We start from the raw sequence: 72089 nt of genomic DNA on the forward strand, positions 1-72089 counted from the left end.
ATACAAAGCCGAACCTTAAACACTTTATGGTTTTGCATCAATGGGCATTGTCCCAAGGCTAGGGCAGGGAATGGGCGCATTAGAGAGTGGAGTTGTCTCTCCTCACTGCCCTCCTCCTCCCACGCGTTTGGCCCTCTTGGAATAAGGTGGAGCCAACGATTCTCCTGTTGTTAAGTCCAAGGTGGCCTCATGCTATTCATTAAATGGTCACAGTGAAATAGGAAGTAACTAGCCATCCTTGATCAATCCAACAATTCTCAAATTACTCCTGCTCAAACTCCTGTTTAACACTGAATTTTCACATTGCCCAGTTAGTTACTCTTCTCCTCTCTCCTAAGAAAATCCTCTTCGATAAATGACAGTCAACCAAGATGGAATGAGAAACTGTCTGATGGAGGCCAGAAGGTCACTTCAGTCAAAGCCAAAGTAACTCATTCCTTCCCTGAGCAAACACCACCTGAGCCTTTCCTGAGTGCAAAGCCCAAGGTCAGGCTCTTCTGGGAGTACAAATATGTCCTGTCTTCAAGGAAAGTCCAATCTGGGAGAGGGAGAGGTGAAGTTGAAATCACATGTCCGAAAGCAAAGACAGGAAAGGATTCCAGGCTAAGGGAACAGCCGCAGGGTAAACACAATGATGTCGCCACGGAGAGTGCACTCTTGATTGGGAACTTCAAGTAGAAAGAAGCTCAACCTGTTTGCTCAAGCTCGGGAGGAATGGAAAAATGCCATGAGAGATGAGACTGAAAAGGGGGAGGAGGATCAAGTGAATGCTTGTGTGCCTTCAGTCATGGCTTGAGTCCTTCATTCAAGAATTTTATCTGTTACTTTCTGTGCACCCAATGCCAAGTCAAGCACATCTAGTGGCTTTACCTTCAGTAAGCCACAGTCTTGGGAGGAGAAAGGCCTATGCAAATTCTCTCAGAAAAGTGTTGTTGTTTTTGTTGTTTTAGTCATGTCCATCTCTTTGCAACCCCATGGACTGTGACCTGCCAGGCTCCTCTGTCATGGAATGCTCCAGGCAAGAAAATTGGAGTGGGTTGCCGTTTCCTTCTCCAGGGGATCTTCCCCACCCAGGGATCGAACCTGCATCTCCTGCACTGGCAGGAGGATTCTTTACCACCGAGCCACTGAGAGAAGAGAGATACATGCAACAAGAGATCTACTTGAAGTGCTGAGCAAGACACCCACAAACTCTACCCATAGGAGTGGGAAGGAGAAGGAAGGCCATTCAGGAGATTTTGCAAAGGTTGTGTAATTAGTAACATAATTCCTGGGTAGCAAGCAGGCGATGAGGAGTAATGGAGTGACAGCTCACAGTCAGCTGGTAAGCAGCTCACAGTCTGCTTCACGTTCATAGTTGCTCTAAAGGCACAAAACTCAGCACATCCAGTCTAATCGGGTTCTTAATGGGTCTGTTCCCACTGCACCAAGACAATCCAAAGCTGGCTTTAAATCCCACACAAATTCACTTCTCTCCTGCTCCATTTACCTGCCTCCTGCATCACATTCCTGGGACTGGTTTCTCTCTGCCCTGTAGCTCTACAGTCTAGCTCAGGATTTTGACCTTGGATTCACAGTCTGGCTTCAGCTCTTTAAATTGCTGATTCCGTGAAAGACCTTAGGGTCACATCAACTGCCTGTCTACTGGTTACTCAGTAGCTAAACTTGCAAACTCTGAGATTACCAGTCAGGCAAGAAGAAAAAGCTCCTGGGCACATGGCATTCGCTCCACTTGGCTAACTCAGAATTGCAAAGAAAGTTTCCCCTCCCAGAGGTGAATTCCAGCTTGCACAACCAGTGGAGCCCACAGCTGGGAGCCCATAAGCACTATCGCCACCCTCCCCCAGTGCTGGGCAGGTCCACAGCGTTCTCCCTTCACCTTCCCAACTACAGCGAAGACCATGCAGTTTCATGGCATCCTGTTGCAGCTGCGTAATTTTTGACCCTCCAGGCCCCAAGGATAATCAGGGTGACTTCTGTTTTCCTGACTTACTGAGAAGCTCTGAAGTGGCCTGTGCCCCTCGTGCAGCCAGAAGGACCCTGTACAGATTCTTCACAGGATCATTTAGAATAAAAAAGACCCTAGCAGGCACTGGCTGATGACCACCACAGCCAGTGAAAAGCTTAGTGAGCCTGTCTTTCATGGAACATGTTTCCTGGCTCTCGATTTGCTCAATCACTAGATTGTGTCTGACTCTTTGCGACCCCATTGACTGTAGTTCACCAGGCTCTTCTGTCCATGGGATTCTCCAGGTAAGAATACTGGAGTGCATGTCAAGGTTTCCTGGTTAGGGAAGCTTGCGTTGGTGTTCTGGTGCGTGGAACTGGATTTCTTCTCTCTGGAGTGCAATGGAGTGTCCAGTAATGAGTTTTGAGATGGGTCTATGTGTTAGGTGTGACTTTGGGCAGCCTGTATGTTGACATTCAGGGCTATGTTCCTGCGTTGCTGGAGAATTTGCGTGGTATGTCTTGCTCTGAAACTTATTGGCTCTTGGGTGGTGGTTGGTTTCAGTGTAGGTATGCAGGCTTTTGGACGGTCACTTATTACTTAAAGATCCATGTAGTCAGGAGTTTTCTGGTGTTCTCAGGTTTTGGGCTTAAGTCTCCTGCCTCTGGATTTCAGTTTCTCCAGTAGTCTCAAGACTTCTCCAACTATATAGCACTGATACAGAGTGAAGTAAGCCAGAAAGATAAAGACCATTACAGTATACTAACACATATATATGGAATTTAGAAAGATGGTAATGATAACCCTATATGCAAAACAGAAAAAGAGACACAGAACAGTACAGACTTTTGGACTCTGTGGGAGAAGGCAAGGGTGGGATGTTTCGAGAGAACAGCATCGAAACATGTATATTATCTATGGTGAAACAGATCACCAGCCCAGGTGGGATACATGAGACAAGTGCTCGGGCCTGGTGCACTGGGAAGACCCAGAGGGATCGGGTAGAGAGGGAGGTGGGAGGGGGGATTGGAATGGGGAATACATGTAAATCCATGGCTGATTCATGTCAATGTATGACAAAAACCACTACAACATTGTAAAGTAATTAACCTCCAACTAATAAAAATAAATGAAAAAAAAAAAAAGAATACTGGAGTGAGTTGCCATTTCCTTCTCCAGGGGATCTTCCCAGCCCTGGATTTCTTGTTGTTGCTCAGTCGCTCAGTTGCGTCCGACTCTTTGGGACCCCATGGACTTCAGCACGCCAGGCTTCCCTGTCCTTCACTATCTCCCAGAGTTTGCTCAAATTCATGTCCCTTGAGTCACTGATGCCATCCAACCATCTCATCCTCTGTCACCCTTTTCTCCTCCTGTCCTCAATCTTTCCCAGCATCAGGGTCTTTTCCACAGGTCTGGATTTGAGCTGTGTGCAAATTTCCAGGAGGGGCTGAACATAATGATGCTATAAACCAGCTTGGATGCTGAAGGAGGTGGCCTTACAGGAATGGTGGTCCTGAGGGTAAGGCCCAGAAAGGCAAGCTGGCTAACCACCTACACCTGTTCACCAGTCTGGGCAAACCCGGAATTTGGCTGGGGCCGGTCCACAGCACAGAGCTCTGGGTGGATGACTGTAATTGTGTGCCCGTGACCACAGAAACAGTGTCATTGACACAAGTTTCTAAGTATTGAGTTGGGCTTCCCTGGTGGTTCAGACAGTAAAGAGTCTGCCTGCAATGCAGGAGACCCAGGTTTGATCCCTGGGTAGGAAAGATCCCTGGAGAAGGAAATGGCTATCCATTCCAGTATTTTTGCCTGGAGAATTCCATGGACAGAGGAGTTTGGCGGGCTAGGGTCCATGGGGTCACAAAGAGTTGGATACAACTGAGTGAGTCTCACACACACACACACACACACACACACACACAGGTATGGAGTCACCTTATCAAACAGGGCCAGTCCACAGGGTCCAAATTCCATCACACCCAGACTTGTCTGTTTTAAGTTGCTAGGGTCATGCCCTGAAACCTCAGGTGGCAGCCACTTCTTAACTACCTGCTGCTTGTTAGCACTGCTTACGGCTTTGTGGTCTGTAATTTACACATAATTTACATTTAATTTACAGTAACAAGACCAGTCTCCCAATCCCCCCTCACTTCCTGCTCCCTGCTCTCATCTGACCCCCTCCCAGACTGCTGGCCACACACGTGAGGAGTAAATAACACCTCATGGGGACAGTGACTGTCTGTGTCACCACCTTTTTGTTCACTGCTACTGATATTTGTATACACTGACCAGCACAGGAAAAGCACTGTGTATGCTCTTTATGGGCTTCCCTGGTGGCTCAGAAAGTAAAGAATCTGCCTGCAATGCAGGAGACGCGGGTTTGATCCCTGGTTCGGGAAGATCCCCTGGAGAAGGAAATGGCTACCCACTCCAGTATACTTGCCTGAAAAACCCCATGGACAGAGGAGTCTGACAGGCTACATACAGTACATGGGGTCACAAAGAATTGGATACAACCAAGTGACTAACAACATAACAACAGGCTCTTTATAAACACTATTTTCATTACTGTTGTGCTATATAATGATCCCTAAATAGACGGTTTTTCAATTATGGGGCCATCTTTCTTCCAATTGTCAGCCGAACATCCCTCATGTCTTGCCATGACTTCAAATTCAGCATGATTAACATATCCCTCCAAATCAGGTGTTTCCTTCCAACTGCTCTATTTCTTACCATTCTCTCTGTCTTTGGGATTAAAAACCTGAGTCCTCCCTCCAATTCTTTCCAACAATCACAGCTCACATTTTAGCTGTTGCCTGATATCTCAGATTCTTTTCGAATGCTTCCCTAACCCAGCACTTCTCAGCCCTGGTTGTACATGAGAATTATTAGAGGGACAATTTTAAAATTACAGATGTGGGCTTGGGGTGGCCTGGGGTCACCTCTCTTATGTGGTTTGCAGATCATTTCGTGCAGAAGCGGGAGTGGGTGGTTGAGCCAGTTCATGTTCTGCTGCCTAAGCCAGCGGCGCTGGCATGAAGTTACATTTGATGAGAGGAAGGGGAGCCTTTGAGTTCACACAAAGGCACAATACAGACCGAGAAAGTCCTGGCCATCCTCTGAAATTCCTACTCAGCAGACCTAGAGGTTTATATTTTAAATAGTTCCAGTGAAATAAAAAGACTTCATTCCTAAATAACTGCATTCCCATTCTCTCTCTTTTTTGTGCTTTTATTGTTTTATATATTATACCTATGTATATTATAAACCCAGGAATACATTGCTATAATTGTTACTTAAAGAGGTTTAGAGAAGGAAAGCAAGTATATATTACAGAGCTGTTCTATTAACCTTCTGTTTTGCTCTTCTTGTTTCTCTTTATTTCTTCCTATGGATTTGAGTTTCTACCCAGGGTCATTTCCTCACTCCAATACAGCTCTTCTCCCACCTGCTTCCTTCGTGCTGTTATTGCCAAATATGTTACACTTTTACATGTTCTAGCCCCAGCAATGCAATCCTATATACATAATTTTATGTCATTGCTTTTTAAAACAATATATAACTCAACACCATAAAATTCACCCTCTGATGACTATTAATGACTAGTGCTTGTTGGCCATTTCTATATCTTCTGGGGAGAAATGTCTATTCAGATCCTTTGCCCATTGAGTTATTCCTCTTTTTATTATTGAGTTGTAGGATATTCTAGATACAAGTCTCATATCAAACACATGATTTACAAATATTTTCTCCCATCCTGTAAATTATCTTTTCACTTTCTTGATGGTGTTCTTTAAAGCACAAAAAATTTTTAATTAAAAAAAGTTTGAAATTTTGATGATTCCAATTTATCTACTTTTTTTCTCTCATTGCTTGTGCTTTGGTGTCATATGTATGAAATGGTTTCTATTTCAGTTTGTCTTTCCCCTTGCATTTGGTTATGAGCTATAAAGGGAAATCAGGTCATGCCTTGGATATGTCAACTAGTGCTTTGCATCAAGTTTGGAGTTTTCAAATATTCTTTGAATATTCTTTTCTATCTCTTTCTCCCCTCTTCCTTCCCCTTCTCCCCTACTATCATTATGCATATGCTGGTATGCCTAAAGGTGTCCCACACTTCTCCAAGGCTCTGTTCATTGTTATTCATCCTTGTTTCTCTTTGTTCTTATGATTACATAACCTCTATTGATCTACCTTCAACTTCACTGATTCTTACTTCTGACAGATCAAACCTACTGTTGAGCCCCTCTAGTCAATTTTTCATTTTGGTTACTGTACTTTTTGACTCCAGAATTTCAATTTGAATCTTGTAGTTTTTATCTTTTTACTGATATTCCCTGTTTAATGGCATGTTGTCATCATAAATCCTTAAATCTTTAGGTATGGTTTCCTTTAGTTCTTTGAACTTATTTATAATGGCCTTGGGAAGCATCACTACAAACTAGGCTAGTGGAGGTGATGAAATTCCAGTTGAGCTATTTCAAATCTTAAAAGATGATGCTATTAATGTGCAGCACTCAGTATGTCAGCAAATTTGGAAAACTCAGCAGTGGCCACAGGACTGGAAAAATCAGTTTTCATTCCAATCCCAAAGAAGGGCAATGCCAAAGAATGTTCAAACTACTGCACAATTGCATTGATTTCACATGCTTGCAGGAGAAGGAAATGGCAGCCCACTCCATTCTTGCCTGGAGAATCCTGTGGATAGAGGAGCCTGGTGGGCTGCTGTCCATGGGTTCGCACACAGTCAACACAACTGAAGCGACTTAGCAGCAGCAGCACTTGCTAGCAAAGTAACGCTCAGAATTCTCCAAGCCAGGCTTCAGCACCACGTTAACCGAGACCTTCCAGATACTCAAACTGGGTTTAGAAAAGGAAGAGCAACCAGAGGTCAAATTGCCAACATCTGTTGGATTACTGAAAAAGCAAGAGAATTTCAGAAAATCATCTACTTCTGCTTCATTGACTACACTAAAGCCTTTGTGTGGCTCACAACAAACTGTGGAAAATTCTTAAAGAAGTAGGAATACCAGACCACCTGACCTGCCTCCTGAGAAACCTGTGTGCAGGTCAAGAAGCAACAGTTAGAACTGGACATGGAACAATGGACTAGTTCCAATTTGGGAAAGGAGTATGTCAAGGCTGTATACTGCCATCCTGCTTATTTAACTTAAATGCAGAGTATATCATGTGAAATGTGAATTGGATGAACACAAGCTGAAACCAAGATTGCTGGGAGAAATATCAATAACCTCAGATAAGCAGATGATACCACCCTTACGGCAGAAAGCGAAGAGGAATTAAAGAGCCTCTTGATGAAAGTGAACGAAGAGTGAAAAAGCTGGCTTCAAACTCCAACATTCAAAAAACTAAGATCATGGCATCTGGTCCCATCGCTTCATGGCATACAGATGGGAAAACTATGGAAACAGTGACAGTCTTTATTTTTTTGAGCTCCAAAATCACTGCAGATGGTCACTGCAGCCATGAAATTAAAAGAGGCTTGTTCCCTGGAAGGAAAACTATGACAAACCTAGACAGCAGAAATATTACTTTGCCAACCAAGATCCGTATAGTCCAAGCTATGGTTTCCCTAGTGGCTCAGATGGTAAAGAATCTGCCTGCAATTCAGGAGACCTGGGTTCGATCCCTGGGTTGGGAAGATCCCCTGGAGGAGGGCATGGCAACCCACTCAAGGATTCTTGCCTGGAGGTTCCCCATGGACAGAGGAGCCTGGCAGATTAGAGTCCATGGGGTCACAAAGAGTCAGACACGACTGAGCAACTAAGCAGAGCCCAGCACATGGTTTTTCTAGTAGTCATGATATGGATGTGAGAGCTGGACCATAATGTTGAATGGCTGAATGTTGAAAAACTGATGCTTTTGAAGTGAGATGTTAGAGAAGACTCTTGAGAGTCCCTTGGACTGCAAGGAGATCAAACCAGTCAATCCTCAAGGAAACCAATCCTGCATATTCATTAGAAGGATTGATGCTGAAGTTGAAGCTCCAATACTTTGGCCACCTAATGTGAAGAGCCCACTCATTAGAAAAGACCCTGATGCTGGGAAAGATTGAAGGCAGAAGAAGGGAACGACAGAGGATGAGATGGTTGGATGGCATCACTGATTCAATGGACATGCATTAGAGCAAGTGCCAGGAGATGGTAAAGGACATTGAAGCCTGGTGTGCTGAAGTCCATGGGGTTGCTAAGAGTCAGACATCACAAGTGACTGAACAAAAACAACAAATTATCAATGCTTCGGAGTCCTTGTCTGCTAAGTGCACCATCTGTGTCCTTCAAGGCAATTTCTACTTTCTGATTTTTTCCCCTGTGGATGGGTCACATTTTCTGTTTCTTTGTATGTCTCATAATTTTTTATTGAAAAGTGGACATTTTGGATAGTAGAGTGTAGCAACAGTGGATGCTGATTTCCCATTCCAGAGGGTTTTAGCTCTTGTTTGCTTCATCATCATTTGTTTGTTTAATGGCCTGACTGATGCATTGTTTAATGTTGCAAAGTTTATTACCCCTCTGATGTGCAGGCTCTGATGTTACTGCTAAGACAGGTTCCCCTTGCTTTTATCTCTTAGCCTGGCTGACTGCCCTGGATTGACCTCAGCTACTTATTGGCTGCAGGTTGCACTTAAAGACCCTTAGCCAGTTAAATGTTTACCCTTTATCATTGGATGTGTGTTTGGCTTGGAGACTGCTGTCACATTAAGGGAGTTTACTTTTTTGCCCCATGTTTGTTCAGATACAGCTTAGATATCACTTTGGTCAGATATCACTCTGATCACTCCTGATATGCTGCAGCCTTGGGCATGCCTACAATCATCCCGACTGCCAGGTGTGAGTGTGATTTGACTTCTCTTTAAAAAATTATTTACACATTTATGGCTGCATGGGTCTTTGTTGCTGCTCGAGGGCTTTCTCTAGTTGCAGTGAGCTGGGACTGCTCTTCATTGCGGTGCACAGGCTACTCACTGAGGTGGCTTCTCTTGTTATGGAGCACCGGCTCTAGGCTCGGAGCCTCACTGGTTGTGGCACACAGGCTTAGCTGCCCCAGAGACATGTGGGATCTTCCCTGACCAGGGATTGAACCCGTGTCCCCTGCATGGGCAGGCAGATTCTTAACCAGTGGAGCACCAGGAAAGCCCTGATTTTATTTTTAAGACTACTTTCCCTGGCACTGTCCCTGGTCAGAGTAGCTTACTGTTCTGTCAGTGTTTGGTCAGAAGCTGTATTTGTACCGCGTGTGTCATAAGGAGCCCTGTGTTAACAGCCAGTGTGTGTCTTGGGGAAGTTTTCGAGTCTGCTCCATGCCCTGTCCTGAGTGCCCCTGAGTTGGAACAGCCAGGCATGTGCGCTCAGCCTGTCTGATCCCTAGAGTTAAAAGGGCTTCTATGAGGGCGTGCCTTGGCTTCTTCCTCTTTCCCTGGTTCTCTATTAAATTTCTAGCCACAATGCTATTTTGCTTGTATCATGGAGCTACCAGCTCCTCTTGATTGTTCTACCTACGTCAAGACTCTGTTGTTTTCCACAACACCATTAGGAAGAATTCTCCAGGCTCTGTTCCAACACCGTCTTAAGTAGACTTCTGAAGCTCTTTGTCCTCAAGGGTTGCCTTTCCTCCTTGGCAGAGCCCACAGCATCAGAGCTGGGGGTGGGGCCCCTTTTTTCCTGGAGCAACATCCTGCTTTTCCAGTGGGTGGAGGTGGGGGATGGAAGCTACTGATCTCTGCCTGTTCCTTCTGGTGATCTTCTGTAGAGAGATCCCCCCTCTCTACAATTGGATTGAGAGAGGGGTGTAAGACTGGGAGCCCCAGTATTCTCAGCCTGCCATGCCTATAACAGAGAACTACGGGATGGAAGTTCTGCCAGTCTACTTTTCACAGGGTGAAATTAACCACAGATTGGGAGCTGGGTTGAATCTTTTTGTTAAAATGAAGGCTCTCTGGGAGAGTTTCTGTAACAAAAAGCCGGGAGAGGAAGGCTAAGGGAATCGTGGGTCATGGCTCAAATGCTGTAGACTATCATCATTCTTCCTAAAATGTGGGTTTCTTGTACAGTAAGTCCCCTACATACAAATAAGTTCCATTCCGAGAGCGTGCTCATAAGCCCAGTTTGTTCATAAGTCTCAAAAAGTTAGCCTAGGTACCCACTAACACAATTGGCTATAGAGTACTGTACTGTCATAGGTTTATAAGACTTTTCTTACAGATAATACCTTAAAAAAAGCAAACACAAAAATAAAGAAAATATTTTTAATTAAACATACAGTACATTGAAAAGTAAAGTAGTACAGTGCAATAGCTGGCACACAGGGGCTGGCATCAAGTGAACAGGCAAGAAGAGTTGCTGACCGGAGGAGAGAGGGGCAGTGGGAGATGGTAGAGGTGAAGGATCATCAGCAACAAGAGAGGGAGGGCAAGCTGCAATCTTTCCCAACGCTTGAATGCATATTCACACCTTTGAAAGTTCGCAACTTAAGGGTTTGTATGAAGGGATTTATTGTATATTTTTCTGTTTAATCTATGCCCTTGGAGCAATTTGGAGAGATTTTTAATGATAGTGTACGCTTTGTTTTATGGTTTTTACCAGTTAAGTTGTTGTTTTGCTAGGGAGAGGATCCACCTAACTTCTTCCTCTGCTGTCTTAAAATGCCATTCTCCATGTATTGTATTTAGAACAGTGTGCATCAGAGGAAGTGCTTGACAAACGGTAACTGTTATATTTTGTTTCTTGCCATTTATCCTTCAAGATTCAGTGTTTTCCATCCTTAGTGAAGCCCTTCTTTGGGTGCAAAGTCTGTGACAGCAAGCCTGCCTCTGAACCCAGTGTGTGCATGCGTGCTAAGTCGCTTCAGTCGTGTCTGACTCTTTGTGACCCTGCGGACTGTAGCCTGCCATGCTTCTCTGTCCACGGGATTCTCCAGGCAAGAATACTGGAGTGGGTTGCCATGTCCACCTCCAGGAGATCTTCCTGACTCAGGGATCGCGTTTGTGTCTCTTGTGGCTCCTGCATGGCAGGCAGATTCTTCACCACCAAGCTATGGAGGAAGCCCCTGAACCCAGTAGCATTTATTATGATCTGTTTTCCCAATTACTCACCTTCTGTTGGTGAGTGCTGCTCCTGGGCTGGAGTGTGAGATGTCCTGCTTTTTTATATTCCCGACACATCTGATGCTCAGTAAATATTTGTTAATGACATGAAATACAGAGTAGTATAAATTATAGAGGAACAGTTTGTACCCGACAACAAGGTAAGTAATCCCATTGACACGTCCACTCAGTAGGTTATTTTTTTAAATAATGGTTTTATCATAATTCTCACATCATACAATTCAACCATTTGAAGTGTCCAAATTGATGGTTTCTAGTGTGTTCACAGAGTCTCACAATCATCAACGCAGTTTTAGGACATTTTCATCACCCTCACTAGCAGGCATTTCCTATTTCCCTTAATCTCCCATCCTTAGGCAAATCCACTCTCTGTCTTCATGGGTTCGCCTAGTCTAGACATTTCATGCAAACAGAAGCACAGTCTGTGATCCTTCTTTTCTGGCTTCCTTCACTCAGGGTATTCAAGGTTCATCCAGGCTGTAGTGTTTCAGTCTTTTGTTTCTCTTTGTTCCTATAAGCAGTAGTTTATGCTACTTCACTGCATGGATGTATCATTATTTTGTTTATTCCTTCATCAGTTGATGGACATTTGAGTTGTTTCTGTCTTTTAGCTATTATGAGCTGTGCTGCTTGTGTGAATGTGCAAGTGCATGGACATGTTCTCATTTTTCTTGGGTATATACTGAGGAATGGAATTGCTGAGTCATCTGTACCTCCATGTTCAAAATTTTCGGGAAATGCCACGTGGTTTTCCAAAGCAATTTGTACCACTTTTCCCACCAGCAGTATACCAGGCTTCTCATTACTGTCTTTTTGATATAGCCATCCTAGTGAGTGTGAACTGGTATCTTGTTGTGGTTTGATTTGCATTTCCCTGTTGAGCATCTTCTCATGTGCTTATTGGCCATTTGTATGCCTCTTTTGGAAAAATGTCTATTCAAATCTTCTGCCCATTTAAAATTGAGTGGTTTGTCTTTTTTTTTTATTATTTGTGAGAGTTTTAAATTAATCCTAGATACAAGTCCCTTGTCACATATGTGATTTGCAAAAAATGTCTCTCTCATTCTATGGGTTATCTTTTCACTTTCTTGATGATGTCCTTTGAAGCACAAAAGCTTTAAATTTTAATAGTATCTAATTTACCTCTTTTTTCTTTTTGTTGCTTGCTGTTATTGTTTATCCTTAAAAATTGAGGACACAATTTAATATTTTTTCAGATGTGTCTACTCAGGCAAGGGAAACAGAAGCAAAAATAAATAAACAGAATATATCAAACTAAAAAGTTTTTTCTTTCAGTGAAGGAAACTATCAACAAATGAAAAGGCCAGCTACTGAATAGGAGAAGATATTTGCAAACAACATACCCAAAATACAACTCCACATCAAAAAATTAAACCATCTGATTAAAAAAATGAGCAGATCTAAATGGACATTTTTTCAAAGAATACATACAGACAGCCACCAGGTACATGAAAAGATGCTTAACATTACTAAACAGAGAATGATTAATGCAAATCAAAACTACAATGAGGTATCACTTTATACCTGTCAGAATCACTGGTATCAAAAAACAACAAATAATATGGTGATGATGTGGAGAAAAAAGAACCCTTGTGCACTGTTGGTGGGAATGTAAATTGGTGCAACCACTACAGAAAACATTATGAAGATTCCTCAAAAAAATAAAAAATAGAATTACCATTTAGTGCAAAAATCCAGCAATTGCACTTCTGGGTATTTATTCAAAGAAAATGAAAACACTAGTTATGAAAAGATATATGCACTTTTACGTCTGTTGAAGCACTGTTTACAATAATCAAGTGTGAAAGCAACTTAAGTGTCCATGAAAGGATAAAGAAGAGTGTGTGTGTATATATATATGTGTGTGTGTGTGTATACACATATATATTAATATGTTCATATATGCATTGGAATATTATTCAGCCATAAAAAAATTAAATCATGCCCTTTACAAAAACGTGGATTGACTTAGAGGATCTTATATTAACTCAAATAAGTCAGAGAAAGACAAACACTGCATGAGTTCACTCTTGTGTAGAATCTAATAAACAAAACAAACATAATAAAACAGAAATGGGGTTATAGATACAGAGAACAAAATGTGGCTGCTGGACTTCCCTGGTGGCCCAGTGGTTAAGAATCCTTCTGCCAATGCAGGGGACGTGAGTCCCACATATTGCAGAGCAACTAAGCTCCTGTACACACCTACTGAGCCTACACACCCTAGAGCCTGTGCTCTGCAACAAGAGAAGCCATTGCAGTGAGAAGCCCATGCAATGCAATGAAGACTAGAGCCCACTCACTGCAACTAGAGAAAAAGCTCACACAGCAATGAAGACCCAGTGCACCCAAAAATAAAATTAATAAATTTTTTTAAAAAGTGGTTGCCAGAGGGGAGGGAAGTGGTGGTAGAAAATAAATAGGTGAGAGAGATTAAGAGGTATAAACTACAGGTGCAAAATAAATGAGTGTGAAATATTTATTTATTTCATAAAAATAATTGGGTATGAAATATACTGTGTGTGGAATATAGTCATTAACTATGTAATATATTTGTATGGTGACATATTGTAACTAGACTTATCATAGTGATCTTGTTGAAATATATAGAAATATGGAATCACTATGTTATGTAACAGGAACTAACATAGTGTTGTAGGTCAATTATCCTTCAAAGAAAAACTCGTAGAAAAGAGATCAGATTTGTAGTTAACAGAGGTGGGGAGTGGAAGGGGAGGGGGGAATTGGATGAAGGCAATCAAAAGGTACAGTCAGTTCGCTCAGTTGTGTCCAACTCTTTGCTACCCCATGGACTGCAGCATGCCAAGCCTCCCTAACTGTCACCAACTCCTGGAGTTTACTCAAACTCATGTCCATCGAGTTGGTGATGCCATCCAACCATCTCATCCTCTGTTGTCCCCTTCTCCTCCCACCTTCAATCTTTCCCAGCATCAGGGTTTTTTCCAGTAAGTCAGTTCTTCACATTAGGGGGCCAAAGTATTAGAGTTTCAGCTTCAGCATCAGTCCTTCCAATGAATATTCAGGACTGATTTCCTTTAGGATGGACCGGTTGGATCTCCTTGCTGGCCAAGAGATTCTCAAGAGTCTTCTCCAACACCACAGTTCAAAAGCATCAATTCTTCGGTGCTCAGCTGTCTTTATAGTCCAACTCTCACACCCATACATGACTACTGGAAAAACCATAGCCTTGACTAGACTGAACTTTGTTGGAAAAGTAATGTCTCTGCTTTTTAATATGCTGTCTAGGTTGGTCATAACTTTTCTTCCAAGGAGCAAGTGTCTTTTAATTTCATGGATGCAGTCACCATCTGCAATGTTTTGAAGCCCCCCCCCAAATCAAGCCTGTCACTGTTTCCACTGTTTCCCCATCTATTTGCCATGAAGTGATGGGACCAGATGCCATGATCTTAGTTTTCTGAATGTTGAGTTTTAAGCCAATTTTTCACTCTCCTCTTTCACTTTCAAGAGGTTCTTTAGTTCTTCTTCACTTTCTGCCATAAGGTTGGTGTCATCTGCATACCTGAGATTGTTGATATTTCTCCTGGTAATCTTGATTCCAGCTTGTGCTTCATCCAGCCTGGCATTTCTCATGACATACTCTGCATATAAGTTAAATAAGCAGGATGACAATATACAGCCTTGGTATACTCCTTTTCAAGTTTGGTACCAGTCTATTGTTCCATGTCCAGTTCTAACTGTTGCTTCCTGATCTGCATACAGATTTCTCAAGAGGCAGGTCAGGTGGTCTAGTATTCCCATCTCTTGAAGAATTTTCTAGTTTGTTGTGAGCCACACCGTCAAAGGTTTTGGCATAGTCAATAAAGCAGAAATAGATGTTTTTCTGGAACTCTCTTGCTTTTCCAATGATCCAGCAGATGTTGGCAATTTGATTTCTGGTTGCTCTGCCTTTTTTAAATCCAGCTTGAATATCTGGAAGTTCATGGTTCACGTGTTGCTAAAGCCTGGCTTGGAGAATTTTCAGCATTACTCTACTAGAGTGTGAGATGAGCTCAATTGTGTGGTAGTTTGAACAATCTTTGGCATTGCCTTTCTTTGGGATTGGGATGAAAACTGACCTTTTCCAGTCCTGTGGCCACTGCTGAGTTTTTCAAATTTGCTGGCATATTGAGTGCAGCACTTTCACAGCATCATGTTTTAGGATTTGAAATAGCTCAACTGGAATTCCATCACCTCCACTGGCTTTGTTTATAGTGATGCTTCCTAAGGCCCACTTGACTTCACATTCCAGGATGTCTGGTTCTATGTGAGTGGTCACACCATTGTGATTATCTGGGTCATGAAGATATTTTTTGTACAGTCCTTCTGTGTATTCCTGCCACCTCTTCTTAATATCTTCTACTTCTGTTAGGTCTATACCATTTCTGTCCTTTATTGAGCCCATCTTTGCATGAAATGTTCCCTTGGTATCTCTAATTTTCTTGAAGAGATCTCTAGTCTTTCCTGTTCTATTGTTTTCCTCTATTTCTTTGCACTGATCACCGAGGAAGGCTTTCTTATCTCTCCTTGCTATTCTTTGGAACTCTGCATTCAAATGGGTATATCTTTCCTTTTCTTCTTTGCCTTTCACTTCTCTTCTTTTCACAGCTATTTGTAAGGCCTCCTCAGACAACCATTTTGCCTTTTTGCATTTCTTTTTCTTGGGGATGGTCTTGATCCCTGCCTCCTGTACAATGTCATGAACCTCCGTCCATAGTTCATCAGGCACTCTGTCTATCAGATCTAATCCCTTGAATCTATTTGTCACTTCCACTGTATAATCCTAAGGGTTTTGATTTAGGTCATACCGAAATGGTCTAGTGGTTTTCCCTACTTTCTTTAAGTCTGAGTTTGGCAATAAGGCGTTCACAGTCTGAGCCACAGTCAGCTCCTGGTCTTGTTTTTGCTGGCTGTATAGTGCTTCTTCATCTTTGGCTGCAAAGAATATAATCAATCTGATTTTTGTATTGACCATCTGGTGATGTCCATGTATAGAGTCTTCTCTTGTGTTGTTGGAAGCGGGTGATTGCTATGACAAGTGCATTCTTTTGGCAAAACTCTATTAGCCTTTGCCCTGCTTCATTCTGTACTCCAAGACCAAATTTCTCTGTTACTCCAAGTATTTCTTGACTTCCTACTTTTGCACTCCAGTCCTTTATAATGAAAAGGACATCTTTTGGGGGTGTTAGTTCTAGAAGGTCTTGCAGGTCTTCATAGAACCATTCAACTTCAGCTTTTTCAGCATTACTGGTTGGGGCATAGACTTGGATTACTGTGATATTGAATGGTTTGCCCTGGAAATGAATAGAGATCAATCTGTAGTTTTTGAGATTGCATCCAAGTACTGCATTTTCAACTGTTTTGTTGACTATGATGGTTACTCCATTTCTTCTAAGGAATTCTTGCCCACAGTAGTAGTTATAAAATAAATAAGAACTAGAAAAAAAAATAAAATAAAATAAATAAGAACTAGGAATGTAATGTGCAATGATATTAAATATAATTAACACTGCTGTTAATGCTAATTATAATGTTATATATGAAAATTGTTAACAGAGTAAATCCTAAGAGTCCTCATCACAAGGAAAACATATTTTTCCTGTTTCTTTAATTTTGTGTTTATATGAGATGATGGGTGTTTATTAAACCTGCTTTGATCATCATTTCATGATTATGTAAGGCAAATTATTATGTTGTGCACCTTATACAGTGCTGTATGTCAGTTATATCTCAAGGAAAATGGAAGAAAACTATGGACAGGAAGATTGTACAGAAAAAACATGCTTAGGATGAATGTGCTAATTTTTTTTTGACAAAAGACATCTACCCAAGTCAAATACATTTCAGCAGACAGAAAATTCATTGGTCGTAAACTTTGAGAAAGGTCAAGTAATTAAATTATAGAAAGGCTAGGGTCATGGATCAACCTCAGAATGAGCTAGATCCAGAATTTCTAATAGCACTAGGGCTCTCTCTACAGTTCTTTTGTCATTTATTTTAGTAACATATCCAGATACACCATCCCTGGCAGCTCCCAAATTTTGCACTTGCAGTTCTAACACTAAGGAGGTGCTGCTCACATTTTCAGGCATCCATACCCCAAACAGCATCAAATCTACCACTTGCCCTAGCCTCTCACAACACATGCCAAGCCAGCCATGCACCCTATATAAAAAGCTATTTCCTGAAAAGATATATAAAAGTTGACAGTGGTCACTGGGGATAAAGCTAGAGGAGAGAGACTGTTACTTTTTATTTCACAATTTTTATAATGTACTTCAATTACTTTTTTTTTCAGATTTAAAATACAACAATCTTCTAATGCTTAGAAGGGGAAAATATGTATAGGAGAAAAGATGGGAAAGAAAATCTCTAAATGCTAGCATGTGACAGATGCATAGAGTCATGTAGGAATATTTCCTTTCTTTGGTTGTTTTCCCCAAGTCTTTTATAAAATGATTATATTATTTTACACCAAAGATGATCTTTAAAAAAAAAAACAAACAGAACTATACAGGAGACTATATTCAATGCCCTGTGATAAATCATAATGGAAAAGAATATGAAAAATAACATATATATGTATAACTGAGTCACTTTGCTGTAATGAAGAAATTAACACAACATTGTAAGTCAACTATACTTCAATAAAATAGAAGAAAAACAACAATAAAAAGCCCAGAGCCCGAGAAAACCTGAAGAAACACTGAGATACTTTTGTAAATAAATAAATAAATAACATCAATACATAGTCACCTCCCAAATTAATCATTTCAGGGGAAAAAAAAAATCTGGATTTCTATATTTCATTTCTGCCTGAAGCAAAGCTAACCCAGAGTCACTCTGCTCTTTCGGTGCTGGCGGTCATGACTATTGCTGGCTAGTGTGTGAGTCAGAGAACTGAAAGAAGAATCTTTTCCATAGCCTGTATTATCCCAAGATTGGTTCTGGGGTAACAAACTAGGGGGAAGTGGTGAGGTTTTAGAAGCCTAGAGACGATGATAAAGCTTCTTTCATATAAAATAAGTGGGGTTTGACTACTCCAGTTTTATTGCTGGGCAAGGTCTGCATGGACCCACCCAGGTGCGAGAGTCCACTCAGCCACAGACACGGCTGTAGAGATTACCTTGGACTGCACGTGGCTGACAGATTTCCTTCAGCCTCAGCCATAGTCTTCCCTCTTTCTCCTTCTTTCCAGTCACATCTCTTTTTGTATGGACCCCATAACTTTCTTCGCCACTAATCATTAGTGAGGCTAATCACTGATCTCTACATTGTGACCTAACAAATTTCTGTGGTGCTGCTCCTCTCCAGAGGGCTCACCATGGCTTTTACTGTGTTGTCCATCAAATCGTCAGCAGGAAACAGAGAGGACAAGATGAGTGGACAGAAGAGGCCTGGAGTGACCACAGTTATAATCAGCGCATTTAGGCATGGACCTCGCAGCGCCAGGCAGGATGAATCAGCAATTGGAAGAGGGCTGGCTCTTTCCCATTTCTTTAGCTCCCGGACTCACCATCCAGGCTGTGGAAGTGAGAAAGGACAGTGGATGGAGTGGTATTGGTTTTCCCGTGGATCTCTGTGGTATTTTAGAATTCCAAACTTACAAGACACTTTTAACTTTTAATCTTCCTTATATTTGTTTATTTGCTTTATTACTTTCTCTTGGCCACCATATTTTATATGTCGGTGCAAACACCTTCACAGTTTGCCTATGTTTGTGTATTAACACCAATACAGGCCAGCAAAACTCAGAGTATCTGATCACTTAAGGTTGTCCCCCAGTTGGGTCTGATCTTTCTAAACCTTCCCCTCAAAGAATCAAGCTGACTTCCAAGTGGAGGAATCTGGCCATCTCCTGTTCGCAGGGACATTCTCAACCTTGTTGTGGGGAGTGGGTGGGACCAGGGGAGTGGCAGAGAGTACTGGCCTAGAACCAAAACTCAAGAGTCCACAAACAACTGGGACAGAAGGTTGTTCCTTTGTAATGAAGAACTGGAAGCTCTGGCAACTCAGCTGGTCTCCTGGGATTAATTCAAATTTGGTTTTACTTAATGGAATTATGGTCCCTTTCTCTGGTCTTGTTTTAAGGTCAGGCCACGGTGTCCTGGGATTAGGGAAGGGGGAGAATCTGTAATGGGCATAGGATTGGTGTGTGGAGGGGCACAGGGCAGACAAATCTGAGAGGTTCCCAGGGGATGCCAAGGTTCCACATCCCAGTATTAAGTCGTACAACCCATATAGAGCCAGGGGCATCTGAGGCTGGGCCAGGATTTAAGGAGAAAGACAGAAGATCCCAGAAACAACAAGATAACTTTGTGAAATACAGGGAAGCTGACAAATGCAATGTGGCAGATCTTGTTCTGGGTATTAAAATTGCAGGTCTTATTATAAATAGGATGACTCTGCTATCTCTGGGCAAGTCCTGATTGGCCAGGCTGCCCTCCAATAGCTCTGACCTCACAGGACCCAGCCTCCTTTCGGTAACTGGAGGGACCAAAATGGCCCTTCCTTAGGGACAAAAGTATTTCCCATCATAGAACTGATTTTGGACCCTGAAAACAAGTTTGTTCCTTTAATGGGCGTGTTTCTGCCAAATTGGATCCAATATCCCTGTTAAGACACAAATACATATTTGAAGCAGTGACAGGGAGTGGGTCAGTAATAAGCCTTAGCATCTATCAGGACATGAATTAGTTTAGGAACAAAGAAAAATTTCCTGAGGACAAGATACAGATTGTGATGGTTAGGGGGTTTTGCTGTGTTTGTGGTGGCAGTAGTTGGTTGTTTTGTTTTCTTGATGGGGAGGAGGCGACTTGAAGGAAGGCTCAGAGCCAAAGCAGTGCTGATTAATGTAAGAGGCCTCTGATATATCATAGTCCTTGATCTCAAAGGAGACATCATTCAGACACTAGGGAGATAGACCACTGACATTCTATTCTCTCAAAGTAGTCATTGGAAAATGAGCCAGGATGAGCTCGGATATATTGGAAAGTAAAGTCCTACAGATCCCTGTCCTGTCGCTTCATGGCAGATAGAAGGGGGAAAAGTGAAAGCAGTGACAGATTTTCTCTTCTTGGGCTCCAAAATCACTGCAGACAGTGACTGCAGACATTAAATTAAAAGATACTTACTCCTTGGAAGAAAAGCTATGACAAACACATTAGACAGCATATTAAACAACAGAGACAACACTTTGCCAACAAAGGTCCATATAGTCAAAGCTGTGGTCTTTCCGGCAGTCCTGTGCGGATGTGAGAGTTGGACCATAAAGAAGGCTGAGCACTGAAGAACTGATACTTTTGAATTGTGGTGCTGGAAAAGACTCTTGAGAGTCCCTTGGATAGCAAGAAGATCAAACCAGTCAATCCTAAAGGAAATCAACCCTGAATATTCGTTGGAAGGACTGATGTTGAAGCTCCAATACTTTGGCCACCTGGATGCGAACAGCCAGCTTACTGGAAAAGATCCTCATGTTGAGCAAGATTGAGGGCAAGAGGAGAAAGGGGCAACAGAGGTTGAGATAGTTGGATGGCATCACTGACTCAATGGACATGTTTGAGCAAACACCAGGAGATACTGAAGGAACAGGGAAGCCTGGTGTGCTGCAGAGAGTAGCAAAGAGTTGGACATGACTTAATGACTGAACAACAGTCTTACAGAAGGGGTCTGTGGGGATGAGGAATCCATTTACCTCCCCACTGGGCAGAGAGTTTGCTGGAGGAAAGGGTTGTAGAGAGAATGTTGAACTCCACAAGGAAAATTCTTGGGGTGATCTGTGTTTGCTAAGTAGGGCCCACTACTCTGTCCTGCCAAGCCCTACACAGCCCATGCCTTCAGAAAAATGACAGGGTTCTACTTCCCTCTGTTCTAAGAACTATATACGGACATTTGTGGCTCCACAGGCCACAGAGCTTTCTGATCAATCAGGAGGCCAGCACTTTGTAATGGGTGCTTATCCTTCATTTAACCAAATAACCACCACCAACCAACCACTCCCCTCAGAGGCGGTCCTGAGGGAGGCTCTGGAGTCTCTGGAGAATCAGCCCTACTAGCTCTATGCCACACTGGGCCATAAGTCCTGGCACCCTGGATAGGGGCTCCCCTCTGCACACCCCAGAATAGCAGCTGGCCTTATTAAAATGTGCCAACTTTCTTATAAATCAATCCCTTCAGACTCTTTTATTCCCCAAGCCGTATACACTCAGAGCCTTCAGGAAGTATCAAGGCCAACCTCCCCAGGAAGCCTCAATGACACCATTTTATAAGGAAGAAACGGAAGCCTAGAGAGATTAAGGGACTTGTTTAAGTCACACAGCTACTTAGCGGCAGATATGGAGCTAGAACCCAGGTTTCAACACCCACTCAGTGCTCTTTCCTCTAGAATCTAGCCTCTGCCCTCTTGTTATGTTTGACATAAGAGAAAAGGATTATATCTGTGGCTCTCAGGAAAGCTTCACTCTTGGATTGAATTCTGATTTTTCTCCTCTCAAGGCTCATTGAAAGCCACATACAAAATTTCTCTGCTGGATATGAAGGTTTTTTTTTTTAATGAATCTGAAAGAAAAAAATAGCAAATCTGGTTTCTTAATGAGATAATGAATGCACAAGTACTTTGAAAAAGGTACAGCACTTCAATGCCTTTCAATATAAGGTATTATTATGCTCTTGAAAGAAATGCATAGCCCTCACTAGTGTGGGGGTGGGGTGGGGGTCTGGTAGAGATAGTGAATCACAGACTGTTTTCTCCAGAAAGCTGACTCATTTCTTGGTTGTCCCAAACTCAGAGAGTCAGACATCTTGGGGTTATTTCCCACCTCAGTAAGGAATTGGTGGTGGGTTTTTTTTCCTGGGGTCCAGCAACTGCAGGAAAAGCTGCCCCAGTACAGGCGTGAGTCATTTGCCTCTCACTGCCCAGGCCAGCTTTGGTTACTGCAGTTAACAGTGGTTAGCTGTTAGCATAATCAGCCTTCAGGATCCACCTTTTAAACAGCCCTGCTGTGCTTCTCTCTGTTGGAGCTGCTGAAAGGAGGTCATCAGGCAATTGCGCAAAGTCAATGTCTAAGCTACAAAGACAAGCATCCTAGATCTGGCTACATCATGGGGATCTTGCATACGGGATGGATTCCTAAGAAAAGGTGAATATTGATAATATCTGCAACACAAAACAGGGTGGAATATCGGGCCAAAAGTCCTTGTCTTAGCCTGTTCGGCTGCTATAACAAACTACCACAGACTGGATAGCTTATAAACAACAGAAATTTCTTTCTTACAGGTGAAACCAAGGTCAGGGAAGCTAACAGATTTGGCGTCCGGTGAGAATCTGCTTCCAGGTTCAGAGAAAAGGCTGTCTTCTCCCTGTTTCCTCATATGACTGAAGCAAAGGGCTTAGCTCTCTGGGTGGTACCAGCCTCATGACCTAATCACCTCACAAAGACGCCATCTCCTAATACCATTGCACTAGGCATTAGGTTTCAACATATGAACTGGGATGGGGGGGTCACAAATATTCATTCTAAAGTAATTCTTTTTCAATTGCAAGCTATTGGAAATTCATTTTGACCTGACTCAAGCAAAACCAATTTATTGGCTTACATAACTGAAAAGTCTAAGAGAGGCCTAATTTCAGGTACTATTGGATATGGGAACTCAAACAGGGTTACCAGGACTTAGTTTCACCCCATCTGTCAGTCCTGCCTCTCCTCAATGTTAACTTCAATCCGTGCGTGGCATTCAGTAATGACCTGTAATGCTAGTGGCCCTAGCAAAAAAGAGAGGCAATCTCTTTCAGTCATGTTCCTCTCCTTTACCACATTCATTCTGAACTTGAATCACTCCCATCCATGTGTTCTGACTGGCCAGAAAAGAGTCATATGCTCAACTCCAGCCCCAAGAGTAGATGTCCCCCTTAGATACTTAGCCTGAGAGAGAAGGTAGGGTAATTTCCCAAAGGGAATCTAGAATACTGGTTCCAGCAGGGGGAATGGATGCTGGGCTTGGAAAAATAATGGACAGGGATTTAGTTCTACTCATACAAGCGTTTGAAACATTTTCTCTCCTCAAATCAGTTGTGGTCAAATTTCAAATTCCAGAGATTCTCTCTGAGCTTGATCATACTTTGATTTCTGGATGGTTGAATAGGCGGTATACAGAATAAATGTTTTCCAAAATGTATGACATCTATGGTATGAAGTGTAGATATTGGGCTGGGTGTCCTTCCCAGGAATATTTGCTTTTAATAAGTGAATAAACACCTTAATTTAAAGCAAGATGAGATTATGATTGGATTAGAGAGCAGTGGGGATTTCAGGCAAGTTGGTGAGAGTGAGAAGCAAAGCAAAGGACTCTCTCAACTGAAACAAAAATGAACAGTGCTCTATCCTTATACCACAGTAAGGCTGCTTCTGATAGGAAATGTCCCTTTCCCCTGGTTTGCAGCTCACAGCTCAGTCCCAACTCCTGAATCACTATGCCTCCCTCAAAGTTACCCCTGCGTTGACCAGTTACCTCCATAGCCAGACCCTCTTCTACAGACAAAGGCTAGCTCCCTCTGATGTGCTGGTAAGGTTCTCCTGACCTCCCCCTGACCCAAATCCAGAGCTCCTGTTCTGACCTCTCACACCTACTTTAGCTCTAGGTTAAGATACGCTATAGACAATATCTCCAAGGTCTCCAGGGCTCCAGATTCCAAACCTTATTTGTTCTTTGCTCACACAACCTGCAATCTTCAGCCCATCTTTTGGAACCCTCATAATCAGCCCTGGGACTTCCCCAGTGGTTAGTGGTAAAGAATCTGCCTGCAGTGCGGGAGATGCAGGAAACACCAGTTCGATCCCTGGGTCGGGAAGATCCCCTGGAGGAGGATATGGCAGCCCACTCCAGCATTCTTGCCTGGAGAATCCCATGGACAGAGGAGCCTGGCGGGCTACAGTCCATGGGATCTCAAAGCGTCGAACATGACTGTACTGACTTAGCACCACACACATATACTCAGTCCCAAACTTATTTCTTGCTCTTCCTCGATAATATTTGTTCTGGTTTTTAAGGTTTGCCTAGTTCTCTGGGTCTTCCTTTCTCCAAAGGCACACACAGTCTCACCTCTTCACCTTAGCCTGGAGGCTCCTCCCTGCTGCCTCACTGAGTTCTACGTTGTCCCTCCTTCATCCTCTGTAATCTAGAAGGATGACTATCAGTGGAAGTTGAGTACAACTGGAATTTTTCACTGGATTCTAACAGACCTCGGTGCTTTTGATTTCTTGAGTGAGCACAAAAGAACTTGAGACGTCTCCATTCATTGGCTGGTTTATAGTCCTGCTTCAGAAAGAACTCCAAAGTCTCCCAGGATTTTTTGCCAATTCACATGTTCATTGGGATCATCTTTTTGTCGTTCCTACAACATGTTGTTTCCCTGGTAGCTCAGATGGTAAAGAATTTGCCTGCAGCACAGGAGACCCTAGTTCGATCCCTGGGTTGGGAAGATGCCCTGGAGGTGGGCATGGCAACCCACCCTAGTATTCTTTTTTTTTTTTTTTTCCTACTTCAGTATTCTTGTCTAGAGAATTCCAAGGACAGACATAGGGTCACAAAGAGTTGGACATGACTGAGCGGCTAACACAATATGTTAGATTTTTAGTTTCCCCCACAACATGTTCCTGACCTGTGAACCTTGCTTCTATCCTTATTGACATGCCTCCAACTCTGAATTATTCTCTGTTGACTACTCATTGGCTATATTACTCCAACAGCACAAATTCTCTCCTTCACTTTGTCTCTGTCCCTCTCTCCAGTGACTAGAGAGGAAGTACAGTTTTTGAAGCTGGCTGAATATATACTTAGGAATGGCGAAGACTGTGGCTAATTGGAGAGGGTAAGCCCAAGCTAAAGGCATTCAAATTAAAAAAAAAATTAAGACACTGTGGGACAAAGAAAACTCACCTATTTTCTTTTTTTTTTCTGATCTTTCTCTTTTTTCTTTTTTTTCCATTTATTTTTATTAGTTGGAGGCTAATTACTTTACAATATTGTAGTGGTTTTTGTCATACATTGACATGAATCAACCATGGATTTACATGTGTTCCCCATTCCAATCCCCCCTCCCACCTCCCTCTCCATCCTATCCCTCTGGGTCTTCCCAGTGTACCAGGCCCAAGCACTTGTCTCATGCTGGGCTGGTGATCTGTTTCACCCTAGATAATATACGTGTTTCGATGCTGTTCTCTTGAAATATCCCACCCTCGCCTTCTCCCACAGAGTCCAAAAGTCTGTTCTGTATATCTGTGTCTCTTTTTCTGTTTTGCATATAGGGTTATCATTACCATCTTTCTAAATTCCATATATATGTGTTAGTATACTGTATTGGTCTTTATCTTTCTGGCTTACTTCACTCTGTATAATGGGTTCCAGTTTCATCCATCTCATTAGAACTGATTCAAATGAACTCTTTTTAATGGCTGAGGAATATTCCATGGTGTATATGTACCACAGCTTCCTTATCCATTCGTCTGCTTATGGGCATCTAGGTTGCTTCCACGTCCTGGCTATTACAAACAGTGCTGCGATGAACATTGGGGTGCACGTGTCTCTTTCAGATCTGGTTTCCATGGAAACTCACCTATTTTCCAAAGAAGCTAATGTGCAAACCACTGTTTAGACTTGCCTGGAAGTTCTTCTGTTTTGCAGGACTCTTCCTGAGCAGGGCATTTCCTTCTCATCTGGTGGAGTCAGAACATACCGTTTAAACCTTTCATGGGAAGTGGCAGTTGTTGTAAATGGAGACTGAGGAGTGGGTTGATACAAATCTTAGAATATAATTTCTTTACCACTTTTCATTAGCATTACATTAGTAATCATGAGTGACCTATATGAAGACTTCAGTACATCCTGGAAACAATACTACTTATTTAATATCAGCCTCCTTTCCCTTCCTTATAATCAAGGACCCAGACAGTTCCAAGTCACTGCTTCTTCAGACACTTTTTCTATAAGAGGCAGTAAGGTTCAATGGTTATGAGCATAGTTCCAGAGCGAGTCTAGGTGGGTTTAGACCCAGGCTGTACGGTTTCCTGGCTGGGTCTGTGTCTATAACCTTGGACAAGTTAGGCAACTTCTTTCAGCTTCAGTTTCTTCATTTGTGAAATAAAGACCATAGCACCTATTTCATGTCATCAATGAAAGGACTAACTGAATTAATATTTATAAAACATAAAGTATATGGAAAATCGAGAAACAGGAAAGATTCGTTTTTAAACAATACATTAACTTTTCAAATAACATCATCAATATCTTTTCTTCAACTCTTGGACAACCCCAATTTAAAGCAATAGGTTTAATTTTAGTCTATAAAAATACAGTACGCTAAAGTGTGTCTAAAAATTCTAGAAATATAAAGAAAATTATATACAAAGTACCCTGGAGTGGGTTATCATGTCCTCCCCCAGGGGGTCTTCCCAACCCAGGGATTGAACCCAGGTCTCCTGCATTGTAGGCAGATTCTTTATCATCTGAGCCACCAGAGAAGCCCGTGTGTGTGTGTGTGTGTGTGTGTGTGTGTGTGTGTGTGTGTTTAATAGGCACGACTGTTGTTGAGCGACCATTAGTGGTCCCTCTCAGCTGTTGGTTGGCATCACAGTAGGCCCTTTCCCCAAGAAAGCAACACTTAGCCAGCGATTGTTAGGGCTTCCCTGGTGGCTCAGACAGTAAAGCGTCTGTCTGCAATGCTGGAGACCCAGGTTCGATCCCTGGGTCGGGAAGATCCCCTGGAGAAGGAAATGGCTACCCACTGCAGTCCTCTTGCCTGGAAAATCCCATGGATGGAGGAGCCTGGTAGGCTACAGTCCATGAGGTCGCAAAGAGTCGGACACGACTGAGCGACTTCACCTACTTACTTAGTGAGCAGCTGATGGTGAGCAACTGTCAGCAGTACTGCTCAGCCATTGGTGGCATCCTACCGGGCCCTCCCCCGTCCCCTTCCTCTGTATAAAAGGACACTGAATTTGGACTGAGGGAGTAATTTTTTTTGAAACATTAGTCTGCCATCTTCTTGGTCTGTTAGCTTTCTGAAGAAAGTCATCATTCCTTGCTCCAACAACTTGTCTCCCAATTTATTGGCTTGTCATGAGACAAACAGAGCAAGCTTGGGCTTGGTAACATATACATATATGAAATAAACATTTTTTTACATTAATAAATGTATCCATTGCTTCAAACTTAGAGATATTTCCCTGAAAAGATGACTTGGAATTTTTAAAAACTAAACATATTATTTGAAAGGCAAATAACATACAATTTAAAAATCAATGTATCCTGTGCTTCCTAACTTTTCAGACATGCTGCACTTAGAACAGTGTTTGGCACATTCTAAGCTAAAAATGTCATTTTCCCCTGATTAAGTCTCATTACTTTTGCAGGAAGTGTTTCCTCCTCATGCTGAACCATTCTGGTCCTACATCCCCACTCTGGAAACTCTTGACATAGCATGCCTCCAGAGAGCTTGGCCTGCCTACACTATTCCTTGCTGTTCTTGCAGGGTGAAGTGATATGTATAGAAAGAATATTATAGACATAGCCAAAAAGAGTAGTGAGCAAGTGATACTAGAAACCACTGATTTTATAAATAACTGGAAAGCTTAAGTATAGCAGATGCTGACCACTTTTTTCCCCAATAACTTACTATATTTATTTTATACATAGGAAATACAGTCACACCATTCATAGTCAAAAGGATGTGCAGTGAAAACTCTCCCGTCCACCCCTGCCCTCCAGCTGTTTTCTTCCTTGTGTGTGGATGGGAGAGGGGAGATGGGGGCAGGTTTGGAGGAGGGAGGGGAGGAGGAGTAGTTTTGACTCATTCTGGAGTCTACTTCTGGAGATGGTTTATATACTCTCAGGTTCACACACCTTCATCCCAAATCCTTAGGGACAAATAGGTTCAGAATCCAAAACTTTTCAGATTTCAGGCTGTAATAAGGTGTGTACAGCATTGATTCTGTTCCATTCCAGGGCTTCCCAGGTGGCTCAATGGTAAAGAATCCACTTGCCAATGCAGGAGATGCAAGAGACCTGAGTTCAATTCCTGGGTCGGGAAGATCCTGTGGAGAAGGAAAACGGCAACCCACTCCAGTATTCTTGCCTGAAAAATGCCATGGACAGAGGAGCCTGGTGGGCCACAGTCCAGGGGTCACAAAAGGGTCAGACATGACTGACCACAGGACAGCACAGTCCTGATTTTAGCACTAAATCTCATACCTTGGGAGTCCCCTTGGCCTCCGGCAAAACTGACCACTTTTTAATTTTTAACCAAGTGTTTCTTTGCCTTTGCTGTTTTTTAGGATAAACTCAAGATTGCTTTAAGGTCACTTTTTCCCTTTTCTGTTGATTTTTAGATTTCACCTCTCTTTCAAATCACTAGGCAAAATGTTCTAACAAATATCAAGTTCTACATCAAGGTGAACACTCATAAACAATTTTAGCACTCACTAAGAATTAACCTCAAAATAGCTACCTAAGTAAAATTAGCAGGATTACTAGGGGCTCGTTCAAAAAGTAATTACAGAACTCTTTCTCTTGTTCTTTAGAAATTCTAGATACTCTCCATTATGTTGCCTAGGTCTCTGGAAAACATTAAATATCAGACATATTCTTGTGAAAAAATATCTATTTGTGTTTGTACATTCATATGCCCAGAGAAAATCCTGGAAGACAGTGGGCTTACAGATGATTTTTATTTTCTTCCTTTTTATCGTTTGGATTTTTTGTAATGAATGTTTCTTAATTGTGTAGCAGTTTGAAGTGTTTTTTATTTGGAAGGAAGTGCTGGGATGTTATTTCCAGAATTATCTTGATTCTTTTCAAATTTCCTTTCTGTATTTATTAGTAAAACAGAGACAAATTCTGTTTCAAATTTGAACAATTTAGCTGAGCTTGCAGCTAGATTGTGTGCGTCTAAATGTTTGCCTAAGGCCATATCTTTTCATATTTTTACCCCAGCATTCAGCACAATACTTAATGTATGAGTGCTCACAGCATGCTTGCTATACTGTATTTGAACACTCCTATAAGCATAACTTCATTCTGGATGCAAGGATGCAAATTCTTTTCACAGGTTCAATAGTTTAAACCTAATATCACAGATTTTTATCCATGGTGAGTACCTTTGTGACACCATGGACTACATGTAGTCCACCAGGCTCCTCTCGCCATGGGATTTCCCAGACAAGAATACTGGAGTAGGTTGCCATTTCCTACTCCAGCAGATTTTCCCAACTCAGGGATCAAACTCGAGTCTCTTGAGTCTCCTGCATTGGCATGTGATTCTGAGCCACATGGGAAGTCCTGTACCCTATTATACGTACATATTACACACACATCACCTTGAAAAGGTGAGTCACAACTCTACTTGAATCAAGGTGACAGAAAATCTAAGATTAAGAGTAGTCAAAACTGCCAGTGGTCATCTCTACCCTAGCACCTACTGTCACAGATACGTGGATTTCAAAATAGAATGAATATAGTCTATGAAATCCAATTTATATCCAAGCTCTCTTTTAAAAAAGAAATAAATTCCATCTCTTTTAATGTAATGAAATCATATCTGAAAGAATGGATAATACTTGAAATGAAAAGTTCAATTATACTTCAATATTTTAATTTATTTTTTTCTATACCGTTACATTAAGAATTTGCTACAGACTCCACTTGCTGAAGAACTCATAATGGCCTTTAGCTTGCAAGTGACTGCAGGTCCTCCTAAGGACCCACTCCCATTACTTCTCGTTGCTTATAGACCTATAACATTTAGGTTATAGCATGTCCCAGAGGACGAGGTACAGAAACTAACCTGTGAAGAAGTGAGATACATACTAAAGGATTACATTAACTTCTAAATTTATATCAACTAATTCCCAAACTGGAAAAAGTTCATAGACTCTGAGCCTCTTGGGTGAATTTACCACTTTGTATCAACACAGGAAATATATATAGGAATACATGCCAAGAGTATAGGATCAGGATGAAAGAAATATAAAGTTGAACCAGGCCAAACTTCTTGATATGGACTCCCAAAGTAGAGATTCTGATTTAATACATTATCTCAAGCTGCTGGAAATGGCTCTTAGAGTTTGTTTGGTTATTTAACTGAAATATGGAACTTAAGATGGCCCGGGACTTAAGTTCCTGAATGCACTGAATGAATTTTCCCTCATGAACTATACAGCAGGGCTTCTCCACCTTGGCAGTATTAATGTTTTGGGCTGAGTAATTCTGTTTTGTGGAGGGCTGCCTGGTACATAGTAAGATTTCTAAGAGCAAAGACAAGACTAGGGTGAAGTGAGAGAGCAGCTAGTTCTGGGCCCTGTTTAGGGGTATTTCTGGTCCCTATCCACTAGATATCAGTACATTTTGTGGCAACCAAAGTCATCCCCAGACATTGCCAGATGTCTAGTGGGGGCAAAATTGCGCTCAGTTGAGAACCATGGCTGTAGAGGAAAGGCCCCTAAGGCTTAGGGAAAATTGGAAGGCTAAAATAGATTTATTATTTATTATTTATTATGGTAGGTGTGTTCACCTACCCGTGACTATGTCCCCTAGGATAATGAGAAATATATTTGTCTGGAGAGGTCCAGCTTCCTTAAATAACTTTATGGTGGCTCTTCTCTGGAGGCCAGGTTATCACTAAACTGGGTTCCCTGAACTCGGTGGGCATAATGGAATCCTCAGGGGGTCAAGAAACAATTGGTAGCACCTAGTTATCAAAGATAATGTGGTACTGTAATGGTCAGCAGAACCAAAGTAATATTCAGAATGGTCTGACCCACAGAGACTGTTGGCACTGGCCAGCTGATCACGGGGTTCCTAGAACTGAAACTGATGGGCAGCCTGGCAGTCTACTTTATCTGTGTAAGAGGGAAAGCTTAGGATCTGGTGAACAGGATTCTGGCATGACATTACCCCAATAGAAAATCTTAGCCCTGCAACCAATTCCCAGACTGAAACAAATTCATAGACCCAGAACCCTTGGCATGAAGGGGAGTCCAGGTCCCCTTGAAGAAGGAACCTATCACACAATGAGAACTTTTATACTGTAAATCTTCCTAGCCTTCTCTAATCGGAACTGCCGCCATTTTCCTGGATGACTATTGCATGCGTGCTCAGTTGCTTCAGTCTTGTCCAACTCTTTGTAACTCTATGGACTATAGCCTGCCAGGCTCCTCTGTCCACGGGATTCTCCAGGCAAGGAAACAAGAGTGGGTTGCCATGCCCTCCTCCAGAGGCTCTTCCCGACCCAGGGGTCAAACGTCCATCTCCTGCAGCTCCTGAATTCCTGGCAGATTCTTTTACTGCTGAGACACTGGGGCATTGGTTAAGGGGAAATATATGGCTTCAGGAAAACTGGACACTGGCTCTGAAGTAATTCCTAAAGACCCAAAATGTCCAAGTGGGCCAAAGGTCAAAAGGGAGGTTTATGGTTTTCAAGTGATTAATAGAGTTCTGCCTCTGGTTTATCTCTCAGTGGGCCTGGTGGGTTTCCCACAACTACCTTCTGGTTATTTTCCCAGTTCTCTAATGGAAAATTGGCACAGGCATCCTCAGCAACTTGGCGGAATCCCCGCATTGGTTTCTTAATTCATAAACTAAGGGCTAATTATGGTAGGAAAGGCCAAGTGGAAGCCTTTAGAATGGCTTCTACCTACCAATATAGTAAAAAAAAAAAAAAAAAAAGCAACACCACATCTCTGAGATTGAAAATGTAAAAGTGTTAGTCACTCAGTTGTACCTGACTCTTTGTGATGTTATGAACTGTAGTCCACCAGCCTCCTCTGTTGATGGAATTCTCCAGGCAAGGAAACTGGAGTGGGTACCCATCCCCTTCTCCAGGGGATCTTCCCAACCCAAGGATTGAACCCACATCTCTTATGTCTCCTGCATTGGCAGACAGGTTCTTTACCGCTAGCGCCACCTGGGAAGCCTCATTAAGTATGTATTAGTGTCCTAATACATCCTCATTCAACTTGCTTATTTGGCCTATGAAGACAAGTGAAACAACATGGAAGCAGTTTCATGTAAACTTAATTGTATGGTGACTTTAATTGTGGCAGCTGTTTTGGTTTTTTTTTTTTTTTTTTTTTTGCTGGAGCGAATCAACCTGTCCCCTGGCACCTGGTAGGCAGCTACTGGGCTGCTGAATGCCTTTTTCTCTGTTAAAGGCCATCAGAAGTCATGTGCTATCAGGCACTGACTAGTATACACCTTCACTGTTCTGCATTAGGGCTGTATCAGCTGTCCAGCACTATGTCATGATCTAGATTCAGGGACCTTGATCACCTTTTCATGCCACAGAACATTGTGCAGGTCCATGACATTAATGATATCATGTTAATTGGAACCAATGAGCAGGAAGTAATAACAATGTCAACATATTGGTAATATACATGTGTGCCAAAGGGTCGGAAATAAGTTCCACCGAAATTCAGGAGCTCTCCAAAGTAAAATGTCTGGGGGTGCAGTGGTTTGGAGCACTTGAATTAACCCTTTCAAGATAATGAACTGTTTGTTCACCTGGTCTCTCCTATCTCTGAGAGTGACACAATGCCTAGTGGAACGCCTTAGATTTTGGAGGCAACATATACCTCATCTAAGAGTGTTACTTTGGCCCATTTATTGAGTGACCTAAAAAACTGCTAGTTTTGAGTGGGACTCAGAGAAGGTTCTGCAGTTGGCCCAGGCTGCCATGCAAGCTGCTCTGCTCCGTGTCATAAGACCTAGCAACTATGATGGTGTTGGAAGTATCTGTGGGCAGATAGAAATACTGCATGAAGCCTTTGGCAGATTCCTATAGGCAAAACACAGCATAGACCTTTAGGATCTTGGAGCAAAGCTGTGCTATCTTCTGCAGATAACTACTCTCCTTTTAAGAAATAACTCCGGTTTGCTACTGGGCCTTAGTAAAGATTGAATTCTTGGTCATGATCCACCTGATCTGTCCTGAACTGTCCATTCATTGCATCCTATAGTTTTCTTGTGTATTAATAAGGATTATTTGGTTGAAACAAAGGGTAGCTTAAACTAGCTTAATAAAGGGAATTCTCTGGTGGCTCAGCGGTTAGGACTCAGTGCTATCCCTCCTGGGGCCCAGGTTCAACCCTTGTTTGTGGAACTAAGACCCCCACAAGCCTCAATGCACAGCCAAAAAATTTTAAAGATCACAGATTTTAAAAAACTGGCTTAATAGCGGATTCTTTACCCTCTGAGCTATCAGGGAAGCCCTAATAGAACATAGATTTGAAAGACAGCAAAGTAATCCCTAAGACCCAAGGGCAAGTAGGCAACTAGGCCTGAGAAAGGAACTCATCCGGCAAGTGGAAAGACTCTTCTCTCCAACTATCTCTCTGCTCTTGTCCGAAGGTGATTCATTCACCTGCTGAAGATCAATTCTCTTTTGCTCCCTGGTCCTTATGGTAAAAACGTGGCTGTCCCTCAGCTACTAAGTTTATCTGTTAGAGGCTTAACCACACAGAGAGTGATCATCTCTCTATTTTGAGGGGGAAGGAACTAGTTGACCCAGCTTTGATGTCAGGAGTGTCTGGGTAGAGTGGATGGTGAGTAGGCAAGATCACATGGTACAAAATGGCTGCCACCATGCGATGAGATGGAGCACTTAAGGGTAAGTGGGGGCAGGGTAGATGGTCCAAAGGTTCCATTTAGAGTTACATACACGCCTGATTCTCCAGCTAGATCATGAGCTCCTCAAGGGCAGTAATAGTGCTCATTCATCTTCACGTGCTTTTTATGCCAAGAAGCAAATATTTATTGGATGAATTTATAACCAGTTCTGTTGACCTTAACTCACACATTAGGCTCACACAAGCATCCAAATTAATACACATAGACATATTCCAATAGACACTCTAACGTACAATAAACACTGGTGACAGATATTTTTCTAGCTTTCTTCCCGTATCCTTTCTCCCCTTCTTTCTTCTTTTTTTTTTCTTTCTTTTTTTTAGCCATGCCACATCGCTTGCAGGATCTTAGTTCCCTGACTGGGGTTTGAAACTGAGTCACAGCAGTGAAAGCGCCAAGTCCTAACCACTGGTCCTCCAGAGAATTCCCTCCCCTTCTTTCTTAAAAATAGAGCTTCATTTCCCCCTAACTCCTTGGAGAAGTAGTACATTAGTTAATAGTACTATTTTCCCAGACCTTTCGAAGCTAAGGTGGCAATGTGACCCAGTTCTGGCCAATAGATACCAGTAGAAGTTCCTGGGAGACTCTCTGAATGCTTTGTGAAAGGGACAGGTGTGTCTGGGTTGTACCTTGACTTGAACATGTAATCAGGAGGGTTCAACCTCCTGAAGGGGGGATAGATTGTCAGGCTTCAATAAGAGTATACAATTTCCTATGTGGTCTTCAGCAAACATTCTGCTTTCTTTTTTTTTCTGCTTTCTTCATTAAGTTTGTTTTAACTAAAATTGCTAACATTGCCAGTCATATTCCCATTTCGTATATGCAGCTGTACTCAGTCATATTTCAATTGTCTAATAAATTTAAAAGGAACATAATCCAATATAAATCTGATTTAATATTCCCTTCATTTAGGCATTCTTGAGTTATTAATTCTTCTTAGGCTCAGAATAATCTTATTCAATTTTGTCCTTCTTATTGTACTAGAAGTTCTTCTTATATGAAAAAACATAGATAGACACAATTTCTAAAACCCTAAATCTTGAGTTCAAGTATGATCAGAGGTCATTTACTATGTATTAACAGATATCTGATCAATTTTAGACCCCCTAAACCATTCCTGACTCTCTTTTGGAATCTCATTTCTTAAAGCACCCCAAACTACAACCTCCTTAGTAGTCATCATGGTGTCCTCAACTCATTCCTGACTCCTCATCTTTGCTTATGCTGTTTCTCCCTCTATCTTAGCCAAGCCCTAAGCTCCTTTATAAAGCCTTCTTCAATTCCAACTCACTCAGCTAGCCCGCTTTAAATTCTTATTCTTCTCACCATTATTATCAGCCTAGTTTCTAAGTCTTCCCAAAGGAGATTTTAGCATGTTAGTATCCAATCAAAAGTCCTTCAGTAGAGTCATGTTTTGAGCAATGAATACGTTCTGAGCATCCCACAAGGAAAGTGCTACTAAGTGTCAGGGAAACACAGCCACTGTCCTTCAGGCATCATGGGCTGATGAGTTATTCATATCTGGGGCTCACTAGAATTCTCAAGTACTCTACAGAGTAGACTGTAAACAACTTCAAGGCCCTCCATGATCTGTCTCCAATTTGTTTTATTAATTCTATCCCCCATTATTCATTTTCTTTTGGCTAAAATAAACTGGGCTACTTGCCCAGTCTGTACCAAAACTGATCTCTAGGTGATCATCTAATAGAAATGTTCAGCAGCTCGGTCTTTTTCTCAGTCCTCACCCCTCTAACATCTGAAAATGGGTAACCACCCTTCACTTACCCATTTAATCTTTAATGTCTTATAAGATGGCTTCCAAACACACCATCCCCTTTATACTGAAACTGATTTCCAAGTGGTCACCTTAACCTGTTAATGGCCAGTCTCCCAGTAACCTGGCCTTGGCTCACTTCTTTGACTCCCACTCCTGATTCTCCTATCATCCCTATACCCCCACCAAAGCGGTTCTCTCTTCCCCGTGGCTTCACTTCTGTCCTTTTCCATCAGTTCTGTACATTATCCCTAAATCAGATCCTAGTTTCCAATTGTGTGTGTGTGTTAGCTGCTCAGTCATCTCTGACTTTTTGTGACCCCATAAACTGTAGCCCGCCAGGCTCCTCTGCCCGTGGAATTCTCCAGGCAAGAATACTGGAGTGGGTAGCCATTCACTTCTCCAGGGGATCTTCCGGACCCAGGGATCAAACTTGAGTCTCCTTCATTGCAGGTGGATTCTTTACTGTCTGAGCCACCAGGAGAGCCCCAAGTTTCTGATTATCTAGACTTTTAACAGTGATTTTCTAACAAACATTCCTCTCTGCAGTCTCTTTCCCATTCTAACTGAAAGAAAAAAAAAGCAGGTCTATTCCCTTCTTCCAAACTCTTATTCCTAAATCAATTAAACACTAACTCCCCAATCTGATATTCAAGCATTTATAAGATTTTAACTCAATTCAGCATGAATTGGCAACAGCCAGTGTAACCTCACACTGCTATACCCAGCCCACTCTATGCTCCAGCCAACCCAGTCGGCTTATTTTTCACTAACACACAGTGCTTGTGCTCTCCAGGCTCTGGTTCACCTTTTATTCACCTGGATTATCATTTTCCCCTCATCTCTGCTCTTCTAAATCTTGTGTGTGTATGCTTAATCACTCAGTCGTGTCCGACTCTTTGCTACCCATGGACTGTAGCCCGCCAGGTTCCTCTGTCCACGGAATTCTCCAGCCAAGAACACTGGAGTGAGTTGCCATGCCCTACTCCAGGGGATCTTCCCAACCCAGGAACTGAACCCAGGTCTCCTGGATTGCATGTGGATTCTTTGTCTGAGCCACCAGGAAAGCCCTAAACCTTATCCTCCCCTAATTTCACTTGCCATGATATCTTTACTAACTCTCTACCAAATTTGTGTAGTTGTCATACTTTCTGACTGGATTCTAAACTCTGTTCAAACAAAATACTGCATTCAGTGAACCTTCTATGTGCCAACTTGTGCATTATCTCATTTAATCCTCACATCAATGTTGTTAGGCCAACACTCTCCCCATTCAACACTAAAGAAAATGAGGCTCCAGGAGATTAAGCATAGTTTGCCCAACTCATGCAGATAACAAGGTTGAAGTCATTGTTTTAGTCTATTTGGGCTGCTAGAACATAAATGCTATAAACTGAGTAGCTAACAACAGAAATGTATTTCTCACAGTTCTGAAAGCTGAGAAGTCAAAAACCAAGGCACCCTCAGCTCAGTGTTTGGAGAGTTCTCACTTTCTAGTTCATAGGCAGCTGTCTTTTCACTGTGTTCTCACAGGGCAGGCAGGATGAGGGAGCTCTCTGGGGTCTCTTTTACAAGGGTACTTATGCCATTCATAAAGACTCCATTCTTATGACCTAAGCACCTCCCAAAGGCTCCATTTCCTCACACTATAATTGTAGGGGTTAGGATTTCAACATATGAATTTGGGGAGAGAAACGATTCAAATATTCAGTTGACAGCATTCACGTGTGCGTTAGGTAGCCAGCACAGTGTCTGTCGCCTGCCCTGCATTTGACTTATGTGTGTCAGATCAGTGTGTTAAAAACGCTGTCTGCTTGTAGACCTAGACTTAAATAGTGAGATGGGAATTGAAAGAGTAATGAATTAGGATGGCAGGATTGTTGGTGATGTTTCCAAATTTCCACTATTGGATTATAGTGTTTTTTGAAATAAGCATTTAAAATATATAGTTATTAAACAGGATAGCAGCTCCTCTTAAATACTCTTAATTGTCAAGTGTAGGTTAGTTTTGTCTCTCTGATTTTATTGTCATCCGCCCCCCACCCCGGGGTGGAGGGTGGATTTCTTTTACTCTCTTGAATCCCCACAGCTTTCAAGGCGTTGCTTAACATACGATGTATGTACTTGTTGATTTTAGTGTATGTGTGTTTGCATATGTGCACAGCAACTGGGTAGAGGACGTGGGTGTGTGATGGCAGTGTGCATTCCTTCTTATCCTTTTTTCCCTTGAGTAGCTGGAGCCTGGATGCTTTCCTTCTCGGGGGAGGAGGCCGAACGGCTGACCCTTTAACAAGTTGTCCCTCACTGAACAGGTGTCTCCCCCGCCTCTCGGAAAAGAGGGATGGTTGGATACTTAGTGACATCAGAGATCGACCAATGAGAAGTCAGGCTTCGGCAGACGAGCCAATGGGCGGTCGAGGGCGGGCCCGGTTTCCTGGGAGCCCGGCGGGCCAGGCTGGTCCTCCGGACGCAGCGGAGTCTCCGCCGCTCACGCTTCCAGCGGCAGCTCCCGCGACTCCCGGCGGCTCCAGTGGCGGCGCCGTTCCCCTGCCCGCGCTTCTCCCGGACGCACGGCACGGGCACCTCCCGCCGCAGCGCAGTTCCCCCGCCGAAGGCTCCGGCGGTGGTGCAGCTAATGCCTCCCGGCGCGGAGCTCGCAGGTGGGCCAGCCGCCGTGGGGAGATAGGCCCCCGGGGGCAGCGGCGGCTGGACCATGGCCCGGAGACCCGGGGCGCCGGCCGCCTATGGGGAGGACTTCTCCTTCGTCAGTCCGCTGGTTAAATACCTGCTCTTCTTCTTCAACATGCTCTTCTGGGTGAGTCTTGGGGGTTACAGGGGCACCTGGGCTGCAGGGCACTCCCTGGAGGGTTGAGAGGGCTGCCAGCTCAGAGGAGGGGTCGTTCCCAAATGCCCGGTTCAAGGCGAACGTGGTGAGTGGCACTGTCTAGTTTTCTGGGAAAATCTCACTTTGGGGTAATTTATCCTAGGCAGGGACACCCCAGTGGCGCCTTGACTGCAGAGGGTGTTGGGGCGGAGGGAATGCAAGGGATTCGGTAAAGCTTTTATGGGTGGTCTCTCGGTTTCGGATGAGGGTCTGTGTCAGGCCAAAAATGTGGGTTTGAGCGGGAGGAGCGGGTTTTCCTGTTGGCCCAAGCAGACCCTTAATACATTCACGATTGTGGGATTTTTCAGGCCTGAGGGCTGGGAGGCCCTGCTGGCAAAGAAAAAAGAGGAAGTGGGGAACCTAGACCTTTCCTCTCCCTTCGGAGAGAATGGGTTCAGGGGCTTTCATCTCTTCCTTTTGCAGGCCTCTGCCGCCCTCCCTCCAAAGGCTGAGAAAGGACAGGAATGGCCTCCAGGTGTGGATGTTTTCCCCAGAACTCTCCCAAACTTTGCCCACCTTTCTCAGGACCAGGCTCAATCCCCTAGAGTTTGATATTATTTTGCTTCTTTAGATAGACCCCATGTTGAATGGGGGGAAGTCCAGGGGTCCTTTCAAAATCTTTTGATTGGAGCTGAAAAAGTGGAAAATTTCTTGGTCTGGGGCTGCCTCGATTCCCACCCCTAGTCTGCCTTCAGTTGTTGAACTTGAGTAACCTGGGCAATATGTTCACCTCTGTGGGTCTCAGTCTCCTCCTCCATAAAAATCCAACCCAGCATGATCAAGGATGCTGGAAATTCTCTGCTGGAGCTGAGAATGCAGCTGGGCCAGATCATGAAATGCTAGCTCAATCCTGTTTCATGTCTCGAGAGTCCCTGAGCCTCTCTGGGTTTGAGAACGTAGGGAGATCCGTTCTGCACCCTCCCCCCGCCCCCCATTTCCCAGTTTCTCTTCCAGCACCAGCAACACCAGAGCTGCTGCTGCTCTATGAGTCCATTACGCTTGCCCACCTCTGCTTGAGACCTAAAGTTCAGACTTGCAGGAGGGAGGAGTCTATGTTTCCTAGGAGAAGGAGCAGACTAGGCAGCTAAGCCAGTTGCTGGAAAGGTTTCACGGGGGCCGTGGTGTGAACAGACACAAAGTACATACGTGCTAGCCTGTTGGGAAAAATGAGAGAAATCCCAGAGAGTGGTGATGACAGCTCACTCTCGGCCATTGTATTGGGAAAAATGAAGTTTGAACTCATAACAAATTCTCAGTTTGGCAACTGGAAAAAAAAAATTGAAGACATCTTGTCTAGAACTCTGCAATATATACATAAGAAAGCCAAACCATAGAGATGTTCTTTTATCCTATGTCCAAAAGGGAGTTAGTGGGCTTTACCTGGTGATTTCTCTACTGAACCACAGGGGAAGTCCTTGGTTGCTGCTGTCGGTGGGGTGTTAGCAGTATTAGTAGTTAACTGGTCAACACCAGTTTCAGCTGGCGGCCAGGGAAGAAAATCTCACCACCACTCTGTCAGTCTGGGGATGTCCTAAGGAGAAGCCCCACACCTAAGGGCAAATTCCAGAGAACCTTCTTATATGCCCACTGAGTGTGTCAGGCCAATGACATGCCATCTTTAGAGCCAGCACTAGCATCCCAAGGACCTCAGGTCCTTGTTCTAACTTCCTCTGTCAATCATGACTGCCTGCAGCTTCGTTGAAGCCTTTGGCACTTCACCGTTATCTGTGCACCCTAGCGACAACAGCTGGGTGCATCTGTTACACTTGCCTTCACGGTCATTTTCCTGAACTTCCCCCACTCTACTCCTTTTACCAGATAAGTGACTTTGGGAGGTCATAGCAAGGGAGAGAGTTTGGCTTCATAGACCCATTTTTCTTGGTTCCAATGCTTCATTCAAGGTCAGAGGACCTGGCTAACAAAGCTGGCACCATCCCAAATTAGAGAAGGGCCCCTTCTTGGCCCTACTTGAGACTCATAAAAAGTCAGAGGCACTAGAAATAGCACACAGAAGGACAAGAGGCCCAATTTCTTTCTGGCACCAACTTACTGTGTGACCCCAAGCCAATATATGTGTGTCTCTGTCCTTAAGCTTTCTCCTCTAAAGGAGAAATTTTTTTCTGCCTCTGTGAACTGTTTAAAGAGGAATGAGTCACTCTGGGGACTGTTTTCTTTTCTTCAAGACCTGGAGCTAGCTCTAAGGATGGATCTTTCTTGTGTCCTGGGACCCTTGGGACATTGACCTTCCCAAGGGACAGTATTTATTGGCGTTACTGAGTGCCACTTCTCCACCAGGTCTGGACTCATAGAGTTAATCCCACTTATGGTCAGCTGGAGATGAAGAGCTATTTCCCCAGATCAGGGGTCATTTTTCTTCCCATCCCCCTTTAGGGACTGATTATGGTGATTTCTTTTTTAGGTTTCTCCACCATCCTAATCAAATTTCCCTTTCCTACTCAGGAGGCACCCACGGTTGGGATTGTCAGCCAACTCCTTTTCCAGGCAGAGTGCGTGTTCTGGCCAGGCGCCGAGGAGGTGTGGATGGATGGTGTTTGCATCTGTGCCTGGGTCACATTGGGAAGGCATCATCTGGGCTCATATGCAGTGGTGATAGTGGTGACCGTGGTGGCAGTGGTTATCCGTGCTGCTTCTCTAGGAGCCCTGACCCTTGGGGCATTTAGAGTCTGAATCAGAAAGCTCCTGGCTCCTGTGGGACCAGGACATGTTCCTTCTGTTTATGTTTCAAATCTCAATTCCTCTTTTGCCTAGGAATTCTGGTTTTCTTCCCAGAATTGTGCGGCTGGGTTACTGATTGTTAGGATTCCATGGCTTGGAGAATTGCTCCAGGATCACAGAAGTTATAGTTTAGTCTTTCAGTTAAGAAGTAGCTGACTTTCCTTACCTCCTTGTATTAATTAGACAGCTCTGTGCAGAGGGAATGAGGGCTTACTTAGTGGCTCAGTTGGTAAAGAATCCACCTGTGGTGCAGGAGACTGCCTGCAGTATAGGAGACCCGGGTTTGATCCCTGGATCAGGAAGATCCCCTGGAGAAGGAAATGGCAACCCACTCCAGTACTCTTGCCTGAAGAATCCCATGGGCAGAGGAGCCTGGTGACCTCCAGTCCATGGGCTCACAAAGAGTTGAACATGACTGAACACAACCTTCTGTCTGTCTGCAGAGGGAAGACAGTGGGCTGATATACCACGCTTTGTCAGCTTGGGCATACATTGGCAGGGGCATTTTCAGTGCTGCCCACAGCAACCATCTCCCTCCTTGCTGATCCTTTTCCCATCCAGGGCAGCAGTTGGCATGACTTTTGAGTCAGGCAAAGCCTAGAAGCTCAGCTCTCCTGCCCCTGTGTCTCAGCCAAGCCTTCCTTAGTGGCGACGCCTCAGGACGCCCCCCGGCGCCTTGATCATCAGATCTTTTTTTTTTAACCTGTGCCTCAATTATGTGTTTCTTTATGTCTCCCTCTCTAGGCCGCTGAGGGTAGAGACTGCCTTATTTACTTCTGGATTCTCAGTGCCCAGCTGTGTTTGGCAGAGTGGGTACTTATTGAATGTTTATTGAGTGGTGAAGGAGGGATCAGAGCCTACAGGGTGGATCAGGATGCCCTTCCTCCCTCTCTCATGGACTGTCAGGATGCAGCACAACCTTAAGTCCTCAAGCATTCTTAATTCTTAATTGGGGTTGCATCCTGTGTTCTCTTCTGCAGTGGGCCTGGCACCCTTCCCTCAAGCCAGGTCAGAAAAAATGGCAGCCATGCCCTCCATCATCTCCCTCAAGAGCATGCCTGATTACTGCACACAGCACATATGGACCCATCCAGGTCTTCCCTGGGCAGATCCAGGGTTCTGGTGAGGTATCTCCTTCAAGAAATTCACTTTCCCACCTACTTCCACTGTATTGGAATCCCCAGGGATTCAGAATGCGCCCTCCAAACCACCCGCAGCACTATCTGTTGTAGTCTGGCTCAGAAGCCACGAGGAGATGATCAGGCATTGGCCTGGCAAAAGCCCTCCTGAGTGGCAGGGTCCCTTCCTGCCCTCCCCACCCCCACCTTTACCACCATGCAAGCGCGGGCGCGCGCGCGCGCACACACACACACACACACACACACACACACACACACACACACACACACACACACACACACACACACACACACACACCCACACACCCACCCACCCACCCACCCACCCACCTACCTAGCATGTTAGGAGACAGAGCCCATTTCCTCCCCCATTTTTTTCTCCTTTCGCTATAGACTAGGCAGGCTGCAATAAATGAATTATCACATGGTTTTTTATAAAACAACACCACCACCACCAAGAATGAAGACAGAACCACACTCTTTGTTGTCAGGTCACACACATGCCTCCTCAACTCCCTAAATAGCTCTGTTTGCCTTGTACCAAGTAGAAAATCATAGACTTCAAGCAGCCTTTAAAAAGGATAAAAGAGAAGCATCTCTTAGAGTTGTGATAGCAAGCTATGTGTCAGGCTGGCGACTCCAGGTGGTGAGTCTGAGTGTTTATACCATTATGAGCCCTTGTGAACTTCCCTTCCTCGTTTATAACCTTGGAGAACCAAAACCAGCCATGGCCTAAAAGGAGCTAAAGGGTTGGCCCAGACCCTTGGAGAGGAAAGAGCTCTGTGGACTCCACTCCAGCTGGACAATTCCATCCTATCCAGCGGGAGAGAGCCAGCAGTCAGTCCCACATGGGGAGTTGTCACCTTAGAAATCCCAGAACAGTGGTGCCAGAATGGCTGCTGAAGGACTGGTGTGTGCAGATCCCAGGTAGTGAGAGAGGGGACCCTGCTTTAGGGCTCGCAGGCTATGATTTTTTTGACTTCATCCAGAAATAAGGACAGAAAGGACTGAGAAGCGGGAGGTGCAGACCCCTCCCTCCCAACATCCTTCTGGCAGGGGGTGGAGGGGATAGTAGTTTGAGCCCCACGCAGGGAATCACTCTACTCCCAGCTGTCTCCCACTGGCACCATCAAGAGGGGGAAAGATTCATTCCAAAGAAAAGGTGAGAAAGATCCGCCCAGTTCATGCTGACTAGGTTTTTTATTTTAACTTTTAAATTGTTTTTCAAGATTTTATGTGGACCATTTTTTACTAATAAAAGTGTTTACTGAATTTGTTACATTATGATTTCTGTTTTATGTTTTGGTTTTTTGGCCATAAGACATGTGGGATCTTAGCTCCCCGGCCATGGATTGAACCCATGCCCCTTGCACTGGAAGGCAAAGTCTTAACCACTGGACCACCAGGAAAGCCCCTAGATTGGACTTTAGAATGTGGGAGGTGGACAGGCCAGGCTTCCTCTCGGGGGCTGGTTGCCCCTAGTGGTGATGCCCCCATTGGCCCTGATTCCCGGAACTTCGCTCTGAGTCCTGCAGGGGCCTCCTGATGCTATTTTACTTCCCCGGCCTGAGCCCCGCCATTTGGAGATTACCAGCTGCTCACCCAAGACAACTGCAGGAAGCTCCTTCCCACCTCACACGAGGCCCTGAAGTGAACGCACACGCCCTGGAGCTGCTGTGAGGCAGAGCAGGAGACAGCCATGTGACCAAGGTCATGAGGCTCTGGAGCCAGATGGACATACCTTTCAGTCCCACTTTAGCCACTAACTGAGTGAATTCTCCCAGTTCTGTAAAGTGAAGATCCTAACACCCTTTTGGGCTTGTGGCCATAGTGTGTATACAGTGGTTAGTCCAGTGCCTGGCCTTTTAGCCCTTGAAAAAAGGTAGCTGTTACCATCGTTGTTAGAATTGGCTCGTCAAGGTCACCTGTTGGGGAAGGACTTGGAGAGCTAGGATGAGTGCTCCTCCTGAAAAATGACAGGTGTGTGGGGACTCAGTGTAGGCCGGGGCCAACCTTGAACCTGACTTCCTTCAGCCTCAAATGCCCCTGCTCACGTTCCTGCTGTTAGCCAGAAGGTGATAATGATTAATGGTGTCGTTGTATTTTATAGTTTACAAAGACGTTTCCTGTATACCATAGGAACAGACTCCACTGTTGTCTGAGGACCTTCCCCAGGTCCACTCCTCAGAACTTTTCACATTGTATTGGTTTTAATCCAATGGAAACGGCCTCAAGAACTAATCTGCCTGCAATTATGGACATTAGAGCCAGTAGATCTCTTGTCCAGGATCTTACCTGGGGGCCCTTCCCACTTGGTGCTGTGAATTAGTGTGCCAGGGGCTGGAATAAGGGTCTTCCTCACAAACATCAGTTCATGACTGTCTTTTCCTGATTTACAGGGGAAAAAAAGGTCAAATAATCGAGTGACTTTTCTCTGTTTTCTGTTATCTCCCATCTTCTCTCCAAGACCACAACTGCTTATCTGCCGTCAAGGGCACAGAGAAGAGGACATGTAGCAGCAAGGCTTCTGGAAAACTAGGAAACTATTTAGAGTATTGCCATACTGTTTTATGAGATGCTGAGACATGTGGCTAACAGTCAAATTATCTGTTAGTAAAATTATTCCTTATTTCTAGGATAGAAATTAGTATGTCATGTTTCCTCTCATGACACACTGGGAAGGACACATTATCTGTGTTAATACTCCTGTCAAAAGTGCATCATCTGGATCAGATTGGGAAGAAACAATCCAACATCCAAACTGAGGGACGTTAAGCCATACCACTGGCCTGGACTTACCAAAAAAAAAAAAAAAAAACAGTATCAAAAGGAAAAATATTAGAACATGTATTGGCAATGATGTGGAGGAAATTGGAATCCTGTACATTGCTGGTGGGAATGTGAAATGGTGCAGCTACTGTGGAAAAAGCTTGGTAGCACCTCGAAAAATTAAACATAAAATTACCCTATGACCTGGCAATTGCACTCCAGGGTCTATACCCAAAAGAACAGCAAACAGGAGGTACTCAAACAAAAACTTGTACATGGATATTCATGGCGACACTATTCACAGTAGCCAAAAGGTGGAAACAACCCACATGTCCATCAGCGGATGAATGGAAAAACTAATTGGGTTCCATCCATACAGTGGGATATTACTAGGCCTTAAAAGGTAATGAAGTCCTGATACATGCTACAACACTGATGAACCTTGGAAACATTAGAGGATAGACACCAAGAGCCACATATTATTTGATTCCATTTATATAAAATGTGCAGAATAGGCAAATCCGTAGAGACAGAAAGCAGATCTGTGGTTGCCAAGGGTTGGAGGAGTGGAGGGAGTGGGGAGTGACCATTTAATGGGTACAGGAGTTGTATCTGGGGTGAAGAAACTGTCCTGGAGCCTGATAATGGTGGTGGTTGCCCAGCAATATGCATGTATTTATAACCACTGAACTGCACCCTTTAAAATGGTTAATTTTGTAGTATACGTACTTTACCACAATTTTTTAAAAGTCAGTGTCTTGAGAAACCAAATACAAAGAAAAGAAAAAAAGCTAAAAAGCTACGAAACTGTCCCAAGCTAAAGGAGATCTGATGCATGGATCACTAAATGCATGATCCTTGACTGGAAGCTGAATCAGGAAAAAAGGGGGGGAAAGCAGTTATAAAGGACATTATTGGGATAATTGGGCAAAGTTAAATATGTATATAAATTAGATAGCAGTAGTACCATATTAAAGCTTCAAAAAGAATCTAATACGTCAAGATTGCATACGGTATACCAAGAGAGCCCTGTAGCTTCTCAGTGTCCCGTCACCCGAACATTTTTAAGTTCTACTGCCATTTCTTGGTGTAAGGAGAAAACACCCTGATTAAAGGTTGTAAAACTGTAGGCAACTGAATCCCAGTTTAAGAAAATATGATATTACGAAGTGTGGATTTACATGACTAACAAATTGAGAGTGACTTTTTTTTAATAGATTTCATTTTTTAGAACAGTGTTAGTTTTACAGGAACTTTGAGAAGATGGTACAGAGAGTTCCCATATACCCCACATCCAGTGTCTCTTGTTTATTAGCACCTTACATGAGTGTGATGCTGCTTCCCAGGTGGCATAGTGGTAAAGAATCTGCCTGCCAACACAGGAGACTCAAGAGACACAGGTTTGATCCCTGGGTCAAGAAGATGTACCGGAGTAGGAAATGACAACCCATTCCAGTGTTCTTGCCTAGAAAATTCCATGGACAGAGGAGCCTGGTCAGCTACAGTCCATGGGGTCGGTTGCAAAGAGTCAGACATAATGAGCAACTGAGCATGCACAGGAAAATTCTAGAATGAACTTTTCAGCCAACCTGATACATTTATTACATTAAGGTCCATGCTTTATTCAGCTTCCCTTAGTTTTTACTTAATGCCCTTTTTGTGTTCTAGGATCCCATCCAGGATACCAAATTTCATTTAGTTGTCATGTCTCCTTAGGTTTTTGTTGGCTGTGGCAGTATCTCAGAATTTCCTTGTTTTTGAAGCCTTTGACAGTTTGGAGGAGTACTGATCATCTTGTCCCTCTATTGGAACTTGCCTATGTTTTCTTATAATTATACTGGGGCTATGGGTTTGGGGAAGGAAGACCACGGAAGGGAAGTGCCATTTCACATAATCTCATATATCAATGACCTCTGCTGATGTTGACCTTGATCATCTGGCTGAGGGAGTTAGGCTTCTCCACTGTAAAGTTAGTCTTTTCCCCACCCTTTCCAGTCTGTTCTCTTTGGGAAGAAGTTACTTGTGCAGCCCACACTTGGAAGTGGGGAATTGTGTTCCACCTCCCTAACACTGCAGTGAGTGATAGTTGCTCAGTCATATCCGACTCTGTGTGACCCCATGGACTGTAGCCCACCAGGCTCCTCTGTCCATGGGATTTCCCAGGCAAGGATACTGGATGGGTTGCCATGCCCTTCTTCAGATGCTGCAGTACCTCCATAAAATATTTGGAATTCTGTGTGAGAGATTTGTTTTTTCTCTCCCATTTATTAAGTCATTTATATCAGTATGGACTCACGGATATTTATTTTATATTTGGGGTAACAATTCCATACTCTTATTTTGATATCTCTTTGGCACGGCCACACCAATGTGGGGTTTTGTTTTTTATTTTTGATCATTTCCTTACCTTCTGGCACCACAAGATGCTCCAGACTTACCTATTTCCTGCCCCAATCCTAGGATCAGCCATTTCTCCAAGGAGCCCAGCAGATGGCTGTTTTCATTATAAGGTGATTACTCACCTTACATAAGGATAAAGGTACTGGTGCGGGCAAATTATTTTATATAATTTGATGGACAACTCTTCAGGAACATGCCTTTGGCTGGACTCAGCTATTTTAAAAACTGTGTCTAGCATTTGAAAGTTTCCAGTGAGGCTTCATTCTAGCCAGAATATGAAAAGCTATTCTAGGAAGAGAAGTGTCTTTATCTCCATTCTCATCATGAAAGGAGGTCACTGGTGATATTGTGGGATGTCACAAGGATTCTGTAGCAAAGACTGATATGGTGTAGACGGTACCCAACTGAGACTGGAAATGAGGTTTAGTCCGGATGTTGCCACTGCACCCGTGTGCACTTGGTCAAATATCACTTTGCTCTTTTGGCTTCATCTATTAAAAAAAAAAAAAGTGAGTGGCTGGGCTCATTCCTAAGGTTCTATTCAGCTCGCAAATGCTAAGCCAATAACAGCAGTACTCACTTTGGAATGGCAGCAGCTCTGAGGAATTCAGGGTGGGAGATGTGGTCAGGAATAGAAGTGTCAAAGAGTAAGCTGTGACTTCAGGATAAAGGGGCAGATCAATGACAGAAATGCAGAATTTCAGAGGTAGCTAGTGAGCTTCCAAGTAAGCAGGATCATTAATGATCATATTAAATATTCACGATCATATTAATGTCTTAACTTTCTTTTTCACATAACGAGCACCTGCTGCTCTAGATCCCTGGTCAAGTGTGCTTGAGACTGGTGGTTCTCGAACTTGGCTGCATGTTGAAATCACTTGGAATGCATTCAGGAACACTGTGACCTGGGTTCCAATGCCAGAGATTCTGACATACTTGGTTTGGGGTGTAGCCTAGGCATCAGGAGTTTTGAAGTTCTCCTCCACGCCCCCCCACCCATTCTAATGGCAGCCAACCTCAAAAAGCACTGCCTTAGGCGCTCTTGCCCTGTCCCACATATCAGGTATGTCTCCTTAAGGGCAGGGACCACATCTTGCTCATCTTTGCAGTCCTCAGAGTGTCTCCTACATAACAGCTGATGAATTGGATTTGGAGAGTGTATTTGTTTCCTATTACTGCTGTTAACAAATTGCCACAAACTGAATGGTTTAATATAACACAAATTAGTTTTCTTATAGTTCTGGAGGCCAGAAGTCCCAAACAGGTCTCACTGAGCTGAAATCAAGACGTCAGCAGGCATGATTCCCTCTGGAGGCTTTAAGGAAGAATCTAGTTCCTTGCCTTCTCCAGCTTTTAGAGGCTGTTCGCGGTCCTCGGCTTACGACACACACTTCAGCCCCTCCTTCCGCTCTCATACACATCTCCTCCTCTACTCTGACCCTCTTGCCTCCTTCTTATAAGGTCCCTTGTGATTATTTTGGGCCAACTGGGATAATCTCCCCATCGTAAGGTCCTTAAGTGAATCACATTTGCACAGCCCCGCCAGCCACGTAAGGTAACATTTTCACGGGTTCTGGGAATTAGGACAGGACGTCTTTGCGGGGACACTATTCCACCTACCGCAGATAGAGACAGAGCAGCTGCTGTAATTACAAGCCCACCCATGGAATGAAGTTACCCTGGGACACGTGGCATCTCTTTACTTTCCCTTTCTTGTTTTAGTTGTGTGGGGATTTAATCAGAGACCGTCTTTGTGAAAAGTTATACACCCCAGTGAAAATTTAACATGTGAAAAAACAGCGAGAAGCCTGTTTAACTAAAGAGCAGATACATATTTTTAAATGACTCAGTAAAGTGATATTCAGAACCAGAATTGGCTGTGGTGAGTTTTAAAGGGCAGACAGAGATGCCTGATCGCTCTGGCTAAGGGCTTGTGTCTCTGGGATGGCGGGATGACCGGGATCTCTGTTGTGGGTTTTCCTCACTCCCACCCACTGCCCTTGCTCCCTGAGCCTGGCTGTGCTGTGGGACAAGAAGCCAGCTGGCACCTCCAGCCCCTCCCACAGCTCTCTGCAAGCAGCCCCCTCGCTCCTGGACACAGAGTGTGAGGGCCAGCACATAACACATGGGGTCCCGAGGCAGAGTTGATGTCAAACAATTGGGGACCAAAGAGAAGGATCCTAAAAAGACATGGTTTTAGACAAGGTTTTCCCATTTCCTGCTGAATGCACCAGCTGGTACAGTTCAACAAAGAAAATCTCTCTCTACTGAGGGACTAGTCTGACCTGTTGACCTGCTGCTGAGGCTCAATTCCCTTCTCCCACCAAAGCCCCAAGATGTTTCTTTCTTCTGTGCTGCAGGACAGCGGAGTCCAGCCAGCCCTGTCCTTCCCCACTGAACTGGTCAAGTCCCTGCTGAGAACTCCCTCCAGCCAAAGCGTGGCCCCAGCTATTGCCATGGTGACAGCCAGCTGCTGCTTAGCACCAGCCTGGGGTCTGGGCACAAAGGAAGGGTGCGCACCCTGGGTCACCCTGCACTCCTGGGGGCCTGCGGCGAGGGCACAGAGAAGGCCCCTTTAGGGAGCCCTGGTGGTCTTTGATGGGTTTGTTTTCTCAGAGAGAAGCCAGGAAGTTTGAAAGGTCTAAATGTCTCTTGTTTCCTCACCCTGGAATCAGACTTTATAAAGTTTCCTTTGTAAGGTAGTTCTGCTATTTCACACCAACGCATTCATGTGCAAGCATTCTTTCACTCTGGTTTGCACTTTCATTCTTACATTTGACACCACATTGACCCCCAAGAGGGTTACAGAGCTGGGAGCATCTACTCAGGCCTGCTTCAGCTTGAAGACCTTCCCTTTGAAGTAGCTGGATTTAAATTCAGAAATTCAGTTTCATCGTGACCCTGGGCAAGTTAACCATTAGTAATGATTTGTTGTTAGTTGCTAAGTCGTGTCTGACTCTTTTGTGACCCCATGGACTGCAGCCCACCAGGCTCCTCTGTCCATTGAATTTCCTAGGCAAGAATACTGGAGTGGGTTGCCATTTTCTTCTCCAAGGGATCTTCCCAGCACAAGGATCAAACCCTCACATCTCCTGCTTGGCAGGCAGATTCTTTACCACTGAGCCACCTGGGAAGCCCCAGTTAGTAGTGATAGATAATATTTATTACTAGGCATTTTGCTAAATCTTTCCATGCATTCTTTTATTTCATCTCCACAGTAATCTTATTAGATACAGTTATTTTAAATTCCCATCTTCAGGGACTTCCCTGATGGTCTAGTGGTTAAGAATCCGCCTGCCAACTCAGAGGACACGGGTTTGATCCCTGGTCCAGGAAGATTCCACATGCTTCAGGGCAGCTAAGCCTGTGTGCCACAACTCCTTAGCCCTCTCTCTAGAGCCTGAGAGCCACAACTACTGAGCCTGTGTGCCTAGAGCCCGTGCTCTGCAACAAGAAAAGCCACTGCAGTGAGAAGCCCACACACCATAACAAAGAGTAGCCTCCACTCGCTGCAAGTAGAGAAAAGCCCACACAGCGACAAAGACCCAACACAGCCAAAAAGAACAACGGCAACAAAAAACAAATAACTCCCCAGATGCAGGAACTGAAGTTCAGAGAGTTGTCCAGCATGGGCTCAGATTCACCTCACTCTGCAGCTCATGTTCCTAATTGCTGTTCTGTATTAACCTTGCATTGCCTTAACTTCCTCATCTGTAAGATGGGGAGAATAGCTGCCTCACCAGATAACTGTTGCAAGAATTAAATGTGATCATCCTGATACAGGCTTTTCATGGAGGTAATGCCCTTCCAGATTCTATCAACAGTATCACTGGGGAGAAAAAAGATGCTCATTTCTGGTCCAGAAAGAGTCGTCATCCTCCTCCTCTCCTCCAAGGTTACTCATGGCTCTCAGGGCTCCCCAGTTTCCAAAACCTCAGAGTGTGGCTCCTTCCCTGTCTCCACAGGTGATTTCCATGGTGATGGTGGCTGTGGGCGTCTACGCTCGGCTGATGAAGCACGCAGGTGAGCTACAGTTCCTGTCCATCTCCCCATGACTCTTGCCTGCCCCTTTCTCCTCTGCCTCTTTCAGCCCTGGCCCTTCAGCCCTCCTCCCCATAGACGCTATGGAGCTATGTGGGGCAGCCACCCTCTAGCCAAATCCTGGAGGCTTACTCGGCCTGGCCACCCAAGCCAGTTCACCTGGATTTCCCCGAGCTCCCTCGAATCTTTTGAGATCCGCCTGCATTTTAGGCTTAGGGCGTATCTAGGGAAGAAGGTAGGCTTCTGGGTGCAAAGACTAACGAGAGGCTTCAGCCCTCCTTTCGCTCTGTTCTGGAGAAGCTCAACCTCCATTCCTGTTCCTCTACACAAAGTCTCCAGGAAACAGAATCTGCAAAAGCCAGCAAGCCTAATGCCATTCTAATTCTTTTCTGGAGCGAAAGTGTTTCCTCCTCTCTTAAGCCTGGGAATAAAGGCTGTTACTTTGTTAGTTCCTCAAATGAAAGGCCACAGACTGTTCTGGGCCCTTGGTGTTCTCCCCGTGGGAGGGCAGTACTGCTCCCTGTAACCTTTACCTAGCCACACTGGAGAGTCCCACCAGGGGATGAGGACAGTTCTGGGGGCGCCCCACCCTACGCCTGGTACCCTACTCAGCGGGCACCAGCTCAGACTGAGAGACAGCCCCTCCCCCAGAGGCGGCGCTGGCCTGCCTGGCTGTGGACCCGGCCATCCTGCTGATCGTGGTGGGCATCCTCATGTTCCTGCTCACCTTCTGCGGCTGCATCGGATCTCTCCGTGAGAACATCTGCCTCCTGCAGACGGTGAGTGGTCAGGGGCGACCCCCTGGGAAGGCCCTGTGCTTCTCCTTCTGAAACCTTTCAGTTTCTTTTGTCCCTCGCTGCCCCCAAGGTCTGTGCTGTCCCCTCCTCCCTGTAGAGCTCAGCCCAGGGAACCCAGCAAGGGCGACCACCCCAGGACAGCATCCCAGAGGCAGCTGCCTTTACTGTGTGTGGGGGGGGTGGCGGGGGGTGTCTGGGAGAAGTGGCCTGTGGCCCTGGGAAACTCCTGCCCAGCGCAGTAATAGACTGTCTCCTTTTCCCACCTGCTCCCCCACAGTTCTCCCTCTGTCTCACCATCGTGTTCCTGCTACAGCTAGCAGCTGGGGTCCTGGGCTTCGTCTTCTCAGACAAGGTAACTCTGGGAGTCACAGGGCCTGCTCAGATGTGAACCAGAGGGAGGAAGGGAAGGTTCCTGCCTGTGCTCAGCCTGACTAATTAACCACAGTGGTCCTTCCCCTGAGGAGCATTATTAGCCTTTGAAAGATTGTCCTTAGGGATGAATGAATGCCCTTTAAAGTCACCATATTTAACGAGGATTTCAAGATTGTAAGGTGTTTTCCTCTGACAGCCTGAGAGGCCAACAGGGAAATAAATTCTATGAACCCAAAGTTAAAATAGTCTGCAAACTTTAATGGCAAACGATTGAGTAAAATTCAGTTATCAAGTGGATCACAGACAACATGAAGAGCCTATTATTTCTTTTAAAAATTATTTATTGGGATAAACAAAATTAAGAAAAGGGGCAAGTAAACAAGGCTTTATTTATTTGTTTATTTTGGTGTAGAACATTTATTTATTTATTCCATGGAACACTCAAAGTTTAGATCAGTGGGAACTTTAATCAAAGAATTGTACATTTTCTTCCCACATATATCGCTTTGTATTAGGAAATGACATTGTGATCCATTTCACTACAATATTACAAAATATTTACAAGAAAATATTAAAAATAACTCAAACATGAAAGGCAAGACGGGAGTGAAATAGACTTTAAACAGCTCTCACCATATCTGGAAGCAGTCAGCCATTCAGTGGCAGCCCTTTTAATTAAAAACCATACTTTCTTTCCAAAAGGGCAGATGATTGCCAGAGGCAGAGTACAGGACGTGGATAAGAAATTTTGAGAAAAGTAATGAAGCAGGGAGGAAGAGAGCATGCTTAAACTATGAAATTGAGAGCCACTGAGTCAATTCAGAATGTCCTAGTCCTTCTGGCTTAATAAAATCCTAAAAATGATACAGAGAAAAGATCTGTACTCAAAAACATTTTGAGTCTAAAGAGATGCAATTCTCTTATGGCCACTAGAGGTCAGTGTCTTAGCTCAGTTAGTCCTTTTCTACTAAAAAACAATCCACCCCCTCAACACACACACAAACTAGTTTCACTGCTTTACATCAGTCAAGTATTTTGTGTAATGGTACTCAGAGACAGATAAATATTGGCTTATCTTGAAATGTGGCTCTGAGACGTGGCAGCAGTAGATCAGCATTTTTCTTGCCCACAGGTACCTGGGAGCCCAGGGATGCACAGGCTTCAGAACTGGCCCTCTTCCCTGCTAGGGCTTGGTTCTGACTTCAGGGATGATTTAAAGAAAGAAAGATGAGCACCATTTATTGCTGTTTCTGCAGGGGAGCACGTTAAGGGCTAATCCTGTGTTGTGATTCCCTCCTCATGTTTCTGGCAGGTGCGGGGCAAAGTGAGTGAGATTATCAATAATGCCATCGTGCACTACCGAGATGACTTGGACCTTCAAAACCTCATAGATTTTGGCCAGAAGGAGGTATGGGTTGAGGGGGGTGGTGATCATCCAGTGGTCTGGGAAGCTATGGGTAAAAGTTAATGCCATCCCAAGAGACAATTCACCCTCAAGGTCTGTGGGCTTTTTCATTACCTGATAGGTAATGGATTCTGGGAAAGGGTTTGGCAAAAAAGCCACACATAACTTTAAAAGTACTTTTACAGGCACAGAACAGTATATATAGTAACCTACCAATTGTGTAAAAGAAAAGAAGAAAGAATATGTATTCATATTTTACAAAAGGAATCTGGAAGGATATAAAAGAAACCATTATAAATGGCTATTCATGGGGGGGAACTGGCAAATTGTTTTAATATCACCAATGAGAAAGTTAGATTTTTTTAATTGTGGTAAAATATACATAATATCAAATTTACCATTTTAACTGTACAGATCTGTAGCATTAAGTACATTCACACAGTTGTATAGCCATCATCACTATCCATCTCCAAAACTTTCTTCCCAAACTGAAACTCCATACCCATTAAACACTAACTCTCCATTTCCCCTCTCCTCCTAACAACCACCATTCTATTTTCTGTCTCTGTGAAATTCTGTCTCAATGAATACTGTGTTTGTCCTTTTGTGACTGGCTTGTTTCACTTAGCATGTCTTCAGGATTCATCTATGTTGTGGGTTGTTCCAAAATTTCCTTGCTTTATAAGGCTGAATAATATTCCATCATATGTATATACCACACTTCGTTAATCCATTTGTCTTTTGGTGCACACTTTGGGTCACTTCTGTATTTTGGCTCTTGTGAATAATGCTGCTGTGAGTCAGAAGTTATATTTGAAACAAAAGTGCTTTTGAGAGCAGTGCTGAGTTCCCCTTCACTTGGTGTGACACCCTTAACTTGGATCCTATTTGCTTTCATGGTGTAATTATGGGCCCACAACATTGAAGAGTCCCCTCCTGTGCTTTCTCTACGTTAAGACAAATGTTTGTAGCACTGATCCTTTGATTATTTCGGCCACTATTTGGGGAACATATCCTTTTGCCAGGCTCTATGCTTCCCTGGTGACTCAGTAATAAAGAATCCACCTGCCAATGCAGGAGACATGGGTTTGATCCCTGGGTTGGGAAGATCCCCGAAGAAGGAAATGGCAACCCACTCTAGTATTCTTGCCTGGAAAATCCCATGGATGGAGGAGCCTGGCAGGCTACAGTCCATGGGGTCACAAAGAATCGGACACAACTCAGCAACTAAACAACAAATGCTATGCAAGAGTGCAAAACCAGAAACTGCCCTCAAGGAGCTGATAGTTGAGTGTGTAAAACAAAATACATACACAAGAAGTTATAACAAAACATATAAAGTAACAGAAATTAAGAAGAGATAATTTCTTCAGGCGAAGGTCACTGAGAAGCTTGAGCTCAAAGTTTTAAGGCTGTGTTTAAACACAGCTTGAACTTACAAGTAGAAGCTTGCCTAGACTTCTGGTTGCTTGGAGAGTTCCCTGTGTCACCTCAGTGTAAGGGGTGGGTGATTTTTAACCCCCGTGATGTGCTCTGTTGCAGTTCAGCTGCTGTGGAGGGATTTCCTACAAGGACTGGTCCCTGAACATGTACTTCAACTGTTCAGAAGACAACCCCAGCCGTGAGCGCTGTTCTGTGCCTTACTCCTGTTGCTTGCCTACCCCCAACCAGGTGAGCACACCTCCCACCTCATTTCCTCCCACAGTGATCTGAGTTACTTTCTGATTAGCGCAGCTGCCATTGGGAACCTCCATCCCCTAGCTCAGCCAGTCGGTTCTGCAGAGCAGTGGTCTGATGGTTCTCTTCGCTCCAATCTGATGGCTCTGTCAGTCTTTCACTTCTATCACCCACTTGGCGGCCCAGAAGACCCAGGTCTCTAAAGCACGGAGAACTGGACTCAGACCTCCAGAGGAAGGAAAGTCTGCATTTAGCAACTTCCAACCTAGCATCCTCCACATATATTCTCTAACAATTTAGGAGTTTAGGAAGAGTGAGAGGCCCATCAGCTAGGGCCCCAAAGAAAAAATTTTAGGAATGCGATTCCCACTTGGCTTTCGAACTCTTTCCCCAGGCAGTGATCAACACCATGTGTGGCCAAGGTATGCAGGCCCTTGACTACCTAGAAGCTAGTAAAGTCATCTACACCAACGGCTGTATTGACAGATTGGTCAACTGGATACATAGCAACCTCTTCGTACTTGGTGGTGTGGCACTGGGCCTGGCCATCCCCCAGGTAACTTACCCTGTAAAACTGCGGTTCCACAATTCTGTAAAGATTCCTTTAGTTTGGGGGAGGGCACCTGGGACTCAGCTAGGGTGTCAGGCACTAACACTGCTGAAAGGCAGGTGCTGACTGCACTGGGAAGATTGAGTCAGAGAAAACAAGGCCATCTCTCATGGCTGAGGACCCAATTCTTTCTTACCTTTTCCAGCTGGTGGGAATCCTGCTGTCCATGATCCTCGTGAGTCAGATCAAAGATCAGATCAAACTACAGCTCTACAATCAGCAGCACCGGGCGGACCCATGGTACTGAAGATCCATCCTGCACCTCCTCTGTAGGGCAACAGGCGAGCCTGTTCAGCCAACAGCAGTGGTTACAGCTGCCGGCACCCAGTGGAGACTGGATTCCAGCCCTGCAAGCCACAGACCAGTGGGAGGAAGCAAACTCCAGGCAGCAGAAGGCAGGGTGCACAGGTGGCCCTAGTCTGAGAAGGATATGCCTCCTCTCCTCATCCCAGCTCTCAGCATTGTTATTCTGTATTCTCTCTAACCTCAATCATTTGGGTTTATGTTTTTGTTTTGTCTGAGACAGATGCTTGAGCAACAGCAGTTGCACAGAGTTGCGGGGGCACTGGGCTTTTCACCAAGCCGTGACAACTTGACGGCCCTATAGGGCTGCTACTGAGCTTGACCAACATACTCAGATTCTTGCTGTTGCCAGCGAGCCCTGCCTGGAGTCCAGTTGGCACGATACCAGCTCCAGAAGGGACTGGGGCGGAGCAGGCAATGAGCCTGGGGGTCGACTGGGGACAGCAGTCTGTATTGGATAGGAGTGGAAGGCGATGTGTTTACTAACTGCCTGTCCTGCCACCCTCCCAGGTAGTCAGAGTGAGCTACATCCTGCCCCTCCCTCATTTCCATGGAAACGTGGCAGCAAGGGCAAGGGGTACAACAGTAACGAAATTCATCTCTTCTCCTTTCCCTTAAAAAATGTTTGGAACCATAGTCTATATTCTGCAGCCAGCAGAGGTGGGACTGAGCCATAGGCGCCCTTGAATCCCACCCTGTATGGCCCTCCCTGCCCAGTAAGTGGATTTTCTTTCTAAACATTGGCAGTGTGTAGAGAAAGAGAAATTAACACCCGCCCACCACCGCCATTCCTCTGCAGCAGAGCTCAGTGTAAGCAGGGATCTTGCTGGGGCTGGGGGAGCCAGGAATGGCAATAAAAGTTTGTTGACCTGGACCAAGCTGGACTCTGAATTTTCCATTCTGGCAACCAAAAGTTGGGGGGGGGGGCGGTAGAAGGGCCCAGCCGTAGGGGGATGGGGTGCGGGATAGAAGAGGGAGGCCTCCCTTCAGGAGGGGACGCGACAGTCTCCTAAACGCTACTGTACTTCGCCCGCCCCTTCACCCACCCCGCCTCCCTCTAGCAGATGCGTTACTCCCCTCCCACAACTTCGTCCTCTCCGGTTTAAATTAGATGGAGAGATTCCTAATTCGGATCTGGGAACAGCGTAATTTTATCCCCAAACGCGACGTTAATTTTTTTTTCCCGAACCAAAATAAATTAATTTGCTACCCAAAACTTTCCAGATGGGTTAGGTCGGTAAATCTCAGTCCAGCCCTCTCGCCGGGAAGGGAGGGGCGGAGGAATGAGGAGCAAGAAGGCCATCTCTTCACTCCCAGTCCAGACCCTCCAGCCCTCTCTTCCATCTTTATCTGAAGGAGCTGGGTACCGCGGCCCATCAGGCTTTAGGGAAAATCTAGGGGGAAAAAAAATCTTCCATCCGGGCATGGGGTTTCCTCGCGCGGAGAGGAGCTTGAGAGCCAGGCGGGCAGGGAGGCCAGGCAGGAGCGTCGGGGGGCGGGGCCGGGGCGGGGCCGCGCGGCGCCGTGGGTGGTCCCCGCCCCCGCGGCGGCTCGGCTGGCGCGTTGGCATCCCGGCCTCGTGGAGAGCGTAGGGCTGCGCGGGAGGGCTTGGGTGTGGGGCTGCGTGACCCCACTACCCGGTGAGTGTCCCCCAAGTCTCCTCGCCACGCTCTGCGGTCGGGGGGCTCACGCTAGGGCCTTGGCCTGGCTGGGAAAGGTGGGAGAAGCCGTCCCGCGCTGGGCAGCATCGCGAGTTGTCTCCCCGCCCCCAGTTTCCCCTAAGCCAGCCTTCTGCTCCTGGGAGGGCGCCTTTCCAGCCGCCGCCTGGGGCCCCAGCCAATGTTTAGCTCCAGCTAGTAACAGAACGGAAAGAAAAAATAAAATCTTTTTTTTTTTTTTTTTAAAGTAAGGGCCTTTTATTCTGGAAGAAAAGAGTAAAAAAAAAAAAAAAAAAAAAAAAACCACGCTGTGATAGAGCCAGAAGGAGGCATTTTATACTCTTGATGATGCGGACCCAGAAGTCCGCGTTAGAAGCTGGGGTGACGCACCTTCCTGGTTCACAGATTTCGAGGAGCTACCTGGTAGGAGGCAGTTTAGAGCCTCTTGGAGGAAAACACCAGGAACGCTGGTCTGCAGAACCAGGATTCAAATCCAGATTTCTTGAACCCCGAACTACTTAAGTCTTTACTGTCTCTCTTTATCTAGCCTTCAGGCTTGTACAAAAGGCGTAAGGAATTTCCGACAGAGGACCAGGGCTTATAACACCCTGAGCATTAAATGTGCAGGAACTTATAGTGCAATTCAGTATTGGTACCTAGACACTTTTCTCAGTGTCTTTTTAGCTTTCTTTCTCTTTGGTCTGATGCTGGGAGAGAAAATGCCTCAATTTTTTTTAAGGTTTGTCATCATTATTTCACATTTCAATTCAATTTGCTTCCTGATTTTCTATCAGTTTAATAACCCTAGCCTCAAGCATGTGGGGTTAACACGACTAATTGTTGTTCAGTTGCTAAATCTTGTCCAACTCTTTGCCACCCCGGGGACTGCAGCACACCAGGCTCCTAGGTCCTCCACTGTCTCCCAAGAGTTTGCTCACATTCATGTCCATTGAGTCAGTGATGCTGTTTAACTCATCCCCTGCCTCTCCCTCCTCCTTTTGTCTTCAGTCTTTCCCAGCATCAGAGCCTTTCCAATGAGTCACATCAGGTGGCAGAAGTATTGGAGCTTCAGCATCAGTCGTTTCAATGAGTATTCAGGGTTGATTTCCTTTAGAATTGACTGGTTTGATCTTCTTGCAGTCCAAGGGACTCTTTAAGAGTCTTCTCCAGCACCACAGTTCAAAAGCATCAATTCTTCGGCTCTCAGCCTTTCTTATGGTCCAGCTCTCACATCTGTACGTGACTGCTGGAAAAACCATAAGTTTCACTACATTGACCTTTGTTGGCAAAGTGATATCTGTGCTTTTTAACATGCTGTCTGGTTTTGTTATAGTTTGAATAACTAGCAAAGCTAGGCTTCAAAGGTGAGTGAATGGAAGAAGATTGCTGGAGCAATGGAAATCAGGCTGGATGGGCAGAAGTGGAGAGAAAGGCCCACCCAAATTATCCAGATCATCTCTCATCTTAATTTCTTATTCTCTCATCTTATTCTTAATCTAACAATATCTATAAAGTCCCTTTTACCATTATATATACAGACATTCTTGGGATTAGGCATGGACATTTTGTGGTGGCCATTATTCAATTTGTCACATCCCCTTCCCACTCCATGCATGACTTAAAGGTGGAGGAAATGTAGGAATGAACTGTTGTTGAATATTGGCAAGAGTTTGACATAGGTGTTGTCTGGCCTTCACCTAATAGTTACCTAACATTTATTGTGTGCTTGCTGTGTGTCAGGTACATAGTTATTACAAAATTTGATGGGTGAATACTTAACTGTTTCCTAACTTGTTCCCATCCCAAAGACCAGGTTTGTTAACAGGGCCAGGGACCAGTTTCAAAAAAAGGGCAACAACACAGCTGTTCAGAGAGAGTTCTTCTGGTTCATTATTCTAAAAAGGTCAAGAACATTTTGTAAACCCATGCCCCCCACCCATCCCCCCAAAACATTAAGAGTAATTAGATATTCCAAATTGCCATAGATACAACACTCAGAGAGGGGTAACCACATTGAAGAACTGAGGTTGGAAGTCAAGCTGTAGTGTCTCCTCACTGCCATACCAGGAACTTGGTCAATCACATGAATGGAATAGCATAGAGATTTCAGAAATGTTATTAATCTTCCGTACTCACTGACTAATCAAGAAGAAGCCACACAATGATGGGAGGAAGGGGTCATCACTATTAAAAGTTGTCAGGACAGATGGATTACATTATGGAAGAGGAGTCACTTGGATTCTTATCTCACATCATACACTGCAATTCACTCCAGAGGGTAAAAGAATATTTTAAAGCAAAGCAAACAATGAGAATGAAAATCAGAATGTCTTTATGTGTCCTAGCAGTCGAGAACTAGAGTGGACAGCTTTTTGTGCCTCGGCCAAGCTCACAAGGATTCTTCCCTCTTTGGAAACTGGCCCCCCTACCTCCAAGCCATAGGGGTGAGTCTTGAGAAGCTGTGTTTGTACTGTAAGACTTGGTCTCCTGGACAGAAGTGACTGGATCAAGCTTGGGCACTGTGTTAGTATTCTAGGACTGCTGTAACAAAGTATAGTTGACCCTTGAACAATGTAGGGTTAGGGCACCAACACCCTTTATAGTTGAAAACCCCCAGTGAACTTTATGGTCAGCCTTCTGGAGCCACAATTCCACATCTATGAATTCAATCAACCCTGATCATATGGTACTGTAGGAAGTATCTATTGAACAAAATCCATGTATAAGTGGACCAGCGCAGTTCAAACCCATGTTGTTCAAGAGTCAACTGTACCACAAACTGGGTAGCTTTAGCAGAGCTTATTGTCTCAGTTCTGAGAGCCAGAGTTCTGAGACCCTGTTGGCAGGGTCGTGCTCCCTCTGGCCTCTAGGAGAGGATTCCTCCTCACTTGCATCTTCCAACTGCTGATAGCCCTGGCCATTCCGTGGCTTGTGGCAGCATAACTGCAACCCCTGCCTCATCTTTACATGGTGCTCTTCCTTCTGAGTCTGTGTTCCAATTTCTTCTTGTAAAGACACCAGTTATATTGGGATAAGGGCCCACCCGACTCCAGTATGACCTCATCTTAATTACCTCTGCAGCCACCCTATATCCAAATAAGGCCACATTCTGCAGTACTGGAGGGGTAAGGATCCAACATATCTTTTGAGGGGAACACAATTTGACTCACAACAGGCCTCTAGCCTAAACTGTGCCAGAGTTCCCTCTGCAGGACTTTGGAACTGAAAATGAGATTCTGGTCACAGCCCGGGATGACTGGTCTGGTGGAGAAAGAGGAGACAAAAGGAATCTGAGACTCAGCTTCTCAACACCTTATGGACTGAGTAACAGAGAAAGTCTGTTTGCAGAAAGAGCAGAATGAAACAGATTGGGGATGGGGCAGAGAAAGGGGGGCAGAGGAAGCATCCTCCTGGAAGCAGCTTTCATTGTGGTACTACCATGTTTCTGCAGCTCCACAGCTGTCCTGTCTTGGATTCCTGGAGACACTCTGTACTCACAGAAAAGGCTGCTTTATTTGCTTAAGGAAGTTCAACTGGATTTCTGTTGCTTACAAGCAAATCTAATAGAAAAGCTATAATCACAGTAAGATGCTGTATCAGCTTTTGGTTGGTGCTATATAACAACTCTCCACAAACGTAGTGCATAAAACAACACATGCTTTTTACCATACAGTTCTGTAAGTCAGAGTCTACTATGGGTCTCCCCAGGCCAAAATCAAGGTGCTGGCAAGGGCTGCATTTCTTCTGGAGGTTCCAAGGGAGAATCTCTTCCCTTGCCTTTTCCAGCTTCTCTAAGTCCACTTCTTCCATTGTCAAAGCCAGTAACAGCAAATCAAGTCATTCTCACCACTCTCTCTCGTTTTCTGTAGCTGGGGAAGGTTCTCTGCTTTTAAGAACCCATGTGAATAGATTGGATCCACCTGCATGATCCAGGCTTCTCTCCCCATCTCAAGACCCTTAATCACATCCTTCTGCCAAATTCCTTTTTACCACATGAGGCATCAGATTCACAGGTCCTGAGGATTGGGATGTGAACATCTCTAGGACTTCCCAGGTGGCCCTAGTGGTAAAGAACCCACCTGCCAGTGCAGGTAGATATAAGAGACAGGAATTTGATCCCTGGGTAGGGAAGATTTCCTGGAGGAGGAAATAGCACCTCACTCCAGTATTCTTGCCTGGGAAATTCCATGGGTAGAGAAGACTGGTGGGCTGCAGTCCATAGGGCCACAAAAAGTTGGACACACTGAGCACACATCTTTAGGACACATTATTTTGTCTACCACAGATGCCAATAAAATATATTATGACCATTTGTAACAAGATAAATAGCTGAGACCTTAATAATCATTCTTTGCACAGTTTTTTTTTCTTATAAATTTTCTTCATTTTACATATTTGAACAACTCGGTCTGAAGCCTTGACCTCCTAAAACTTTTTATGAGGAACACAGGGTCATTGCCATTCAGATTCAAAGACCTTTATTTAGCTGAAGGTCTTCCCATAGCTGAAGATTTAACTATCCCAGAAAGACACTAAATGAAGACATATTCCCAGAGGGCCCAGTTGGAGAAGGGAAGGAATGAACAAAATGGAATTAAATGCTTATTTCCCACTAGAGAATTGCATGTATTAAAATGTTATTATTGGGAAAAAGGCAATTGAAATTCCTCTAAGTGCAGAGTCTGAGGTGAATACCTGGATAAACATGTTTTCTGGCAGGAGACTGTAAGGGCTGGTTTATGTATAGACACAGGAAATGAAACATATACCTCTAGCAAAGTCAGTAAACACATGCCTTCATTCAACAAAGATAAAGTGCCAGGTGTCATCTCAGCACTGGGTGCACAATGGAGAATACAAAAATTCCTGTCTTCCTAAGTCTACTGGAGAGGACAGATTTATACAAAATATGTTATATCTTAGTGGTAAAGAACCCACCTGCCAACGCAGCAGACAAAGAGACGCATGTCCGAACTCTGGCTCAGGAAGATCCCCTGGAGGAGGGCATGGCAACCCACTCCATTACTCTTTCCTAGAGAATCCCATGGATAGAAGGGCAGGCTGCAGTCCACGGGGTCGCACAGAGTTGGACACGACTGAAGGGACTTAGCACAGCATGCATATATATAACATATGCTGTGATGTCAGGTGGTGATATAGGCTTGGGAAAAAAGCAAGCTCTGAGGGTAGAGCCTGATGGAAGAAGTGCTATTTTGGATGAGGCAGTTAAAAATGCCTTCATTTTTGGGCAGCCTAGCCATATGGCTTGCGGGATCTTAGTTCCCTGACCAGGGATTGAACCCTGGGCCTCCAGCAGTGAAAGCATAGAGCCCTACCAGTGCATCACCAGGGAACTCCCCAAAATGGCCTCGAATTTTAAAAATGATTAGATTCTAAACTAATTATAGACTTACAGGACTTTGCAAGGAGAGGTACAGGGAAGCCCCACACGCTTTTCCCTAACCTCATTCAATGCTGACATCTCATGCAATCATAGTGTGATATCAGAACCAAGGAATTGACGTTAGTGCAGTCCATAGAGGAATTCAGGTTTCACCAGTCATACATGCACCATAGATCTATGTAATTTTATCCTAAGTGTAGCCTTGAGTAATCAACACAATCAAGGTACCAAAATGCATATTTAAATCATATCTCAATAAAACTGTTACCAAAAAATACTCAGTTGTGCCATCATCACAAGACACATCATTGGTATCACATCTGCATAGCCACCTGTGTGCTCAGTCACTTCAGTTGTGTCTAACTCTTGGCCATGCTATGAACTGTAGCCTGCCAGGCTCCTCTGTCCATGAGATTCTCCAGGCAAGAATACTGGAGTGGGTGGCTATTTCCTCCTTCAGGGGATCTTCCTGACCCAGGGATCGAACCCATGTCTCTTATGTCTCCTGTATTGGCAGGCAGGTTCTTTACCACTAGCACTAGCCATAGTCACACCCATTCCCTAACCCATGGCAACCACTAATTCATTCTCCATCTTTATAATTATATTATTTCATGAATGTTACATATGAAATCATGCAGTAGATATCCTTTGAGATTGGTTTTTTTCTTTCAGTAAAAAGGTCAGTTTTCATTCCAGTCCCAAAGAAGAGCAGTGCCAAAGAATGCTCAAACTACCATACAATTGTGCTCATTTTACATACTAGCAAGGTAATGCTCAAAATATTTCTAGCTAGTCTTTAACAGCATGCAAACTGAGAAATTACAGATTATGAGCTAGATTTAGAAAAGGTAGATGAACCAGAGATCAAATGACCAACATGCTTTGTCACAGATAAAGCAAGCGAATTCCAGAAAAACATCTACTTCCGTTTTATTGACTAAGTGAAAGCTTTTTACTGTATGGATCACAACAAATTGTGAAAAATTCTTAAAGAGATGCGAATATCAGACCATTTCACCTGCCTCCTGAGAAACCTGTATGCAGATAGAGAAGCAAAAGTTAAACCAGACATGGACCAATGGACTGGTTCAAAATTGGGAAAGGAGTACGTCAAGGCTGTATATTTTCACCCTGCTTATTTAACTTCTATGCAGAATGCAAAATGCTAGGCTGGACGAAGCACAAGCTGGAATCATGATTGCCAGGAGAAATATAAACAACCTCAAATATGCAGATGATACCACCTTAATGGCAGAGAGTGAAGAGGAACTAAAGAGCCTCTTGATGAAGGTGAGAGAGGAGAGTGATAAAGCTGGCGTAAAACTCAACATTCAAAAGGTGGAGATCATGGCATCCAATCCTATCACTTCATGAAATGATGGAAACAGTGGCAGATTGTATTTTCCTGGGCTCCAAAATCACTGTGGATGGTGACTGTGCCATGAAATTAAAAGACACTTGCTGCTTGAAAGAAAAGCTATGACAAACCTAGACAGCATATTAAAAAGCAGAGATGTCACTTTGCCTAAAAAGGTCCATATAGTGAAACTTATGATTTTTCCAGTAGTCATGTACAGATGTGAGAGTTGGACCATAAAAAAGGCTGAGTGCCAAAGAATTGATGCTTTCGAACTGTGGTGTTGGAGAAGACTCTTGAGAGTCCCTTGGACTGCAAGGAGATCAAACCAGTCAATCCTCAAGAAAATCAACCCTGAGTATTCTTTGGAAGGACTGATGCTGAAGCTCCAATACTTTGGTCACCTGATGTGAAGAAATGACTCATTGGAAAATACCCTGATGCTGGGAAAGACTGAAGGGAGGAGAAGAAAGGGGCGACAGAGGATGAGATGGTTGGATGGCATTACTGACTCAATGGACATGAATTTGAGCAAGCTCCAGGAGATGGTGAAGGACAGCAAAGTCTGGTGTGCTGCATACAGTCCAAGGGGTCATGAAGAGTCAGACACGACTTAGTGACTGAATATTGACAACATAAATCCCTTGAGATTTGTCCAAGTTGTTACATATATCATTCCTTTTTATTGCTGACTACTGTTCCATGGCAGGCTTCCCACGTTGTGCAGTGGTAAAGAATCCTCCTTCAATGCAGGACACGTGAGTTTGATCCCTGGGTCAGGAAGTTCCCCTGCAGAAGGAAATGGCAGCCCACTCCAGTCTTCTTGCCTGGGAAATCCCATGGACAGAAAAGCCTGGCGGGCTACAGTCCATAGGGTGGCAAAATTGTCAGACACAACTTAGAGATTAAACAGCAGCGGCGGCGGCAGCAGCGTTCCATGGTATGGATGTACCACAGCTTGTTTAACCATTCACCCATTAAAAGACATTTGGTTAGTTTTTCGGTTTTGAGATATTGCAGATAAAACTGCTATGAACATTGATGTACAAGTTCCTGCGTGGAAATAAGCCTTTGTTTCTTTTGGCTAAATGCCCAGAAGTGTGATTGTTTGGGTTTTATGGTAAGTATATGCATGCTTTTTTCAGAGGGGCTGGTTTCCAGAGGGACTGTATTGGTTTACATTGCCCAGCAATGTGTGAGTGATGCAGTTTGTCCCCAACCTTGCCAACATTTGGTGTTAATCATGTTTTTCACTTTAGCCATTTTGGTAAGTATTCCTGATTATCTCATTGTAGTTTAATTTGCATTTGTCTCATGACTAATGATGTTGAATATCTTTTGATGGACTATTTGCCACCTATATATTCTCTTCAGTGAGACTGTTTTGCCCATTTTCTGATGAAATTGTTTTTTTTTTTAATGTTGAGTTTTGAGAGTTCTTTATATATTCCAGATGCTAGATCTTTGTCAGATATGTGATTTGCAAATATTTTTTCCCAGTCTATAATGTCTTTTCATTCTCTTAACAGTGTCTTTTGCAGAGCTAACATTTTTAAAATTCTGATAAGGTCCAATTTATTTTTTTTTCTTATGGGTCATTCTTTTGATATCAAGTCTAAGAACTCTTTGCTGAATCCTAAGTCTTTAAAATTTTCTATGTTTTTTTTCCTAGAAATTTTATAGTTTAATATTTGCATGATTAATGAATTAATTAATGGCTGCACTGGGTCTTTGTTACTGCATGTGGACTTTCTGAGTTGCAGCAAGCAAGGGATACTCTCTTGTTGCAGATCACAAGCTCTAGGGTGCACAGGCTCTGTTGCCCTGTGGCATTTGGGATCTTCCTGGACCAGGGATTGAACCAGTGTCCCCTGCATTGCAAGGAGGATTCTCAACAACTGCACCACCAGGGAAGCCCTACAAGATAATTTTGAGTTAATTTTTGTATAAGCTGTAAAGTTTAGGTTGTTTCATATTTTTGCTTACGATGTCTAATTTCTCCAGCACCATTTATTGAAAACATTACCCCTCTCCCATTGAATTTATTTTGCTACTTTGTCAAAAATTAATTGGGCATATTTGGGGGCATACTTAAGAATTCTCTATTCTATTCCATTGATCAATGTATCTTTCTGTCAGTGCCACATTGTCTTGATCACTGTAGCTTTATAGTAAGCTTTAGAATCAAATTATTCCTCCCACTTTATTCTTCTTTTCCAAAAACTGTTTTGGCTATACTAGGGTCTTTCACTTTCTATATAAATTTTGGAATAAGCTTGTCTATGTCTGCAGAGAAACTTGCTGAAATTTCAGTAGGAATTGTGTTAGAGATGTAGGGAAAATTGACATCTTTACTATGTTGAATCTTCCAATCTATAAACAAGTGTGTCTCTCCAAGGATTTAAGTTGTCTCTCATTCCTTTCATGAGCATTGAATAGTTTTCTTCATACAGGTCTTACACATATTTTTGGTAGATACATATAGAAGTATTTCATTTTCTTTGGAGCAGTTATAAAGAATGCCTTCTTGAGGAGAAATAGTTGAAAGAGACCTGAGAGAAGGGAGAAGATGAAAGTGAACAAGAGTCAAAGGTTCTGAGGCAGGTGTTTGCTTGATGTGTGAAAGGACCAGCAAAAAGAACATGTTTAGATGGAGTGAGCTAGAAAAAGAGTGGGGCTTCCCTGGTGGCTCAGACAGTGAAGAATCTGCTTGCAGTGTGGGAGACTAGTGGTCGATCCCTGGGTGGGGAAGATTTCCTGGAGAAGAGCATGGCAATCCACTCCAGTATTCTTGCCTGGAGGAGCCCATGGAAGAGGAGCCTAGAGGGCTACAGTCCATGGGGTCACAAAGAGTCAGACACAACTGAGCGACAAACACACACAGAGAAAAAGAGTAGCAGCAAATGAGATCCAGGAGGTTGCCAGGGGTCAACAGCACCTTGGTGAAGTCATGATAAGATCCTGGAATTTACCTTGAATGTGGTGAGATGCCATTAGAAAGTTCTGAGCACAGGGATGCTATGATCTGACTTAACATTTTCAATGGATCACCCTGGCACCTGGCTGGAGAGTTGACTGTAGGAGGGTATAGGGGAACAGAGTGCTCCGTATAGGGTATACCCGTGTAGGGCATAGGGAAACAGGAAGCTCCTGGAGTGGCCCAGGAGCCACGACGGGAGCTCCAGCCTGGTTGACAGCCGTGGAGGTAATGAGGAGTAATTTGAGTCTAGACATATTTCGAATGTGTAGCTGACAGGATACACTGATGGGTTGACTGTGGGATGTAACACAAAGAAAAGAGTTAAGGATGAGTCAAAGGTTCTTGCCTTGGGCGCAACTGGGTAAATGGTGGCGCCATTTACTGAGAAGAGGAAAACTATGTTCTCTCTCTTTTTTTGCTTTATTTTTCTTCCTTTTTTTTTTTTTAAAGAAAGTATAGTTATTAATAATTTATAATGTTGCATTAATTTCTGCCATACAGCAAAGTGATTCAGTTATACATATATGTATATAATATATATAATTTATAATATATATATACATTCTTTTTATGCACATTCTTTTTATATCTTCTTTTCCATTATGGTTTATCATAGAATACTGAATACAGTTCTCTGTGCTATACAGTAGCACCTTTGTTGTTTATCTATTCTATATATAAAAGCTTACATCTATTAATCCTAACCTCCCACTCCATGTCTCCCACAACCTCCTCCCCCTTGGCAACAAGTCTATTCTCTATGTCCATGATTCTGAAAAACTATATTCTTTAGTATAAAAACAGAACTGTCTGTGCACAGAAAAACCAAAAACCTGAAATACCATGTGCAGTCAGACTGAAATGGGTAGGATTACTCTATCCCAAACCAGGCTCATTTCTACACTGTTAACTACCAGTTGGACTTCCTGCAATTACTGAAATGGCACAAAAGTCCTTAATTTTGATGAGGTGCCATTTGTCTATATTTTCTTTTATTGCCTATAATTTGGGTGTCATAGCCTTGCAATCATTGCCAAATTCAATGTCATTCAGATTTTCCCCATTGTCTTCTAAGATTTTTTAGTTTTAGCTTTTAGGTGTAAGTTTTTTATCCATTTCGACTTCATGTTTATTGTATAAGGTAAAGGTACAACTTCATTCTTTTGCATATAAATATCCAATTTTCCCCAACACTTCTTGTTGAAAAGACTATCATTTTCCTATTGAATAGTCTTGGTACCTTCTAGAAAATTAATTGGTCATATAAGTAAGAGTTAATTTTCAGGCTGTCTATTCCATTATATTGGCCTATATGTCTATCCTTATGCCAATATCATGGACTTCTCTGGTGGCACTAGTGGTAAAGAACCTGCCTGCCAATGCATGAGATGTAAGAGATGCTGGGTTGGGAAGATCCTCTGGAGGAGGGCATGGCAATCCACTCCAACATTCTTGCATGGAGAATCCCAAGGACAGAGGAGCCTGGTGGGCTACAGTCCAAAAGTTCACAGAGAGTTGAACACGACTGAAGCAACTTAGCAAAGCACATGCCAGTATCATCATGTTTTAATTGTTGGAGATTTATAGTAAGTTTTAAAACTGGGAAAAGTAAGTCCTCTAATTTTATTAATCTTTTCTCAAGATTGCTTTGTCTATTCAGGGCCCCTTGTAATTCTATAAGTATTTGAGGATCAAACTACTTGTCCATTTCTGTGATAAAGGCTGTTGGAATTTTGATAGGGATTGTGTTAAATCTATAGATTGCTTTCGAAGTATTAACATCTGAACATTGGTAAGTCTTCCTATCCATGAACACAGAATGTTTTTCCATTTATTTAGATATTCTTTAATTTCTTTCAGCAACATTTTGTAGTTTTCAGTGTACAAGTTTTTCACCTTCTAGGTTAAATTTATTCTTAAGTATTTAATTCTTTTAGATGCTTTGTAAATGGAATTGCCATCTTAATTTCCTTTTCAGAACATTCATTTCTGATGTATTGAAACACAGCTGATAATATATCATCTTTATAAGAAAAGAAAAAGGAACTTAGACTAAGTTGTTCAAAGGCCCTTGGCTAATCAGGTTTCTTAACTCTAAATCGATTGTGCTCCTTCTCTGAGAAGGTAGTTATTCTAGCCCCTTCCCCATTTTATCCCTTCCATCTGAATTGATGCTCTTACTTGTTAAATAAGAAACACAATAACGAAAGGGCTTCCCTGGTGGCTCAGCTGGTAGAGTCTGCCTGTAATGCAGGAGACCTGGGTTCAATTCCTGGGTCAGGAAGATCCCCTGGAGAAGGGAATGCAACCCACTCCGGTATGCTCGCCTGGAGAATCCATGGACAGAGGAGTCTGGTGGGCTACAACACATGGGGTCACAAAGAGTCGGGCACAACTGAGTGACTAACACTTTCACAGAATAAAGAAAGACATGGAACCCTGCAAGAATTATCCTCCAGATTCGAGCCACTGTGACAACTGAACTGTAAGGAAGCAAGCAAAGCCTCAAGATATCCATGCATAGCCCATACATACTTTGATGTTCATTCTTTTCAAGTGGAGGACCCAGAGGCAAATAAAGAGTCAACATTGAATGCATGACCTCAAAATGCCAAAATATTTGGTGAGAATGACTCAGAAATCAAGAAGCTACTTGTAGCAAATTGAGTACTATAATACATTGTCACACAGGAGAGCTTCTCTTGGACCAGATAGAAGGACTGTGTTATGACATGTAGACGGGGTTAAGACTCTGGAGGAACTGGGTGGGGGGTGGCTCAGGTTCAGGAGAGGAGGAGCAGTTCTCACTCCACCACCATGAGGTTGGAGACCAGGAGTGTGTCAAATCACTTAGAAGTCTCTAGAAGACACTGTTGATCCTGCCCTGCCTGAAGGAGGGAATGGATGAGCTTTCTCCAGGACCTTGAATACTATTCAAGAACCACCAAGAACAGGACTTTCCTGTGGGTCCAGTGGTTAAAAATCCTTGCAGTGCAGGGACTGGGGAACTAACATCCCACATCCCACGGTGCAGTTAAGTCCACGGGCCATAACTACTGAGCCCATGTGCTCTGGAGCCTGCTCTGGAGCCCCAACATGATGCAACTGAGACCTGTAGTCAAATAAATAATTTTTTTTTTTTTTTAAAAGAACCATCAGGAAATCTTCTCTTCCCCAGTCCTCATTGAACATTTTCCATCCTGTCCTGAAACTGCTGTCTGACAGGACCTAGAATTTTGACTTCCTGGAGTGGGAGTCTCAAGGAGTTGAGAAATGAGCACATCTTCTCCCTCCTCCTAAAGGGAAGAACATTCTGAATGGAAGACAACACTGTAGAGTTGTCTCAATTCATCCTCTTCAATCTCTTGCATAAAGGATTTATCTTACATTGACGTGATTCTTCCTCAAAAGATGATGGGATTCTTCTACCTTCCCAGAAATTCCAGACAAGGGACCGTATAGCTTTCATTCTTGAAGAATTGCCAACATTTTTAGGCAGAGAGGTCAGGGGCTGTGTGAGCACTTGCATAGGTTTCTCCCTAATGCGTGGAATACTGAGAAAATCCCACAGGGCTTCAACGCTGTCACAGTAACAACAGGATAGAAAATAAGAGGAGAAAGTTCCCAAAGCAAAGCAACGGTATGGTGTTACACAACCTGCTCTGTGGCTCAGACTTCAGAATAACAGCCATTTCATTTATATCACAGAAAAAAATAACTGTGGTAGGTCATAAGGTTTTAAATTATTTTTCCAGTAGGAATATTACACCCTGATGACATAGACTATTTCCACTTCTTCCATAAATCACCAGCACTTCCCTCAAAATGGTCCGTTGTCTCCGGACTCTCACCCTTCATACCATCCTCACATTGACAGATTAATGTTCTTACATGTATCACTCCTCTAATCAAAATTTTTCACTGCTTCCTATCACCAACAGAATGAAACCTGAATTCCTCTGTATGCCATTTGTAGTTTCTTACCA

The 72089-nt window shown here is 43.8% G+C and overlaps 1 protein-coding gene across 3 annotated transcripts; it reads left to right on the forward strand.

The window, feature by feature from the left end:
• Positions 1-1888: 1888 nt before the first annotated feature.
• TSPAN33 (tetraspanin 33) lies at positions 1889-57580 on the forward strand. Of its 3 annotated transcripts, XM_065939138.1 has the most exons (9): positions 38024-38383; positions 38876-38927; positions 51462-51519; positions 52189-52316; positions 52612-52686; positions 54019-54114; positions 55654-55782; positions 56183-56344; positions 56544-57580. In XM_065939138.1, exons 1-9 carry the CDS (start codon positions 38313-38315, stop codon positions 56643-56645), a joined length of 873 nt encoding a protein of 290 aa, XP_065795210.1. In that variant the 5' UTR covers positions 38024-38312; the 3' UTR covers positions 56646-57580. The 3 variants fall into 3 exon arrangements, with proteins under 3 accessions (XP_065795211.1, XP_065795210.1, XP_065795212.1); XM_065939139.1 differs by lacking the exons at positions 38024-38383; positions 38876-38927 and adding an exon at positions 1889-2253; XM_065939140.1 differs by lacking the exon at positions 38876-38927 and having other exon boundaries at positions 38025-38383.
• Positions 57581-72089: the final 14509 nt, after the last annotated feature.

Source organism: Muntiacus reevesi, chromosome 6 (genome assembly GCF_963930625.1).
Source record: "Muntiacus reevesi chromosome 6, mMunRee1.1, whole genome shotgun sequence".
NCBI classification, from domain to species: domain Eukaryota; kingdom Metazoa; phylum Chordata; class Mammalia; order Artiodactyla; family Cervidae; genus Muntiacus; species Muntiacus reevesi.

What these genes read in the sequence shown, in the direction of transcription:
- TSPAN33 (XM_065939138.1), top strand. Translation starts at nt 38,313, where the DNA reads ATGGGGAGGACTTCTCCTTCGTCAGTCCGCTGGTTAAATACCTGCTCT. An exon ending in TCTTCAACATGCTCTTCTGG is followed by an intron (nt 38,384 to 38,875) that starts GTGAGTCTTGGG and finishes TTCCTTTTGCAG; the next exon opens with GCCTCTGCCGCCCTCCCTCC. An exon ending in AGGACAGGAATGGCCTCCAG is followed by an intron (nt 38,928 to 51,461) that starts GTGTGGATGTTT and finishes CTGTCTCCACAG; the next exon opens with GTGATTTCCATGGTGATGGT.